At 46.9% G+C, this 70,079-nt stretch overlaps 4 protein-coding genes, 1 long non-coding RNA gene and 2 other non-coding genes across 8 annotated transcripts in view; 2 read left to right on the top strand and 5 right to left on the bottom strand.

The window, feature by feature from the left end:
* Window positions 1-17,395, top strand: part of LOC148005443 (uncharacterized) — a 23,700-nt gene extending 6,305 nt beyond the window's left edge. Inside the window, exons 3-4 of the mRNA XM_087555166.1 lie at window positions 6,811-7,004; window positions 16,805-17,395. Of these exons, the coding sequence (XP_087411292.1) occupies window positions 6,811-7,004; window positions 16,805-17,395 (785 nt within the window). The remainder of the gene's footprint in view (window positions 1-6,810; window positions 7,005-16,804) is intronic.
* Window positions 3,938-9,468, bottom strand: LOC148005444 (uncharacterized). Its single transcript, XR_015623504.1, has 4 exons — window positions 9,304-9,468; window positions 7,847-8,164; window positions 6,805-7,189; window positions 3,938-5,302 (listed from the first exon to the last, which is right to left on the bottom strand). It is a non-coding gene; the product is annotated as an uncharacterized LOC148005444 (long non-coding RNA).
* Window positions 17,396-26,822: 9,427 nt separating the features above from the next.
* LOC120093457 (small nucleolar RNA SNORA17) lies at window positions 26,823-26,953 on the top strand. Its single transcript, XR_015623621.1, has one exon. It is a non-coding gene; the product is annotated as a small nucleolar RNA SNORA17 (small nucleolar RNA).
* Window positions 26,954-30,082: 3,129 nt separating this feature from the next.
* Window positions 30,083-37,657, bottom strand: Serpina3n (serpin family A member 3N). Its single transcript, NM_031531.3, has 5 exons — window positions 37,567-37,657; window positions 35,085-35,738; window positions 32,985-33,258; window positions 31,932-32,082; window positions 30,083-30,993 (listed from the first exon to the last, which is right to left on the bottom strand). The coding sequence occupies exons 2-5, from the start codon at window positions 35,719-35,721 to the stop codon at window positions 30,799-30,801; spliced, it is 1,257 nt and encodes a 418-aa protein (NP_113719.3). The 5' UTR covers window positions 35,722-35,738; window positions 37,567-37,657; the 3' UTR covers window positions 30,083-30,798.
* Window positions 37,658-47,188: 9,531 nt separating this feature from the next.
* Window positions 47,189-50,146, bottom strand: LOC148005442 (serine protease inhibitor A3N-like). Its single transcript, XR_015622550.1, has 2 exons — window positions 49,932-50,146; window positions 47,189-48,990 (listed from the first exon to the last, which is right to left on the bottom strand). It is a non-coding gene; the product is annotated as a serine protease inhibitor A3N-like (transcript).
* Window positions 50,147-50,301: 155 nt separating this feature from the next.
* Window positions 50,302-51,629, bottom strand: LOC148005441 (serine protease inhibitor A3N-like). Its single transcript, XM_087555015.1, has 2 exons — window positions 51,354-51,629; window positions 50,302-50,446 (listed from the first exon to the last, which is right to left on the bottom strand). Exons 1-2 carry the CDS (start codon window positions 51,542-51,544, stop codon window positions 50,302-50,304), a joined length of 336 nt encoding a protein of 111 aa, XP_087411141.1. The 5' UTR covers window positions 51,545-51,629.
* Window positions 51,630-55,502: 3,873 nt separating this feature from the next.
* Serpina3l (serine (or cysteine) peptidase inhibitor, clade A, member 3L) lies at window positions 55,503-62,938 on the bottom strand. Of its 2 annotated transcripts, XM_087552902.1 has the most exons (6): window positions 62,779-62,938; window positions 61,384-61,515; window positions 60,139-60,786; window positions 58,063-58,336; window positions 57,001-57,151; window positions 55,509-56,023 (listed from the first exon to the last, which is right to left on the bottom strand). In XM_087552902.1, the coding sequence occupies exons 3-6, from the start codon at window positions 60,767-60,769 to the stop codon at window positions 55,838-55,840; spliced, it is 1,242 nt and encodes a 413-aa protein (XP_087409028.1). In that variant the 5' UTR covers window positions 60,770-60,786; window positions 61,384-61,515; window positions 62,779-62,938; the 3' UTR covers window positions 55,509-55,837.
* Window positions 62,939-70,079: the final 7,141 nt, after the last annotated feature.

Raw genomic sequence — 70,079 nt, 5'->3', positions numbered from 1 at the left:
GAACTCCTTACATTAGAAACAACTTCTAAGATAACTGTGGTGACAACTGCTCAGTCCATTTAGGACTCCCATGAGTCCTTGATCTAGTGACGCACAGGCACACATGTGCACACTCACACGCACTCACGCACGCACGCACGCACGCATGGTGTATAAAGCACCAGAGGTGAGGTCACCCTCAAGGAAAGACTACATGTGGGGAGGGGTCCAGAGTCTTCCACGAAAAAGCTAGTCCAGCAGTCCACTGTACGTTCTGTGAGGCTGGAAGAACAGGGACCCTCTAGCCCTGAGCAAAAGTTGCCTGGCAGCCAGAGAGCACTTAGCACCAGGACCACCTGTGGACAGAAGGGCACAATAACTAAGGCCTGCCTGTGCTCCTCTTGTAGTCTATAAAGTGTGACTTAGACCTTTGTACACACGGGGAAAACAAGGATTGGTTGGGTCACCTGCGTGTCCCACACAGGACAAGAGAAGATATTGCAAGATATTTGGGGAGTCAAGAACATTCCGTTTCCTTAGTCACTGGGCAACCTGGATTGTCCTGAAGAGGTGTGAGAGAAAGGGAAGCAAGGAAGAGGGAGATAGCACTTCCTGATCCTGGGATGGGGTCAGGGGCATTTGGATTCTACACAGGAGTGGGCAGGGGGAGGAACTTAATCCTCACAGTCTAAATTGGTGCCTTTGTCATTGTTAACAGTGCTTTTAGCTATTTAAGCAACCTCACTTGGCAGATGCATTTAGAGGTGTAGGGGCCTCTGTAGCAATGGGGAGTAGAAACAGGAAGGACATTTATTCTGGAAACACTAAGAGAAGGTCTCTTTAGGTTCATGTCTTCCACCTGTCCTTCCTCTGGTTTGCAAATATCCATCCATTGCAAGACAGGCCAGAGCAGGAGCTTTAGCGTGGGCTCCCGAAATCCTTGAACATTCTAAGGCTCGAACACTTATGTACCACGTGACACTAGACAGCTAATGGGACCTCTCTGAACTACTCCCTAGGTAACAAGAGGCAGCCAATGGGACCCTCCTGAACTGTTTCTTCATCAGTGAAGCACGGATCATGCCTCCACCATGAAGGCTTTAGAGTGAAGATTTTCACTAGGTCCCTACGTGGTGCAGTGACATTACTAGCATTGCTCTATGCTGTCCACAAGCAAGCAGGTCTCAGTCACGACCACCACCTGAGCAGCAGCAGGCAGAAACCTTAAGGAGAACTCTGGGACTTCTAACCAGGCAGATGTCTGAGACCTTCCATCTCAAGACATGTGTCAGCCTTGGAAAGCAGCAAGCCTCACTGGAGATTAAATGCTTCTGTCTGTTCAGCTTCTGGAATCTGACAGGTTAATTGAGGGAGAAACTGAGGCTCAGGGAGGCAGGAGGTCACTGAGTTGACAGTTTGGAATTTGACATATTCTCAAATACCTCACATAAAAGGCAAATCACATCAAGGGCATTGTTATCTCTTTATTGTAGGGCTCTGGCTCAAGGGGTGGCTTTGCAAGCAGGCAGGGCAGGGTATTGTGTGATCTGTGAAAGTGGCCTTTCACTCCCCTTTCTCCTCTCTGCTCCTTGTCACCAACCCTATAGGACTTGCCTAGGGCCCCTTCTCTGCCCAGAACACCAAGCCTAGGGGCAGGTGACTCTCTTTACAGTTCCTGATGCTCTCCACAAGAGGGAAGCTGCCCTTCTCTCTTGCCTTTAAGTGTTGGCCCTTTTAGAAACCTCTGGTTCCCTTTGCTAATGAGGTCTCTGAATTTGAATTTGCACTCAGGCCATCCTGTAGAGCACCTCCTTTTCTCCTGCCTTCTCCCTGCATGCATGGAGACACTTCCACTAGTGTTGACCTTGACTTAAGTATACTAGGTCTGAGGTCAAAGAAGGAATAGAATCCTTATGGAGACCCACCTGGCTACTCTCTGCCAAGGTACCCAGTGCAGAGCAGGCAGGAAAAACAACATGCTGATAGTGGCAATGCTGAAAGTCTTCATGGATTCATCTTTATATCAGTCCAGTGAGGCCAGGATTTTTTTTTTTTAACAGACAAGGAATCCTTCTTAGAGTGGTCAAGTAACTAGGTTAAGGACACACAGAACATGACTTGTAAGTCTGGGATTTGAACCCTCTTTTTTCTTTTTTTCTATTATTTTACTTTTGAGACAAGATTGTTATGTAATCCTGTCTCATCAGACCTTCTTGTCTCAGATGGCCAAGGGCTGGGACGTAGGCATACACCACCATAGTCAGCTTGGATCCCTTTTGTATGTGTGTGTGCATGTGTGCGTGCGTGCGTGTGTGTGTGTGTGTGTGTGTGTGTGTGTGTGTGTGTGTGTGTATGCTTGCTCCTTCAATATCAAGGGAATATTTCTTTATCTCTGATATAAATTGCTAATTCTTTCCTCATTTGCTGGTTGACTTGACATCACTTTCCTAGTTCAGTTTGTAAGTGTATTTGTGAAGGGATCATGAGATCACTGAAGGTTTGCTTTGTCAGCATGAAGATCTGCACAGATGCCAGGTGTGGGGGTGCATATTTGTAATCCCAGCACTGGGGAGGCAGAGACTCCTTGACCAGTCAGGCTACCTACTTATGGGTTCCAGGCCAGTGAGAGACCCTGCTTCAAAAAGCAAAAACAATAGAGTAAACAGCGCATACAGAATGACAGCTGAGCCAGATATGGGGACACATACCTTTAATCCCAGTGCCAGGGAGGCAGAAAAGGGCATAACTCTGTGAATTCAAGGCTAGCAACTTCCCGGGCAGCCAGGGATACACGTACAGTGAGACCATTTAAAAAAGCCAAACAGCAGTGGAAGTTGTTCTCTGAGCTACACACACACACACCCACACACACACACACACACACACACACACACACACACACCCCACACACACAAATGCACATGCACACACAATTTATGGGAAATTAGTAATCCTTTATGTTGTTTGAGTAATGTATCTGTGGAGAGAGGACTTTGTCATTTTGAAGTTATATGTAAGCATGCTGTGGATTTTTTTTTCTTTTTTTTTGGTGCTGGGGACCAAACCCAGGGCCAGGCGCTTGCTAGGCAAGCACTCTACCACTGAGCTAAATCCCCAACCCCATGGATTTTTTTAAAAAATATGAGTATACTACTGCTCTCTTCAGACATCAGAAGAGGATATCAGATCCCATTACAGCTGGTTGTGAGCTAACATGTGTGCTGGGATTTGAACTCAGGACCTCTGAAGAGCAGTCAGTGCTCTTAACCTCTGAGCCATCTCTCCAGATATGGATTCATCTGGAACTTATTTTGCTATTTAGAATGAGATGTGATCACTCCTTCTTCTTTGTCTTGTTTTGGGGACAGGATCACAGGTAACCCACACTGCCCTTAAACTTACTACATTGCAAAAGACGACCATAAACTCAAGTTCTAGGTCCCCAGAACCTAGAAAGCTGGCTCAAGCTTGGGACAGATGCAGGAGGATGCTGGGGATGGGCAAGGTGACCAGTTTTCAGAAATTACCAGTCTGGTGCTCAGTCAGAGCTACAGAAAGGGGACTATGCTATTGGGTCTTAAGCCAGCTGCTCATGTGAGGGTGAGGATTTTCAAGGTGTGGAGGGCAGAGTGCAGAGAAATGTGTGAAGGTCTCATGTCTAGACTTGGCCTGGAGCTCACTACACAGCCAAGGTTGGCCTTGAACTTGAGCTCCGTGTCTGGGGTCACAGGTGTGCTGTCCGACTCCCCCAGTGCTCCTGACATCCCCTGAGGAGGCTTATGTCTCAAAGCTCTTTTAGTGTCTTCCTGAGACCCTAAGCATAAACACGTCTAAGAAACTCAAGCTGCACATTTCATTCCAGTATCTCACAAGGGACTCTAGTGACTCTGGAAAATGTCCTTGGTCAGGGGGGCTGGGCAGGAAGGTGCAGGAGGAAGATGGGAGTCTGGCTTCTTTTGGATGCATCTTTATTTGTGGAGGGGAGCAGCAGGAGCAGCAGGGGTGGAGGGTGGGGAGTGGGGGGTGGAGGTGGGGGTGCGCCCACCCTTCTCATGTTGTCTGATCCTGCTTTCCTCTTCTCATCCGTCTTTCCTGGCTTAAGAATGAGGTCAGGGACACTCGGGGAGCTCAGGTGATTTAGAATACTCAAGACTCGGAGGCACATGGGAGCTGGTCTTTGAAAAGTTTCTGATCCTTCTCCAGAGCCTGCTCCTACCTTGTCTTTTCCTGAAATCTTGCTCACAGGCCTGGTTTGTTTCTAGGCTGCTGCTGGCTGATCCAGCACAGCTCGCCGGCGGCTCTGGACGCTGCTCTGTCGCCGCCTCGTGGCCAAATGTGGGAAAGCAGCTCTTTAAGTCTTTTTTTTCAAGTCAAGCCTCAGAGCACCTTAGGCTTTCGCTGTCTTCTTGAGAGGCTTCTTTGGGTGCTGTTTCTATCCTTGGTCTATTTCCTTCCTCCCACCAAGGCTCTTTCATGAACAGAACCCACAGTTGAGTCCTAGCTTCATTGCTTACCTTTAAGCCTCTGTTTTTCCATCAATAAAATGGGAGAGAAAATCCGGCAATGGTCTTATAGAGCCTTCAAGCATTATGACTAAGGACAGGACTGTAGTGATGTTGTCATTTTAAATGCTTACTGCTCGACACTAAACAAGGCTACCACAAAGCTGAGAGTTCATCGAATATATAATAAATGTAATAGACATTCTGTCATTTTGTCTGTCTATCTGTCTGTCTGCCTGCCTGCCTGCCTGCCTGCCTGCCTGCCTGCCTGCCTGCCTGCCTGCCTACCTACCTACCTACCTATGTGCATATGTGTGTGTGCTCTGGCAGAAGCCAGAGCAGGATGTCTTCTCCTATCACTCTGTGCCTTAGTGTCTCAAAACAGTGCCTCTTGCTGGATGGAAGCCCACCATTTTGGTAATGTGAGTCCTCAGACACCTGTCTCCATCCCCCAATACTGATATTATGGGTAGGTACAGTCTAGCTTTTTATGGGGCTGCTGGGTGTTTGAACTCAGTCCCTCACATTGGCAGAGCCAATGTTCTTACTGAGACACCTAACTGGCCCCCTAATGTATTGATATTAGTTTCTCCCTTTGCCAATTATATAAAGTGCAGTCAAAGTATGTTGCACACACTGCGGTTACTACTGTAAAGATTTTTAGATGCAGGGACTCCATCCACAGGCAAGGTTTCCACAGGAACTCAGCCCACAACGCCTTCAATCTATGAAAACACAGATGTCTGCTGACGGTGGGACAGGTGTGCCCACAGCGACGCGATCTCTGGGAAAATTCTAGAATGCGATGAAGAAGCTGCCACCTAAACAGGGGTGCGAATAAAGAGCAGAGCTGTGGGATCTCACACTGCTGAGTTGGAGGATGAAGCAAGGCGGATATGAGATCCCAGGACAAGTGACCTTTCCCTGTGGTGACAGGGAAGCCAGCAGTCAGTGCGGCAGGGAGGGTGAGGTCACCATGGAGGTCTGTGGCACTCACTCTGTGGCTCTGTCTAGCGGGTGGCTATGCCTTCATGCAAAGGCTCAGAAAGGTGATGTGTACTTAGGTCTATGGCTTTCCCGTAGCTTTAAGTATCCTTCAGTGAATCATAAAGGACGTAGCCCCAGAGTGGATGAACCGGTGGGAGTGGGTTATGGGCAATCTCCACATTTTAAAATGAATTTACTATGCTTCAGTATGTACAGCCTGGGGAGATGGCCTGGTTGGCAAGTTGCTTTCCATGTAAGCACAAGGACACTAGTTCAAGTCCCAGGCCGCTCTGCTCTTTATTCACCAAACATTGAGAACACGTGTTTTTTTTTTTTTTTTTTTTTTTGGTTCTTTTTTTCGGAGCTGGGGAGAGAACACGTGTTTTGAAATGCCATTCGTATGACGACAAATTCAGTCCAGGCCGTGATCTTCCCAGCCATCGTGGATCACAGACACTGGCTTGCTGTGCTTAAGAGAGATGTGGCTTTGCCCATTGGCTGCCCAGGCTGAGTGCTTCCCACCCACTCGAGGGCACTCCCTGAAGGCGCGTTGTTACCCCCTCCCCCCAACAACCCCCAAATGCTCCAGCAAGCAGGCTCTGAACGTCAAAGGACAACTTAATGTCATGTGTAGTTTTAGGCCTCCAATGCTTGCTGCTAAGGACAGGGTGTGAGAGAACGTCAAAATTACGAAGCCCTTAGGGATTTTTGGGCATAGAATCTGGAGAGGGCTGGTACAGCCACACGGCAGCTTCCACTATTGGCAAGGGCAGGATGGCTGGATCTATAAACACCCCCTACCCCTGTCTCGGTAATGATGGGTGGGTACTCCTTGGCTTGCTTTTACTCTAAGAACATTTGGAACTTCCTCAGTCCGGAGGAGGAAGGCTCTGCATCTTAAAATTGTTTTCTGTCATAGGTGTCTTCTGGCCAGAGGTCTCAGACCAGAGGTTCCTACAGGCAGAATATATGGGAAGGTTCGAGGGGTGTCACCTAGGCTAACTGGATCAGGTTGAAGTGGGGTCAGATTTGGGTCTGTGCCAAGCAAGTATTCTAGCACGGTGCCCCAACCCTCACCAGTGTCGAAATTTATAAGCAGAATGAATGACTCGAACTGGGTCTGGTTGGGGTAGGGTGATCTGGTGATTGTGTGGGACAGGCCCATAGTGACCATCTTTCCAACACCCCAGTCTGGGGCTCTTTCCTGTCATCTATTTCCTGTCTTGTCAACTGTTGTATTTCCAAGACCTACTAATATGAGATTGATTGCTCCTTCCCTCGACAGCCCTGTTCCCCAGGCCCCTGCCTCTGAGCACCTATAATTAAACTGTCCTACCTCAAGGTCTGGAGGCTTCAGTGTTTGTGAACATGCTGCTTCCTGCTAAGGTTGGAGCTGGCGATGGCCGAAACACCAGGCGGGGGTCAAGGTGTCCCATAGAGGTCCTGACTGTGGCTACCAACGGAATGCCAGAATGCTTGCACCGTATTCTTTCTCAGAGCTCCAAGCTCCGTGAAGCTGTGAGCATACATGCGTGGGTACGTGCATGTGGTCAGATCTCTGAGCCCAAGTGTACGTATCAGGATCAGGAGTCTGGCTGGGTGTGAGGTCACACTTGATGTCCACTGGGCCATGGAGAGACTGTGGGTACATCATTGCTGGATCACCCGGAAGGCATATGATATACCAGGTGCTTCTGCAAGCCAGGCACCGGGTTACAAAACTGATAATAAACGTTGGAAGAAAGACATAATTAGAGACATTAGAAAATTTAGAGAGGTGTTGCTTTATTTTCTACACACAAATATTTTCTCATATTTCAAAAAGTCCTTTTCCTGTCTATTTATCTATCCATCCATCCATCCATTCATCTATCTCTCCATCCATCCATCCATCCATCCATCCATCCATCCAATCCATCCATCCATCCATCCATCTTTGATGCAGGGTCTTACTATATAGCTCTGATTGATCTGAAGCTCACTATTGTAGACCAGGCTGGTTTTGAACTCACAGAGGTCCCTCTGTGTTTGCCTTGAGTGCTGGGGTCAAAGGCATGTGGCACAACATTCACTACCTTTGCCTAATTTTGAATTCTTTGTGGAGAGCAGGAGATTCATATGGGGTTCACGTTCAGGGCCTCTTAAGAGTTGTGTGGGGGAGCCAGAGAAGTGGCCCAGTGGTTAGGAGCTTGTCCCCAAACCCAGATCAAGTGCTTCACAACCACCTGTAATTCCTACTGCAGGGGATTCAGCACTGTTTTCAGGATTCCTCCAGCATTCACACTCATGTGCATGTGACAGCAAGCTTTTGTGCACAAGGGGCTCAGGTGTGTGCCCAGCCTGGGGCGGGCTCCTCCCCAGAGTCTACAGCTGCTCACCCGATGTGCTCACAGGGAAGCAGGCAGGTGTGAGGCTCGCCAGGGCCATCACATCCATGGATTCACAGAGGGGCTGGTTGGGATGTTTCGGGATGCGTGAGCCTGTTTGTGGTCACATCTCTTTTGCCTGACAGAGGAGTCTCCTCTAACCGCCTCCATCCCTGCAAGGCAAGTGTGAAAAGAACAAAAAGATGCAGAATGAGCTCCAATGTTCTCCACCTTTGCCGCGTGGTCCTTCACCCTTCGTGGCTGAGGCTACGTCATCTTCCCTTGTGTCCAGCCTTCAATGCATTGTTCCAAAGAGGGATGCCAGCCAAGCTATAGTAAAGGAACACATTAAAAAGCTGTGGTAGGGACTGCAGATGTGGTTCAGCTGGCACAGCGCGCTGGCCTCGCACGCACAGAGCATCCCCAGCCGCTCGGAGATGGAGGTGAAGGGTCATGAGCTACACAGCAAATTCAAGACCAGTTTGGGCTATAAGAGACTGGATTCTATAGGAATGTGGACTTTTACTATTCCAGAGACTACCATTGCAGCCTGTTCAGGTCCAGAAGGTGTGAGACGCCCAGTCACCTGGAGAGGGTGAACGCAGGCTAGTGAGCTAAGAAAGACATGGTTCTTTCTGACAGGCTGGCTCTGTCTTATCGTTTACCTTCAAATATACTTCCTGCCCCTGGCACCTCCCCTCTCCCAGCCTCTTTGATTACCTTCCACCACCCTCCTTTAAATATCTCTGAGCAAGGAAGAGGGCATACACTCCAAGAGACTCCCTGTGGCACACAGAGAGAACCGTAACACCCCCAGGGCCAGCCCATCACCCTGGCCAGGAGAAGCACGTGCTGAGCCAGCAGACATCACTGCTAGGGGCTGGTTCTGTCCTGCTCCTGTCTGTGTTGGGTCTAGTGTACCAGACCACATCTAATATCCTGGATCCTGGTACCACCTGAGCCCTGGGCCAGAGCGTGGGCAGAGGCAAGACCCCAGTAGCTCTGATTCTGGGGAGCCCACACACCAGGCACTTCCCTGGTTTATATTAAGCCATACTGTGAAAATGAGCTTTCTGCTGTGGCCAACCTCAGGGAACTTTTCTACCAATGGCCAAAAGGATGGACCTCGTGGCAACCGTGCAACTCTGTCCTAGGGGGCGGCATGCCGAGGACGGGGCATGGACACACTCGCCAACCCTTATCTGCAATATCCAGTGCTTGCTTCGCTCATCCCTGGCTCACACAGCACACACCTGTTCTTCACCTGGCCAGCGCCACCTTTCTACTTTGGTAAAACCTGTCTTCCCTCGGGCCCGTCCCCACTTTTCAAACACGCAGGACGTTCCCTCTGCCAGAGCTCGCCAGCATGGTTTGCCCTCCTCCCTGCGCCACGCCTGGAGCTGAGCTTTCGGCAGACCCCTGACCTAATTATGAGCACGAGCAAGCTTGAGAATGGGATCTTGGTTTACCGTTTTGGGGAAGGAGGCCATCTTTCTTCAGCTGGAGCAGTGCTCTCCAGAACCCATGCAGTCAGTTGGCTTCTTCAGGCCAATCCTGGAACCACCTGAGGCCCATGGTGCAGAGCCTGAGTGGAAGAAAGAGAAACGGCCGCAGACAGTGCCGCCTCTGATTGCGTCACTTCTGCGTCGAGATCAGGCCTTGCCGGAAGCCTGGGCGATCTTTCCATAGTTTATTGTGAGTCAATAAACTCTTATCAGCGATTGAAGGTATCTGAACTGCATTTTCCATCACTTGCAGCCTGAACCCGTAACTGGTATATCTCCTTTCTCTCCGTTAGGAGCCAGTGCGGACTCTCGCTCTGCGTCGAGGGGGTCCAGTGGGATTGCAGGGGTGTGTGAACGCGCATATGTGCGTGCATGAGTGTACGTGTGTGTACGTGCGCGAGTGTGTGTGTGTGTGTGTGTGTGTGTGTGTGTGTGTGTGTGTAGGTGTGAAGGTGCACATGCACAGAGGCCAGAGATCAACATTAGGGCTTATTCTCAATTATTCTTTACCTTAGTTTTTGAGACAGGGTCTCCAGAGCCTCGCTCACACTGAACCTGGGGCTCACTAATACAGCAAAGTTGGTCCAGTGAGCTTCAGGAATCCCTCTGTCTCAATCTCTCTAGAACTAGGATTATAGATGTACAACATGACATTCAGCTTCCCATGTGGGTATTGGGGATCTGATCTCCGAGGAGCCTTATGCTTGCAATGCAAACTACTTTATCAATGAGCCATCTCCCCTGCTGAAATCACTATTATCTTCAGTATCTCGTCCTCCCTGTCCCCCCCCCCCCCCCTCCTCCTCCTCCTCCTCCTCCTCCCCTCTCCTCCCCTCCCTTCCTCCTCCTCATAGCCCCAGCCTCTGAGCTTCCAGAATGCCTTCATTTCCAGGGCAGCGTAAGGGTAGACTTTCCTGGGAACCCAAGTCTTTAGGTTTTTGCCTCCATCCAAAGCTACGCTCTGCCACCAAGTTGGGAGGCTCAGCTCCTCCAGCCTGTGAACTCTGCAACATTCTGTAGCGGAAACATCTGGGCCCCCCACCCGCCCCGGTGAGCACACTACTCAGACTGCCGTAAGTCACGGCGGCACGTCCAGGGTTTTATTGCAGTTATGAATTATGGATATGACCTGGGCTGTGCGGTTCTCATTATTTTTTTTTTCCTGCTGCAATTAAGCCACAAATCATGCCTGAGAAATGGGAGGGTGACTGAATTAGTCAGGATTCGCTCATAATAGGCTGACCCTGGAAAAGCCATCTGAGAGGGGTCAGATGTTGGCCAGGCCTCAAGAGGCTGCCTAGGAGACAAATATATCTCCTTGCCCAGGTTCTTAGTTAATAGGCTCGGTACATCCAACAGGCTTGTGCTGCCTGTCCGCACTTAACCCACTCAGTACCTGTGTTCAGCCTCAGTGGACCAGGGAGAGACTCACTGAGACGAAGTGAGGACAGATGCTGATGGAGCAACCGCTGCCAAACTGAAGAAGATGAACTTGCTGATTCTGTGGGCCTTGGCTGTGAGTGGGAAGAGCTGACAGCGTGTGCCATCCCCAGATTCTGAGATTCAAGGGGCTTCTCATTATGTGGGACAATGTGGATCGTGTACAGAGACTGAAAATATTACCTGTAAAATCAAAGAAGAAAGAGAGAGAGAGGATGAGGAGAGAGAGGAGAGAGAGGGGAGAGAGGGGAGAGAGAGAGAGAGAAGAGAGAGAGGAGAGAGGAGGAGGGGAGAGAGAGACAGAGACAGACAGAGACAGAGAGAGAGGAAGAGGAAAGAGAGGAGAGAGAGAGGAGAGAGAGGAGAGGAGAGAGAGGAGAGGAGAGAGAGGAGAGAGAGAGGAGAGGAGAGAGAGGAAAGAGAGAGAGAGAGGAGAGAGAGAGGAGAGAGGAGGAGGGGAGAGAGAGACAGAGACAGAGACAGAGAGAGAGGAAGAGGAGAGAGAGGAGAGAGAGAGGAGAGAGAGGAGAGGAGAGAGAGGAGAGAGAGAGGAGAGGAGAGAGAGGAAAGAGAGAGAGAGAGAGGAGAGAGGAGGAGGAGGGGAGAGAGGGAGAGAGAGACAGACAGACAGAGAGAGAGAGGAAGAGGAGAGAGAGGAGAGAGGAGGAGGAGGGGAGAGAGGGAGAGAGAGAGAGAGAGACAGACAGACAGACAGAGACAGAGAGAGGAAGAGGAGAGGAGAGAGAGCTCACTACTTTTCAGCACAATATATTGTACAATAGTATAATACAGTGTCCTATTCAGTACATATATTTAGTACAGTATGTGATTCCACCATAAGCATTTGTAGGAAAAACCATACCTGTAAGGTTGGGTCCTATCCAAGGTTTCAGGCATCCACTGGGGATCTTGGAATGTGGCCCCTCACATAATAGGAGATGATTGTCATTTTTGTAATTAGTTGAAATATAATGGACATATACAAAGAGTTCTCAGCTTGATTTCAGGCTGTACAATGGGCACCCAGGTCAAGGTTTGCTGCTACAGAAAGAAGTGAAGCAGGTTTAAAGGACCCCTGGAGCCCGTGTTCAGCCAAGACAAGGCTGTACAGAATTCTCTGCACTGCTAATGAAGACAAGGTCCGGGCACAGACAAGCTGCTTTGTAGACAGGACACGCTCAGAGCTGCTGCTCCTGGGGCCACAGGGGTGGGGGTCAGGGAGACAGTCTGTGTGGCCGTCTCGGAAAACACAGTTGTCCTATGGTAAGTAGCACGTACTGGTGACTGTGGGATTGTATTCCCATCATTCTTCCAGCCGTTCTTATTGCTCTGCATCTGGAAACTGAGCACTGCGACAGAGAAAAAGGTGGGACGTCTTGGGGGTGTGGGGTTGTCCTAAGGAAACCCCATCAAACTGCAAGTCCCGCCCCCATGTCCTTTGAAAGCCACTGGGTTCCAGGTCAAGTCCAAACCCCTAGTTCTTGTTATACCTCCACTGTACTGATCAGAATTCTAGGTTAAAAGCAGAAAAAGTCACTCTGCTTATCCTGAAGAAGACAGGGGATTTTATGTTTTCGGTTGTGAGCCTAGGTTTTAATGGCTGAGCCTGAGGCAGGGAACTTTCAAAGGACATTAGCAGTCTGCGACTATCAACTTCTCTTGCATGGAAAATTTACATCTGAAGGCCTGTATTCTGTTCCCAGCACCAAGTAAGCCAAGTACGGTAGCACGCACCATGCCCCTGTTACTTCAGAGTCAGAAGGGAGGCAGAAGGGTCCTAAGTTCAAGGTTAATAGAGACTTTGTGGACAGCATAGTACACACGAGAAACTGTCTCAGAAAACCAAAACAACAGAAGCATTAGCAGCGCTCAGAATTTTGTGGGGAAGTCAGGAGTATAAGCTTGGAGGATTCTGCCTCAATAGAAGGACCAGTGCCTCTATCAGAGAACCAGAGGCGGCAAACTAGTGCTGACACTGCTGGTTAGTGAGTCACCACTGGGTCCCCTGCTATCTAAGCAAGCTGGAGGCTGCTGGGCCAGTCTACCAGTGGTCTTCACATCATCCTATGGTTATGTCTCATTGGAAGATTCAAAATCATCCCATGGTGTGGCCTAGCTGCAAGGGAGTCTGGGGAGGAGTTGCTGGGAAGCCCACAATCCTTTGAGAAGATTCTGGAATACAGAAGGAGTGTGCAAAACCTTTGAGTAACTACAGGGCATCACACATCCGTGGCCCTATGAAGCTCTGAGTGGGTTTTGTCATTGATTCACTGCCCTGGTTCTCTCATGTGACTGACTCTACCCTCATTCCCTGGTTATCTCTTGTCAGTCTCCTCTCCTCAAAGCTCTTTCCACTTCTACTGGCTGCTCCATTGTCTGCCAGGTCCCTGTCTAGGCATCTCCCCTAGCCTACCACAGCTGGGTTCCTGGGTCTATCTTCCCCTTAAGTGGGTCACAGGGCAGACTGTACCTTTCCTACCTCAGGCTCCAGCATGTGATTGATGAATTGGCACACAGTAGGTGCACTGCTCGGGTGCGCGAAGAGTGAATAATCAAGTCCACATCCCCAGAGACTCCCATCGTTCAGAGCTGGGTCTGAGGCCCAAGGCCTGTCAGGTAGCTCTCAATAGACATACTGATTTCCCCTCCATCCCCCAAAGAAAGGAGCACACAGGGTCCCTCAACCCAGAACAGCACTCAGGGCCAACAGCAAAGGAGAAAGACCCAGCAAGACTAGGCTCCCTGGTCACAAGGAAGGTGACTGTTTTCATGCTAAGCACCTTTTCCTACCGAAGGATGTGGAAGGATGTGGCAGGCTGGGCTCACTTGTCTCCTCTGAGGGGAAGGCATGCTGTTGGCAGGGCCTACAGGAGACGCATGCAGGGGATAATTAGAAGCGAAGCTTTGGATGTTTTTATAACGAGCCTGAGCACTTTCCACTCAACTGACATTCCACTGCTCAAATCAACGTCATCCTCACGTCTAATGGCAAATGACAGTGTTTATATAAAAGAGAGGAACAAGAGGAGGCATATGGACCCCAGTCGTCCAGCCCGTCTCCCTTCCGATCCTATGTCTCCACTTCTCCTTGCCTTCGCTGTCAGGTTGGGTCATGGTGGGTGAGAATTTGGACCCCAGAGGCCAGTGACATCTGCATGAGGGGTCAAAGTCAGAGAGAATGGAGGCCAGCCTGGGGAGGGGGTGTCAGAGTTGAGTGTGTGTGCATGCATCTGTGTATAGCTTGTGTGTATGTGTGTGTAGTGTGTATGCGTGTGTGTAGTGTGTGTATGCATGTGTGTGTGCTGTGTGTGTAGTGTATTGTGTGTGTGTATGTGTGTATGGTGTGTATATAGTGAGTGTGGTATATGTGTATGTGTGCATGTGTGTGTGGTGTGTGTATGTGTGTGTATATGTGTGCATATGTGTGTATGTATGTATGTGTGTATGGTGTATGTATAGTGAGTGTGGTATATGTGTATGTGTGCATGTGTGTGTGGTGTGTGTATGTGTGTGTATATGTGAGCATATGTGTGTATGTATGTGTGTGTAGTGTGTGTATAGTGTGTGTGTAGTGTGTGTATGCATGTGTATGTATGTATAGTTTGTGTGTATGTGTGTGGTGTGTGTGTATATGTGTGTATATGTGTGTATGAGTGTGTATATGTATGTGTGTGTGGTGTGTGTATAGTATGTGCGTAGTGTATGTGTAGTGTGTATGTGTGTGTATATGTGTGTGTGTGTGGTGTGGTGTGTGTGTGTGTGCCTGTTACTTCCTATACACAGCTCTCAATACAAAAGCACCCACAATTTAAAAGGCACTGCATCCCTTCCATTCCTAGCCTCTACTCTCCCCTAAGTACCCCAGCCTCTCAGTGGCAGGTCTATCTGACTGGCAGCCTCCCACTCTCCTGAGGGTGGGATCTAAGCAACCTCATCCCATACTTTCTTTCTCCTTATTTTCTTCCAACCTCTCTCTTTCCTTCCTGCCCTGCCTTGGCCTCAAATTTGAAAATCTTAAATCTTGGGATTCATCACTTTAAGGAAACAGATTATCCAGGCCTACAATCTGACCCTTGGGAAGTTGAGGCAGGAGGATTGTAAGCCCAGAGTTCGCCTGGATAACTGCATGGGTTTCATGCTAGCATAGGGAACTCAGTAAGGTCCTGTCTCAAATGTGTGTGTGTGTGTGTGTGTGTGTGTGTGTGTGTGTGTGTGTGTGCTTTTATGCATGTGTGTGTATGTTTCATGGTGTGGGTTTGTAAATACCTGTGTGAGTGCAGAGGTCAGAGCAAGATGTCTGGCCTCCTCCCTCAGGCCTTATTGCCTTGAGACAGAATCTCTTACCAAACCAGAAGGTCTCTTTTTTGGCTAGGGTGGTTAGCTGGTGAGCTCTCTGGGCATCTGCCTGTTTGTCCTGTTCCCTCAGTGCTGGAGTCATAGGCACAGGTAGCTTTGTTTAAGATTTTTGTCTGGCTCTGGGAATTTGAGCTCCAGTCTCCATATCTTCACATTTGTGGAATAAATATTCCTGCTCCCTGAGCAATCTCCCCAGACCCCTACCTCAAATTTTCTTTTAAGAAGGAAAAGAGGCTGGGAGTGTAGCTCAGTGGTGGAATGCTTGCCTGGTCTAGACAAGGCCCTGCATTTCTTTCTCAGCAATGATGAAAATAAAGTAAAGACAAGAGGAGCTAACTTCCTAGCAACAATGTTTTCTGGGCCTTAGAGAACCTCTGTCAGGTAACTTCGCTCCCGAAGGCTTTACTTTCATAAAACCTTGCTATTGTCGTTCAGTGTCCCTGTGTCTAGGGGCCACCAGGGCATTGAACCATCCTTCTGAAAACATGAGACCTGAAACTGGAGGTCACAGTCTCATCTGCTCAAGTCCCTGGTGGGCAGGGTGGTGCCCTGTGAGGTCTCCTGGCTTCCAGGCTAATCTAACCTCAGAACTTCCTGCTGTTCTCTGCTTTGTCCTCCCAATCTCCTTCTATCTCCAGAAGTGCAGGCCATTCCTTTACGGGCTGGTTGGGCTCTAGTCAGCCTGATCACCTGATCATCACACTCACTGAGTCTGACCCTCTGCCAGCCCACATGGTCCTTGCTATAGTCTCTCCACAGGATTCACGCTGCAAACCCCAGGAAAGCAGAGATCCTGTGTGTTGGCGTGCTTAGCATAGCATGATCAGATCCTAGGTCAGCCTTCTGTATACTTCAGCAGTAGACACAGAGGCAAAAAGGAAGCCACTTCAAGACCCACAGGTTCCCAGCCTTGTTGAGTCATTGGCTTTAATGTCAAATCTGTCCTCCTCACCCATGCTTCTGGTGTTCTGGGCAGAGCTGGTGGTCTTGGTGTAGGGTGTTCCTCTAGCTTGTGACAGTTTCTTTCTAGACCCATCACATTTGTGGACCTTTAACAAGCAATTTGATACTTTTTTTATATGTCTGCCAAGTTACAGTCAGACTGTCCCGGGTGGATGGAGGAGTTTCCTCTTACTTATTAGCTGTCTGCAGTAATCCGATCATAAGGATGCCTGCTTTTCTCTTCAGGACCCAGGTCTGCATCTCCAGCACTGGGTGCTTTAGAATACTAGAAATAAGCAAATACTGGAAAACTCACTAGAAACACCAACTAATACCTATTTCCCATTTCCTATTTTTCTTTAAATCCCTTTTGACCCCATTGGGGTGGGGAGTCCCAGATGTTTACAACTATTAAGTTTTTAAAAGTCCAGCTACACCTGGACAGGTGTCCAGTGGTTAAGTGCTTCTGCAGAGGACCTGGCTTCAGTTCCCAGCACCCACATGACAGTTCAGAATTGTCCTTAAGTCCAGTCCCAAGGGGAATCCATCCCTCTCCCTGGCCTCTGGTCATCGGATGCATACATACATGGAGGCAAAATACCTGTACACACAGAATAAAGTAAATCTTTCAAAAACTCCACGTGGCCAGGTGTTGGTGGCACATACCTTTAATCCCAGCAGTCAGGAGGCAGAGGCAGGTGAATCTCTGAGTTTGAGAGAGTTTTAGGTCAGCCAGGGCTACACAGAGAAACTTCATCTCAAAAACCCAAAAGAAGAAGAAGAAGGAGGAGGAGGAGGAAGAGGAAGAAGAGGAGGAGGAGGAGGAGAAAAAGAAGAAGAAGAAAAAGAAGAAGAAGAAGAAAAAGAAGAAGAAGAAAAAGAAGAAGAAAAAGAAGAAAAAGAAGAAAAAGAAGAAAAAGAAGAAGAAAAAGAAGAAAAAGAAGAAGAAAAAGAAGAAAAAGAAGAAGTAGTAGTAGTACAGAAGAAGAAGAGGAGGAGGAGGAGGAGAAGAAGAAGAAGAAAAAGAAGAAGAAAAAGAAGAAGAAAAAGAAGAAGAAAAGGAAGAAAAAGAAGAAGAAAAAGAAGAAGAAAAAGAAGAAAAAGAAGAAGTAGTAGTACAGAAGAAGAGGAGGAGGAGGAGGAGGAGGAGAAGAAGAAGAAGAAGAAGAAAAAGAAGAAGAAGAGGAGGAGGAGGAGAAAAAAAGCCAACCCACCCAGCTCAAAAAACCCCAAACCAACACCAACAACCCCCTGCCAAAACCAACCCAAAACAACAGCCCCCAAAAACAAACCCCAAATTTCACACTTCCCATCATAGTGGATTATAAGAATTTTCTCCCTGAAGGCAGGTGGCTCATTGTGTGTTTCATGGCATAGTCATTACAGCTTGGTATAGAAATCACCCAGGTTGGAGTTTTCTAAAAGACATGTAAGGTAAAGACCCAGTGGCCTCCTGCAAACACAGAGGCTGGGCTCTGCAAGAACAGATTCCTTTTGAAGTTCCAAACAGTTTCTGGCACCAGAAGCTGAGAAGGAAGCCGGGAAATTCAAACTAAAGTTGATGGTCTGAAAATGTCCAATTTCAGAGTTGTGGCCATGAGATTTCTCAGCCTGTCCAGCAGAGGGCGCACTCCTGAGAGCAGAAATGTCCAGATCTTGAGAGGGTGGTAGGTTGTTTATGTATCCTGGTACAGAGACTGTCTGAAGTGCCCTCTTAGGTGGATTGAATGAGAAGTGCTCAGGCATTTGAAGACTCAGTCCTCACTTGATGGTGCTGTTTAGGAAGACTTAGTGTAGCTTTGCTGGAGGAAGTATGTCTTGGGACCAACTTCAAGAGTTCATAGCCTGGCCCTACTAGTCTGCTTTCGCTGTTTCTGGCTTGTGTTTGCCATGTGAGCTCTCAGCTTCACTCCTGCTGCTATGCTGACACTGCTACGCTGACACACCTCCATGCTTCTCTGCAACTGTAAGTCCTAAGGGCTCTAAACTTCTTATATCTGTCCATACAATTTTATATTTTCTTCCTGTGGAAGAAAATCTTTAGAGCCGTGTATGTGTGTGTGCGTGCGATGTACATTGATATATTTGTGCTTGCATGTGTAGGGATATCTATCTATCTACAGATATATATCTGTGTGTAGACATGAACATATGGAGGCCATATTACACATGTATGAGAATATGTATGTATAGGCACACATGAACACATGGAGGCTAGCTCACACACATGTGGAATACATATGTGTGGGTGCACATGAATACAGGAAGCTAGCTCATACATGTGTGGGAATACATGTGTGGGTGCATATGAACACATGAAGGCTAGCTCACACATGTGTGGGAATACACATGTGTGGGTGCACATGAGCACATGGAGATCAGACATTGATGTCAGGTGTTTTCCTCAATCTTTTTCCACTCTGTTGAGACAAAAATCTACTGCAGGCCCCTTGCTGATTCTGGTTAGGCTAGCTGGCCAGCTTGCCTGAGCGAACCCCATGTCTGCCCCCTAAGATCTAGGGTTCCCTTTAGGTTTTAAAATTCTTATTAAGGAAGGGCCCCACGTACCCATCCACCCACCCACTCACATCTTATCTATTCTTGTTAAAAGAGAAAGAATTGATTGGTTCTGGCATATTTAGTATGTATCTGGCATGTTTCACTAAGCATTCATTTAAAAAAATAGTTTTTAGATTTTCTGGGATTTCTTGATAAGTCATTCTGTCTGAAAGTAACATGATTTCATCACATCCTCAGAAATTATGGCTTTTCTCTTTGCTTTATTCAGAAACAATTAGGATGAGAATTCCAGTCCAGCGTGGGCCAACACACACCATCCCTGCCACCGAATTCTGGACCCAGTGAAATGTCAATACCCATGGTTCTTATCATGACATGTGACATTCAGTTTAATTTTGGCATTTTTTTCTCTAGAAAATTGAACTGAGAATAAATATCAACCATCATGAGGTATAAATGTATTTATGGAAATGAGTTTTAGCCTATTAACAGGTGAGCTGTTATTAAACATCCTGTCTCCCAATTTCCCCGCTTAGTCCTATAGAATGTCTGTCAAAACCAAATTGGATACTTCGGTGTGTTAATGCATCTCATGTTTTCCCACTTGTATTTCACACAATTGAGGTGTGTGTACATGCATGTGTGCACATCTCTCTGTGTGTGCATGCGCATGTGTGTGTGCCATATGTATATATATGTATGTGCATGTGTGTATATGTGTGTGCCCATGCATGTGTGTGTGCCCATGTGTGTGTGCATATGTGCACGTGTGTCCTTAGGTCTCTGTGAGGATCCTAACATTTGCCAGCATAGGCTGAAGCTCTGAGGCTCTGTGAGAAGGCCTAACTAAGTAGAAGCCCACACACTCTCTGCTTAAACACTGAGAAGCTGTGAACCCAGTGAATGGATCTCTAGATAAGACTGACTGTATCTCTCCTTCAGCTATACCTAGTGAATGGCAAAACAAATCACCTATAGAAGTGTGGTTATAAGATAGCACCAGGAAAATATTCAAGGAAAAATGGATTGCCGCTGCCTGATCTGATGATGATGATGAGTACATGATGTGTTCTGATGTTGGGTACATGATATGACATGATCTGGTGATGGGTACATGACATGATCTGATGTTGGGTACATGACATGAAATGATCTGGTGATGGGTACATGACCTGATATGATCTGATGATGGGTACATGACATGATATGATATGATGGGTACATAATATGATCTGATGTTGGGTACATGACATGATCTGATGTTGGGTACATGATATGACATGATCTGGTGATGGGTACATGACATGATTTGATGATGGGTACATGATGTGATCTGATGATGGGTACATGACATGACATGATCTGATGATGGGTACATGACACGATAGAAGAACACAAAATTCTTACATTGTTTATTTACAAAAGGACAATTTCTTTCTATTTTAATTTCTGTGGAATTTAACAAAATTTCCATAACTGATGTTATCACACATTTCTATTAATAGTAGTGATCTGTTGGTGTGTGTGTGTGTGTGTGTGTGTGTGTGTGTGCGCGCGTGTGCATGCGCACATGTTTGAGAAAGTAGGAGACAAGAGTATCCTTTAGCTAAAGGGCTTACCAGAGCATAACAGAATGTGGTGGTTTGAATATGTTTGGCCCACATAAACTCATGTGTTTGAATGCATAGCGCACGGGGAGTGGCATCACTAGGATGTGTGGCCCTGTTAGAGCAGCACCCTGGGGTCAGGGTGTACATTACTCCAATATGCCCCTACTCACATACTCAAAGCTTTAAATAGCCTTTGTTAACCCCATTAAAATGAGCTATCTCACTGAAGTCACCTTCCGAGGATCTGTTCTCTCTCTTCTCATCGCTGCTTGAGATCTCTGGGCCTTGGCTGCCCTGCCTTGCTTCCCCTCTCAGGCTCCAATGGAGGGGAAGTCGAGCCTGGATAACAACACATGGGTTGGGGGGTAGACAGAAAGAGAGAGGACGGGGACACTCTGTGTCTCTACACAGAAGAATCGCAGCTCAGTATTTTCTTAGAGCAGTTGAGGCAAGGTGATCCAAGAAGGCAACCACCTTTTTCTCTCCCCGGAAATACAAATGTAGGGATTTAGGGTTGTCAAGTTCTTCCAGGCATGAGCCTGAGTTAAAGGCAAGCTCTCTGGGACAGCCTTGGAGACTCCTGAGTTAGTCTAGATGCATGAGTCCAGCAAAGAGGACGGGACCTTTGAGTTTGGGTGAGCAAGATCTCTTGGCTGGGACAGGGGATAAGGAATGCCCTCAGGGACAGACAGTAGAACACAAGGCTAACTGGAGAGAATTCACTTTTGGAATAGCTTTTGACCTGAAGGCAACTGGGGAAGAGAGGGAGGAGCCTGATTCAGAGGGAGGAGGTGGCCAGCTGGATACATTCCAGGGTCCAAGAAGGATGAGTCATTCAAATCTCGGGGTGTCATCCATGTACAGGCAGACACAGAGTAGAATGGGGCTCGCCCAGGAAGGCAGAAATCCTGGGATTCTGCACCTTGTGGATCCAACACTGACTCTTCCTGATTCTAAGGCACCTTCTCCCCACACATGGTTCTTCTAGAATGGCCAGTGCGGGATGGGGAGATTGGGGTGGGAGTGGGGTAGGGTTGAGGCAGACCTCTGTCTCCATCCCCGAGGCAGCATCTCAGGTCCCAGATGGGACACTGTCAAGTCTCACACAGGGTCTCAGGTGTTTGTCATCATGAATTAATGATTTCAAAGAGCAGAAAGGTTCTCCTGGGGCAGAGGCTATTGTTCACGTTCTTCCTTGAGCAGGCGGCTGAGAGCATTACTTTCCTGGGATCCCCCACTGAGGCTAAGAGCGTAGAGACTATGCTTGCTCTCTGGACAGCTTTAGTCAGGAAACAAACAGGAGAAACACTCTTCAAAGAAATAGAAGCCTCAGTTTTTATAAAGAAATATCTCCCGGGTCATAAATACATAAAATCCAGTGTAGCAGGATTGATGGTCAAAGGCCTGAACCTTCTCAGTATGAGATTTATCTGAGTCTAGGATTACATAATGGTTTTCAATACTTGGGAACACAAAACCACTTGAACTCATTGTTTAGTTTGCAGTCTCTGTGGCCTTTTGCCAGCACTGGTTACATTCCCAGAGTTTGAGTTCTCCTTCTGAGTTGAAATTGTGAAGGTTTTGTTTGGTTTTGGTTTTGTCTTCTGAGACAGGGTCTTATGTAGTAGCTCTGGCCAGCCTCGAACTCACTATGTAGCTGATAATCACCCCGAACTCGTCGTTCTTTAAGCTCTGGGATTCGGTTTTTTTATTTTGTTGGGATGGAATCTTCCCATGGAATGACGGTGACCCTGAAGTAGCTATGCAGACTACATTGGCTTCCAACTTGGAGGTAATCCCCTGTCTCTGCTTCCCTAGGTCTGGGATGACAGGCAGGCACTACTATGCCCAGCTTAAAAATTGTGTTTGAATAGGCCCAAGTCTTTCTTCTTAGTGGAGGGGGATACTCAGTATCCTCCTGTGGTCTCCGGATCCCATGGGTGTGTACTCTTTTTTATCTTCTTCCTTTGTTTCTGCAATTTCAAGGGATGCTGCAATGATTATCTTCCTATGCATATAGTTTCTTACCTGTAAAGTACACCTAAGATAATTCCCGACACATAACAATAGCAATGGATGTCCATATGGAGCCTGTGACCTCCGCAGACACAAGTTTCTGTCCTGGCTTACGGTACCAGCTATGAATTGCCTCCTGTGGAGTGGGCATTGAATTCCATCAGAAAGCAATCGGTTACACCCATAACGGTTGTGTTTCTATTGCAGTGATGGGCAAAACTGTACCACATCAGTGTTGTAGCAGGCAGGGACCTTAGTTTAGCTGAGTCCAACTGTAGGTGCCAGTTCTCCACAGTAGTTTTTGGAGCACCTTCCAACGCTATGAAAGCCTACCGGCAGGAAGAGTGCTTCCACTTAGCCCCAGCTTGACCCTCTATGCCCCATCGCAAACCATGCAGTATTTTCAGAAATTGAGACACGCCATCTAGTTCTGCCTTGCAATCAGCAGCGTTAGCAATTTATTTATTTATTTATTTATTTATTTATTTATTTATTTGGTTTGTTAGGCCGTAGGGGCCTCCCTGGACAACAGCCCATTGGAAGACAGCCCACTCCTGCCACTAGGAGTTTTATATACAAGCTTGTGGTTTCTGTGACAGCCCTTTGCTCACTCACATAGGAAGCCTCTGTTTAATCCTTAATGGCTGTCTTTACTGGACTCCCAGATACTTTGTAAGTCTGTAAGACACTCAGGTTAGCATTATATAAAGAAAACGTTTTAGAAGACAGTGGGCAGGATCTCGGAACACCCACCATCATCCCTTCCCTGTAATTACCAATTGGTTTTTAGATGGCTAAGCGGAGCGGCTAAGGGGAGTGGCTAAGGGGAGTGACTAGGGTGAGGGGCTAAGTAGCTAAGGGGAGTAACTAATGGGAAGTAGCTAAGGGGAGCGGCTAAGGGGAGTGGCTAAGAGGAGTGGCTAAGGGGCGTGGCTAAGAGGTGTGCTTAGGAGAGGCTAAAACAGAAATGCTAGCAAGGTCCAGTGTATCTTGAAAGAAGCCTGTCATTTGCACCGATTGTTTCAAAACAGCAATGTTGGGTACAGCAACGTGGGGTGTGGGGTGCGGAGTGTGGGGTGTGTGTGTGCGAGGGCCACACCAATACTCAATCTAACTCTCCATGGATCACTGAATCAACTCCATGAGTCATCTGACCTCCTCATGTTGGCATGCTGCTGCTGTGGTGGAGCCACCGTTCATCTCCCCGATCCATGACGTCTCAGCAGTGTTGGCTTGTACCGCTTGGCTTGGAGCAAGCCCCGGGCCTGCACTATAGTCAGCTGTATCTGCCCCGGGAGCCAGCTCCTTGTTTTTTATAGGCTCCAGGCCAGCACTGTGGCCCTGCCTTTCCATTAGCTACATCTGGTGGCTGAAGAGCCGAGAGCTTGGCAAACAGACTCTAGCCCTGTGTACTGTCTTCTAGGGGAGAACTGTACAGCCCGCACTCTCAGGGGATGATTGCTCATCGTGGTTCAGACTTAATCTTTTCACCTGTCTTCTCTTACCACTCGGGTCTTCTGTGAACTCCCACAGTCTTTACGGCCTTCTCGAAGCTCACCACACAGAATCTTGGTTTCTCTAATGTCTTCCCTTAGGTATTCTGGCTCTCCACGAATCCTGAGGAATTTGCCTTCAAGTGACTCAGACAGGCCCGTTTGTCTCCATTGCTCCTTCTCTCACTCCCTCCTTATTGCTTCATCACTTTACGAATGCGATTTACCCGTCTGCTTGTCATTCAGATCCACCAAAGCCTCTTCGAACTCATACGGTCATAGCCTATCATGAAGCTCTAGACCTCTCGCGAGATTCTGCTGAACCAATCACTTTCTGAGCTCTCCGGTGAACATAGTTCTGTCTGGCTCAGAAGACACGGCACCAAACTCTACCACTCTCCTCTCTGTGCCCGTTCTCCCTGTGATTTCTTCCAGTCTCTGATGCACATAATGACCTCAGCAGATGGTAACCAAGTGTCCCCAACAACTTGTACGAGCCGGTCCACCAGAGACCAATTTCCTGCACATGGCCTTTGTCTCAGGGAGGGATGGGACATCTCACTACTCAGTTTCTCTACTTCTACAGCAGTTAGATTGATCCCATTTGCCTCCGTGCCCCACCACTCCACAACGCACTCTGTGCCATGCCTTTCTTTGTTTACTGTCCCTTACAGTGGCAAGATGGCTCAGTAGCTAAAGGTCCATGCCTAAAAGCCTGATGACTTGAGTTCAATTCCTGGAACCCACAAAGTGAAAAGAAAGAATTGACTCCTGCAAGCTGTCCTAACTCACACACACACACGCACGCACGCACGCACGCACGCACGCACGCACGCACGCACACCTTGGTGTATGCACATGTGCACCCCATCCCCTGCTAAATAAAAACGTATAAAACAAAATGTTAAAGTATTTCCCATTTCAAAATGTTAAAGTATTTCCAACTTCAAGCAGTTCAAGTCCAATATGTGTCATTTTCTCTTTCTGGGCCTTTGCTGAGACTCTCTGCTGACTCATGAATCTCCCCTTCCTGTCTATAAGTGATGGACCTGAGAGGTGTCTTCTATTATGTCTACTGTGCTCTCCTCCTCCTATGTCTCTAGTTCTTCTATTGTAATCCAAATGTTTGGATCCTAGGAAGGGCTCTTTAGCACAGATCTAACATGTGCTCTCTTGACTTCTCAGCTCAAGAAAAAAACAAGCCAGGGCCGGAGAGATGGCTCAGTGGTTAAGAGAGCCAACTGTTTTTCTAGAGGACCTAGATTCGATTCCCAGCACCCACAAGACAGCTTACAACTGTGTAACTCCAGTTCCATGGGATCCAACACCCTCACACAGACATTCGGGCAGGTAAAACACTAGTACACATAAAAATAAAATAAGTAAAAAGTAAGAGCAAGCTGGCACCTCCATTTCATCCTCTTTTCGTTCAATTTACCCACAGAGCCAGAGGCTAACACAAAGGACACTAGTCTCATGTCCCTTTCCCATTGTAGTTCCTCCCATGAACAGGAAAATCTCCATAGTCACCCAGTGGGCCCCACTCATTAAGCAAGCACACCATTCTGTACCACAAAAAGGAAGACAGTCACCCTGGGGTTCTCCCCATTGGTATTCCCCTTCTTAGACGACTCAGCCTTGGTTGTGTGTCTTATCACGATGATGTGGAACCTAAGTGAGGGCTGGTAGCCATATTGGGATTTCCTTTGGACACTCTTCTCCCATATGGGTCAGTCTTAGTTGCATGTTTCAGCACCCATGGCAGAGGCTGTGTTATTAGTTTTCCCTAACACATCTGTGGTTCTGTTGGCTTCTATTCAGGAAATAACTGTGTTGTGTAACTTTTCCTGAGGAGATATAAGCAGATACTCGTTCGATCTAGATAGGTCTATGATCACAGACCAAAGGAACACCACCACTTAAGTCTAGTTTTGTGAACGAGCGAATTTATTGGGGGACAATTTATAGGAACATGGGTGAGGGGTTACTTTCAGGCACATGGGTTACTCAAAGACAGCTGCATTGCCAGAGAATTTACCCCAGCATAGGTGATAAATCATGAAAACAATATTTCTAGAGCTTCCTGAACAACATCTTGGCCAGTGGGAAAGTCTCACTCCAGGATCTTTTACTATTTATGTAGGTGGTCTTGTGAACCTTGCAAGTTTCAGGAACATTCTGAATCTTGTGAGTTGTTTTCATCCTCATCTTTATTTCATCCTACATGATAATTGACAGGTGACTCCAAAGCAAAGTTTGCAGACTTCAGATAGGAATCTTCAAAAGTTTTAATCAGCTCCACAAATGTGTTGGGAGGATGGAGCCACATCTCTTTCTGCCAGTAACATAGGTGTCATCCCTTTGAGGTAATGGGGACAACAACATCCAGTATCTTCCAGAAACCTCAGAATTACTGAGGCCTTGTGGGAAACACAAGTCCTCAGTCCCACACCAGAGATGTTGAATCAAAATCCATCTATGAGTAAGTCCCACAGGACATTTGTGAAGTATCACACATCCCCTCCCCCATCACTCATTCATCCAAGGATGTGTTCCGTACATGTTTATAGAGGTCAAGTCTTATAATCCACTGTGTCAGGTACAGCAGGCTCCATGAGGTGACATTGCAATGGCTTTCTCAGAGCTCATGATTTGATAGAGAAGAGTTGACATTAAAGGGATTTTTACCCAAGGGACTTATTTCTGCATTTGGTGCAGGGGTGACGGGTAACAGCACAGTGGAGGGCAACACACATTTGCACAGGACCTTGAAGGGTGTGAGGAGTTTGCATATTTAAAGAAAGGGGTGGGGGGCTGGGGATTTAGCTCAGTGGTAGAGCGCTTACCTAGGAAGCGTAAGGCCCTGGGTTCGGTCCCCAGCTCCGAAAAAAAGAACTAAAAAAAAAAAAAAAAGAAAGGGGTGGACATGATGGGCTGCCCACGGGGTCAGTGCAGTAATTCAAGGGAAATAGGGGTCAGGGCTGGAGAGAGGGGTCAGGATGGCACAGAGGGGCAAACTGAGAATGCCAGCTCGGGGAATTGGACTTTTGTCTTGTAGCTGGCAGGAAGCTGGAAGGAAACTCAGGGAGTAGATGCTTAAGGAAATGTGGCTCCTACAAGTGATGCAGGTGTGGCGGCTGTGTCATACGTGTGCCAGTAGGTGGCAGAGAGGAGACAGGCTATGTCTACACTCAGCATTCTGATCTATGGACATCTGAAAGTAAGTAAGCAAGCAAGTAAGTAAGTAAGAAAGTAAGTAAGTGTAAGTAGCCTAACACTCCCTGAAAAATGTGAGCCCGAGAAGACCACCAGGCCCAACAACTCCAGGGACCAGGAGCAAGCAGAGCTCTGTGTGGCTCATGCTGCCACTGCAGGGCACGCCTAGAATTCTGTGTGGAGAGACAGGAACAAGAGACCCTGCAAAACAAGGTGGGTAGTGAGAATTGATGCTCAAAAGTTGTCCTCTTATTTCCACATATGTGCTGTGATAGGGGTACACACACACACACACACACACACACACACACACACACACACACACCCTTTTTTTTAAGAAACAAAGAAATTAAGGGAAAATTTGCTTTCTCTCTGGAAATGGGGACTGGTATCCATAGTGCAGCTCTGGAGGGTAGAGCCAGGCAGATGGGGCAGCCTAGGTGGCATCTCACGGCCCTGTCTCAAATTAGAGACCAACAAGATCTATTTTCTCCTCTGGGAGTTGGGAACACCATTCTCTGCCTACTCTGCTGTGTTGTGCCCTGCCTCATGAGGGTGACAGGGTCGAAGACGGCCAGGGCATGAATGACAGAAACCGCCACAGCTACACAAACAGGATGATGATTCTCCTGCCCTAAGGGAGGAGACCTGCACCTCTGCCACTGTCTTCTCACAAATGGCCACTAGGGGGTGTGTAAGACTTGCTGATCAGTCAGGCAAGCAGAAAGCAGCATGCTTGCTTCCTACAAAGAAAACTTCCCCCACTTCTCTATTCAAGACCCCCTTCTCAGACCTCCTGAATCAAAGAGTTCATGCTCTCTAACCCTGGGGTTGCCTACAGGGCTACTCAAAGCAAAGATCAAAGCCCCCCCAGGCCCCCAGGGTCACTCCTGTGAGGGACCAGAGATGTTCCAGTGCAGAGGTTTGGGTCTGAAATTTCCCCAGACCTGAATCAGAACTACCCAGGACAGGTTGGGGCCTGACTTTCAAACAAGACCCCTGCCCCAGCAGTGAACACTAAAGGTTTGGAAATTCTTTTTTTTTTTGCAAATGAACTGAACAAGTGTCATTAAAATATGGTAGGTGATGATGAATTCTCTGGTACTGGAGGCATCCAAGCAGAAGCTTCAAGCACACAAGCACCACATTTACTGAATGCCCTCTCACTGTCTGTCAGCACAGGAACCTCCGTTTATTGCAGGACCAGTAGGACCTGGCACTTGATGCAGGACTTGACACTTGGATGCAGAAAATCAAGTATGTACTTTGAGTACCTTAGCAACTGCATCTCTGGTCCTTCCTCGGCTGGCTTGGGGCCAGGGATGGTTAAAAACTCCCTGACTGACTAAGCACAGAGAGAAGTCTGAGGGCCAGGTGTCCTTCCACACCATCTTGCTATCAATTTATTTGCCCCATAGATGATGTGATATGTGCATATGATGTTATATATATATATATATATACACATTGCATGATATGTACATATGCACAGTTGTTGTCTCTCATATATGATGTGATATGTGTCTACGATGTGTTATGTATACATATACACTGCATGCTATGTACATATGCACAGTTATTGTTTCTCTTATACATGATGTGTTTCTACCTCTTTACCCCTCTGGATTGTGTCGAAGAAAACGCTACACATACTTGTTTTCTAGTAACTTTTCAAAGCTGCTTGATGATGGTACATAACTTTAATCCCAGGTCTCCAGAGGCAGAGGCAGATGAATCTCTTTGAAGCCAGCCTGGTCTACAGAGTGAGTTCCAAGACAGCCAGAGCTATGCAGAGAAACCATGTCTCAAAAACAAAATCACAAACAAACAAACAAACGAACAAGAACTTTTCCTCGCCCTCACCAAATGGACTCAGGGAACATAAAAGCAGACATTTTGAAGTATGCTGGCATTTAGTTCTGCGAGCTCACAGTGTTGCACAGCTGTCAGATATGAAGGGAGCTGGGTAGGGTAGGTTTCTATGCACAGCCCTTTCCTCAAACAACAAAACCCCTCAAGCTTTTTGTCAGTGACAACAAAGCCAAATATTGACCCTGGACAGCAGTAAAAATGTCACTAATTGGTTGTGACACTTGCTGCTTTCAATAGACGACCCCCACTCTTCTCTCACTCCATGGTACTCATGAGCAGTATCTCAGTGCTGGCCAGGGAAGGGAATCCTGTGTGTGTGACTCTCTGCTGACCACAGGTCCACCTGTCACTGTGTGTTCTTAGGTCCCTTGAGACTCAAATGTATCTCAACCTGTGTAGAGGGCCGCAATAACATTCGCCACCGCTAGATGGCGCTGGCTTCCACTGCGCCCCACGTGGAAGGCCAGGATAGCCTCCGCCATTACAAGATGGCGCCAGCCTTTGCTGCGCCAGCCGACTCCCTTTCAGGAAGTTAACTGTGCGCATGTGCAAGAGTGCCTTCGTGCCAGGTCTTTGCCCACTCTGGGGCGTGCTTGATGAGATCATGGGTAAACAACCAATCAAGCGTGGACACGCCACATTAGGGTGTATACAAGCAGCGCCATTCTGGGGCTCGCTCTCTCCTCTTCAAGATGCAATAAACGCTTTGCTGCAGAAGGATCCTGGTGTCCGCGCGTCGTTCTTGCTGGCGAGACTTTGGGCGCTCGACAAACCTGGACACCTTTCCCCCTGTCTGCAGGCCTCTGACTGTTTCCAGGCTCACAGGACTCTCCCTGGACACCCGGTACCGCACACAAATGCGCCTTGGGCTCTATCCAGGATACCATTCCACCTGAACAGAAATACTTAACCTCTGACCTTAGAGCAGAGCTCACATCCTGGTCCCGGGCCCCTTTGGATGTCCTGTTTAAAGCATCTAGAGTCTTGTTTTACCACTTTATCACCATGAATGTGATGCCTTGGGAACAGACGCTTGGCTTGGTGAAGGTTGGTTGTCCCTGTGGCATTGGGAAGCCTGGAACACCAGAGTGTCTAGCTGCGATTCATGGGGAAGTGACTAAGCTTCTCTGTGCTTTAGTTTCCTCATCCATAAAGGAACTCATAATAGCATGTAGGTCAGAGGGCCATCCCATAAGTCACAGGGTGTGAGTGACAGTCTCTATGTGCCTTGTTGTCATTAGAGCCCACCCCTGCCAACAGGAGCTGAGAGAACACTGCTACATTCAATGCAGTGATGTGTTTATTGATCCTTTGCTCCTACCTCTTCATTTTGGTTGTTGTTGGTCATCTTTTGTGTGAGGTTGGTCAGCTGGGAACTAAAAGAAAGGCTGCATTGCTCTAAGTAGGAGTGCTGGGGAGGGGGATCTGGTCTGACCCACAGGTGCCATGCATCTGCAGAAGGGAGGGCTCCAGCTCTGTGCCAGATGTGGACAAGGTCAGGCCATGCTGCAAGGAGCAGTGCCCAGAGGAAGGAAATAGTGAGGCAGCACTGGGCACCAAGTGATCCCACATACTGCAGAAAGATACGGACCAGCAAGTGTTCTTCTTGGTCCATGTGGGTTGGCCGGTAATCGTGCACAGTCCCATCAAGACAGCAACGCTGAAGGAAGATATAACTAGAGCCTAAGTTGGGACTGAGACAACCTGATGGGGCCCTGGCTTCTGGGTTGAGGCAGATACAGGGGAGAGAGAGCAAGGGCAGGGGAAAGACAAATTTTAGGCTCAGAAATATGAGCTAGTGGTACCAAGAAGTTTGGGAGCATGGCAGCGACTCTGCACAGGCGTCTGTACATGAGGCTGTTACACAGTTAGTTACTGTCTCATCCAGGCATGCCGCCATGGCCAATCAGAGCATAGAAGCCAAAATGCACACAGAGACCCACAGACAGGCTCAATGCCTCAGGAGAAGCATCAACTCTTGGGAAGTTCGAATCTCATTTGGGGTTAAATATCTTGGCCAAAAAGGGAGCTATTGCAGTTTCTGTGTCAGAGATAATCATCAGGAAAGGCCGGTCGAAAGCTATAATCAGAGGGTCCAGTTTTGCAGACATTGGAACAAATTTGACCCCTGTGGCAGCGGCTGCTTCTGTGCCTGTCTCAGCCACATCCAGAACAGCCTTGTGGACCACCTGTGGGGAGAGAAACATCACTCAGTGGACATCAGAGAGGGCAGGAGAGGGTTCTGGAGCAAACAGTGAGCGCTGGTCTCTTCTGCTGCTGAGTCTCTCTGTTCCTTGCCTGAGCTCTAATGATGGATTTCCAAGTCTCTGCTCAGGGTATGAGATGAGGCGTGCCCTGGTCTGCTCAGTGTCTGAATCTGTGCTGCCCTCAAACCCACTACAAACTGAAGGATGGCAGTAGGCAGCGGCAGGAGTTTCCTCACAGGCAGCTTCTCAACGTCTTCAGAGGGAACAGCCAGAATGCTGGCAGCCAGTGGAGGATTCAGCATCCCTCCTGCTCCAGCCTCCTTGGCACATACAGCAGCGATGCAGATGGCCTGACTGCGCATTCCCAGACTTCCATGTCCTGCTGGGACAGATCTGAGCCCAGGGCTCTGGGTGGGCCCTGGACAGAACATTGGACACTGACAGGCTGTGCAGCTAGGGATGTAGTATGAGGGTCTAAGGCTTCTCTTTCCTATTCTTGGGGTTTTCATCAGAACTGCCATAGATCCTGGTTATTACTTTTACTGTTATTATTCTGTGTGCTGGTCAAGAAGCACTGTCCCAGCACTGCATTAAAGAAGCTGAGGCTGGACGTGCTTTGCCCCTGCAGTGGATTGTGGGTGGCCCTGCAGTACAGCACAGGTTGGCACCCATGGTGATCTCACACCAAGCATAGGTGCTTCCCTATCATGGGCTCTGACTTGTGGTTATCCATGGGGTAAAGTAGGGACTGGGTTTCATGCTGTCAGCAGAAGTATCTAGGGTGTAATCAAAGTCTCCCAAGGCACGAAGGAAACAGAAATGCAGGTGTTCTCACTCATCTACCATCCCCACATGGCCACATGGCCTTAACCATCCATATTCAGGACCCAAGCTGAACCACCAAGTGCTTCTTGACTTACCTGAGAGACCATCAGGTCCTTATCCCCTGTGATCCCAGACAGGTCAGCCTGTGTGGAGAAGACTTCTTTGATGCCCAGCTCTGGAAGGACGTCCTCCAGGTTGTAGTCAGCAGAGATGGAGAACTTGGGCAGGTAGAGCTCATCTATCATGCTGAGAATGAAAGAGAAATGGAGAGTCACTGGAAACTGTGGCCCTCTCAATCCTCCCTGTCACTGGGGCTTCTGTCCACAGACAACCCTGTCCCTGGAGTGAAGTTCTCTTTCCACCCATGCCTAGACCACATGACCTTGCTCTTCATAGGGCATTAACTATCCATTAGTCACTGAGAGTGTGAACAGTAGACAGGCAACCTGACTTGGTCCTAGCTGTTCCTTGATTGAGAATCATTTCCTCCTAGAACCACAAATGCACTCCTTGCCTGTCATGCCGATCCTAATCACCTAATGAGCATTCTATTTAACACAGCACACCGCATCAACCTCCAGAGTTCCTAATCCCCTGACACTCCTCCTCTCCACCTCAACACTCCTCAGCTCTTACTACATAATGATTAGCTTAATTTCCATGTCCCTTCTTTCTCAATTACAAGAAAGCCCATAAGGTTTTCTTGAAATTTTCTTGAAATTTTGTGCTTTAGTCTCAGACATTTTCTTATGGTCTAGCAGGTCTTCAAGTCTTATTCTGTATATGGTGAATGATTCATATTGAGAGGATAAGATGGCTTCATAGGATACAGAGCTTCTCTTCTGCCAATCACAATTCCCTCTGCCTTCCAACTCATTCTAGATTCCGAGTAATTTACAGCCTGCTAGAGGGAGGACACCTCAGTCCCTTGTTCTAGCTGATCTTGTCTTGTGAACAACATTGACAGCTACTCAGGATGCAAAACATATAGTCAGCAGAAGGAAGTTCAACTCAACTTCACATGTCACCTGCTGACTCTTTACCAATTACACTGGGTATAAGGGAGACTCTGAGGTACACGGACAGTGGCCCTCAGGATAACTGCAGTACAGGGATCAATGACAGTTCTGGGTCCTGAGGACATGCACCTGGGCCTGAGAGAGTCCTTCCATCTCCTCAGGGTCTCTGGTTGCAAGCTGGCTTCCACCTGCTGCATCTTGCCCTGGTCAGGGAGGATAAACAGGGCGCTGGCATTTCCTGTGTACTTCAGCTCCACAACAGTGCAGTTCAGCTCCTCATCCCGGACGTAGGGTGTGGTCAGGTCCTCAAGCTTCATCATGGGCACTTTCACAGGCCTCCTTTTGCCAGAGTAGAACTCAGACTGGAATGTGTCCCGAGGGTCAAAAGGCACCTTCCATTTGCCTAAAAGGGAGCAAACTATCAGATTGTAACAGCAGCAGATACACTCCTTCCCATCCATGTTCAGCTTCTGAGGTGTGACAGCAATCCATTCATCTTCATTCACTCAGAGTGTCCCTTAGTGTGGCATATGTTGAATTGGAAAACTCATGTATTTGGTCAAGCTGCTAGTAATGAGCATTGTCTCCGGGCATTGTTTGGACAGGGGAATCCCAAGTCCACAGTGTGGTTACTTGGGCTCCTGACAGAGGCAGGGATCTGGGTGGAGTGTGTAAGACAGACAAGAGTGAACTTGGTGAAACTGGAGCCTGGGGAGATGTGAGGGTCCTGTCTTCCTCATGGGAATCATGTCTAGAAGACAACGGCTGTTAGGATAGTTGTTAGGGGAAACAGAACAGCAGAGACTGAGTTCTCGCATATCATGATCAGTTCATAATTCCATAGATTGTGAGCTAAAACATGGGTAATGAGTCATCATCCTACCTATGGGCTATGGCCACCACCACCAATCCCAGGTTCAACTCAGGCCTATCCCAGATTTCTAGTTTATGCCCCCTCTCCCAATGCACACACTGGGACTTGGTGACGAAAGAATTTCTTACACTTGGCATCTCACAGCCTAAACATATCCCACCTCACAGCAAGCAGCATTTGAGCTTGTGTCCTGGGCAGAGTTGACAGAGTCATGTCTTGTATTCTAACCCTACTGGCTGTCACTCTGTTTCCACTATCGTCAGCCCACATCAGCTCTGGGGCTTTCCTGCCTTTCTGTTCTCTGTCCTCCTGTCCTCCTATCCAACTGACCTCCTGTCCTATATTTCTCTCCATTGTCACCTTGATTTTCTGTCTATTGCCCCAGGCTTGCTCTTCCTCTGCTCCTGACAAACTTTAATACAGTCCCAGATGTACTCCATGCTGATGACATCATCACTTCTGTCAGTCATCAATTTCAGGGCTGTCACCTTGCTCCCTGGTCTCTATCAAGCAGGATGCTGTTGATGTGGGATCTCTGGATTTCCCCCAGTACCATTACCTACAGCATCTCCAGCTGAGTCTCCAACCATCTTGCACCCAAGTCTCTCATCAGACTCTCTGGCTTAGGAATGTGTTTTGGGAATTTGACTTTTCATGCTAACGGCTCGTTATTTTCCAGAAGGACAGTTGTGTTAAGTAGCCAGACACTAAACACAGAACACTGGCTGACACTTTCCCATCTCTAACGTCTTTTACCTAGTCCCTGCTTCTTCATGTCAAGGCCCAGCTTATTACAGAAAAGGATCATGGGAGAAGTCCTATGTAGTAATTGCCAGCAGGAGTCTTCACTAGCTGTGGGCTTTGATGCTTCTTCTTTTAAGATTAGGACAGTCTGACTCCTTAGGGCATCAACTCCCCATGCCACATGGACCCTACTAGAGATAGAGGCTCTTCAACAGGGATGGGTATTTCCTATAGGAGCATTTTCAAAATGCCTGCAGTGGTCAGTCTGAGGGCATCCATCTCTATAGGGAGTAGCCATGACTTCTACACACTCAGGTAGGACTGGACATGTGAGCTCTGGCATTCTACTAGTAACTAAGTTTAAGGCACAGCCCAGATCGTCTTCTTAGATGGACAGATAGGGGTTTATGTTCACTGTGTATCATGAATTAGACCATTTCCAAAAAAAAAAAAAAAAAAAAAAAAAACAAACTCCGGAGGAAAAGTAAGGCCTTTGGATAATAATAAGTAATACACTCATGTCTACAGAGGACTTCCTCTCCAGCGATCGTCCTACTGACACAGGTACCCAGCCAAGGTCCCTCCACTCCCCAGGCAGTGATCACACTTACCTTTAAAGTAGATGTAATTCACCAGTACCATGGATGTCTTCTTAGCTAGGTTTGTGATCAGTCCCTGGATCTTCCCCTGGGTCTGTTTACTCACATAGTCATTGATGAGCTTTTTGGCCTCACGAGACTGCTGGAAATCAGCTGTGAAGGCCTCAGCTTGGTACAGAGCCTTTGCCTTCTCCTGGAACTCTGCCAGGACCTGAAGGCGTTTTTCAATAAACAGGGCATTGCCTGTACTGATCTGTATCTCGTCCCTTGGCTGGCTGAGCCTCTGGAGGAGGTGTCCAAAGCCCCGGTGGATTTCTGTCTCAGGGGTCTCTGTGAGATTGAACTTGAGACCTTCTAGAATCTCTTCCATGCTGTTGCCCTTTGCTCCCAGGGACACGACGGCCAAGGCGGCTGAGATGCTAAGTGGGGAGAAGACAACATTTTTATCTGGATTCCTCAAAGCCAGCTTCTTGTAGAGGCTGAAGGCAAAGTCAGTATTGATGGAGGCCAATGTGAGACTGTCCAGTTGTGTCCCCTTGTCTTGGTCTTCATGGAATAGAGTGTCCTCTCCCAGTATGCAATCTGGGAAGCAGAGGAGAGCAGAGCCGATCCCAGCCATCAAGAGCTCCAGAGTCACAAGGCGGGTCATCTTCTCCAGTCTTCAGGCTGAAAGAAAACACCCTTTGAGTCAGGAAGCATCAGCTGGTGCTCTGACCATCTTCCAGTTCTCCCACTGGGCCAGCATCGTGCCATGCTTTGCTGCCCTTGCTGCCACTGTGACTGTCCATGGGAGGTGCTCATATGTTCGTACTACGTCATGTGTTCCCTATAACCATGGAGGAAGTACTGTCGCAGTAGCCAATTTTCCTAACAGAGAATCAAATACTGAGAGAGTTAAAGGGATATGCCTGGGTCAAAGAGCAAGGCAAAATAGGAGTGGGGGATGGGTGTAAGCCCTGTCTACTCAGAATATTCTCTCTTTCTCTCATGGCACACAGACCCATTAGAAGGCAGGGACTCCTCTTCCTTTGTAGTTGTTGCCTTCCTCCAAGTTCCTGCCTACTTGTTCCCTATAGGCAGACCTCAAGAGCCTTGGAGCAGTAATTAGCACAGGGTCTGTCTTAGCCTTTTGTTGACAAGTCTGCAAAAATCTCAAAACCATGGCCTGAATCAGGGTACATTTCTGCGAGTGTGGATGCCAATTGAGTAGAAACACTGGAGATATCCAGTGTAGTGTGAATGGGTATCAGTAGGATTAGTAGGGGAAGGTTCTCTCAGCCATACCAGGCCACCACATGGTGCTTTATACCTCAGGCTTGGAAGGCCTTCTGGTGGGAAGAAGGACAGGTATCAATTTCTCACACCTGGACCAGATTTCATGTTGGCTGTCAGGATGTCTGTGTGATAGCAAGCAAATGGGTGGACCTCTCTGTGTAGCTTGGTGAGGGGTCCAGGTTACATTATGGGTAAGTGGTTGGCTTATTGTGGGCATTGGGTGGTTGTAGGGAATGTGTAGGGATCCATCTCCTTTCTATACACCTGATGTGGGGGTCACAGGCATCGTAATGGGCTATTACGATCCTGGTAAACAAGATTGTGTACCTTTAGCCTCTGGCCACTTGTACAGATGTCCAAAGGTGAAGGTGAACAGTAAATGAACAGGAGGCAGAGGAAGAAGAGAAAGGGGAGAACAGGCATTTGGAGAAGGAAGGGAGTGATAAAGTGGAAGAAAGTGGGGTGGGGAGATAGGAGGAAGGGGATCAGGGAGAGGAGGATGGAGCCAAGGGAAGATGGAGTGGAGAGAAGAAGGATTTACAAGAGGAGGGTGTGCTGGTGCTAAGCCACTCGTGCAAATAGCCGTGACATGCCTGCAGACGAGCCAGGGACCTCAGCAACTTGGCTGGTTTTGCTTTCAGACTCATGCAAACATTTCTTTGGAAAAGTACTAAACAACATTTTGTGCCAAAATTATTTCCGGAGTAAAGAGGCTGCTGGGTTTGTACAGCAGGAGATGTGACTCAGTGCATGAGCCTTCTTTGCTTCCCCTGTTGAGGGTGAAGCCCCTGAGCGTGACCATGGCATCTGGGATCTAGGAGGGAAGTGGGATCCCACTCCCCAGGCATGTCTTCTGTGATGTGATCACAGCAGAGCTGCCACCTCCCCCGGCGTGACTCTGCAACAGTCCTGTGTCACCCTAGCAATGGCAGCAGTAGGCAAGCTAGCAAGCTCTCAAAACTCCACCTGTGGAGTCAGAGGTGCAGGCTCCATTTACTCTCCATGAGCACAGACCACAGCATCTGCATCTTCCATAGGCAAGAGCAACAAACCAGAGAGGAAATTTCATGAACCCCAGAAATGTTCCCTGCTTCTAACCTAGTATCTCAGCCAAAGCTCTTGCTCCACCCCCACAAACATAGGTTGCAGACCATAGCCAGTACCACACAGGCCTGGGAAGGTTCCTTCTGCTCCAGGAGGCAGGAATCGTGGGCATTACCTGCAGAGCCGATACCAGCCAGCTGCCAGCCTCTGTGATTGCTGACTCCTGATGTTCAGGGTTGCCACTTCCCTGGTGTGTTGTTATCCCCAGTGCACAGGGATGCCTATTTAACCCCACCAAGGGCTCCTCCCTCCTCTTAGGAAATGCTGGCATGGACAAGCTGTGCTCTGTGTTTAGACTGGAAATGGGCAGACGGGATGATTTCTGGGAACATGGACTCATAGTCCCTACTTTCTGATGGGAAAATTCCCATCTCTGCTCTACACAAGCCTACCGATCTCCTGGGCATGTCTTTGGTTTACCAAATGGTTCAGAGTCAATGTGGAAAGTGTGTGTGGGGGGAAGTCAGAAGTAAAGGGAGAGTGTAGGACCTCTGCTATACTTGTCTTTAGGGAGGGCTGCAGCTAACATTCATCCTGGAGCCTCTAAGTCATTTTGGAAGGAATAGAGCGACTCTCTACGCCCATCCTTCCAGTTACTCTATGGAAATGTCCATGGTAATAAACACACACGTGGTGCTGACAGAACCTGTCTACATCTATATCTGTCCTGTCAGGAATGACTGTATGCTAAATAGAGACTTGCTCTTCCCTCTATGCCTCATTCCCAAACCTCTCTGTTGGGCAGGAACATCATGGCCAGTCATGCTTTTCTTTTCTCTTACACTTCTTACGTGCATCCAGCTCCTTCCAGTATTCTTCTTCTCCTAAACCCTGAAGAGCCTCTTTGTCTACTGACTCCTACTGATGCTTTAATGTGTTCTCTTCCGCACACCCTCATTGATCCCAAAGTACAGGACACCTTTTCTCTTTCAGAGGGTTCTCATCAGCACTCCCATTAACACTCTACTCTAGGACCCTACTTTTACTCATGTATCACTCTGCACAAGACTTAAAACCTTGCAGACAGTACCTGATTAATAAAGGTGCTCTCCAGCATACTCTTTTAGCCCTGTATCACCTCTGCCTTGCCCATCCCAAAGCCTGATGGCTTTTACTGCCCATGCTCAGGACCTCAGCATCATCAACACAGCATCCTTCCTATCCCATGCTCAGGACCTCAGTATCATCAGCACAGCACCTGCCTATCCCATGCTAAGAACTTCAGCATCATCAGTGCAGCAACTGCCTATCCCCCAGTAGTGCCTAACCCTCATACTTGACTTTCTCACACTCTTCCTCTCCTTTTCCCTTTACACCCAGATGACAGCACCTCAACTTACTTGGACTATCTGCCCTAGGGGATCTGTCTTAGTTCCCATTACTTCAACCAGGCTCTGGCCACTGACCTCCTTTCTCCCAACCTGTCCCCCAGCAGCTTAAACCAGTATGTAGATGACCTTATACAATGATACCCCTCACTCTGCTGCTTTGGAGCAGCATTCAAGAACTCTTCTTGGGGCTAGAGAGATGGCTCAGTGGTTAAGAACACTGGCTGCTCTTCCAGACATCCTGAGTTCAAATCCCAGCAAGCACATGGTGGCTAGTAACCATCTGTAATGGGATGTGATGCCCTCTTCTGGTGTGTCAGAAGACAGTGACAGTGTGTGTACTCATATACATAAAAAATTAATCTTTAAAAAGAAGAAGTATTTATTAGAAACAAAACAACCCCTCTTCTCAAGACTCCAGTCAGGAGGTAAGAGAGGACTATGAGATCCTAGTAGTTTGAGACCAAACAAGGAATAATATACATTATAGGTTAAGGTTTAGGTAAGAGAGTTAAGAATACATTTCTGTTTGTCCTGTGTAGGTTAACCTTTTTGTTTTCAGTTAAAGAATAAGATTCTCTTTGTCTTAAGTCCTTGTAATTTAATATGAGACCAAAATGGGAAAAATGAACCTTGCAGGTTAATGGTTCTGTTTGCAAGCACTTGTCTCAGAACAAAGTCCTGTTTGTCTGTCCTATGTTTATTTGACCCACTTGCCCTGGATATGCTTGATCACATGTGGGCAGGAAACGTATCAGGGTGTATGTTTGCCCTTTTTGGATGTAGGCAGGAGGTTTACAGGCAGGGAAGGTGTCAGGATGTCCACTGCCCCTAATTTGATCTGATGGGAAATGCAGTGAACTTTGGACTTTGTCATTTTAAGCTGCTACAAAATGTGACTCATAGCCATTTTCTGGGAACCCAGATGTGGACCTGGTCCAAGTCTGTCCTCTTGATCACTGTGTAATTATTATGCCATTACTAATTCTTTCAATTGGCTTTAATTTGTAGTAGTGGTTTTATTGTCCGATGGTGGGATTAACAGTTTCTGGTTGCCCTTAAGACAGATAAGAAGTTCTTGTTTGTCCTGTGTTAATTCCTTGCAAGTTATGGTTTTTATCTGTAATTAAGAATTAATTCCAGTTTCTTAGATCTTATATAAACTGCAAAATGTGTTCTGCAATCTACACTAAACTTGTGACCCCATCCACATGTCTCACCCTAAGTCAGGATTTGAAAGAACAATCCCCACTGGTCTCTTGAACTCCCTTTTATAGGAGACATAAACTGTATATAGAGTTTCCACTTCAATCCACTAAACCAGAAATGATCTTCTCTGAAGGAAACACCAGGCAAGACAATACTGTGGTCCCTCAGAGCCCACCCCATAGTCTGCTCTAGACATGTATGTAACCAGCCTTAAGGCTAAGAGGCTCATAGAAGTGAGGTAGGAAGTGTAGTTGATGGGAGGTACACTACTATTGTGGGGTATCTACCAGAGAAAACTACTTGGACACTGGATTAAGCCAGTAGAAAGCCTTTATAGCTGGCTGGAGACCACAGTGGGTGTTCAGGATGACACTGTAACCCTAAGCCTTTCTCAGGGTGAACTTTTTTTTTCCTTTTCTTTTCTTTTTTTCAGAGCTGGGGACCAAACCCAGGGCCTTGCGCTTGCTAGGCAAGCGTTCTACCACTGAGCTAAATCCCCAACCCCTAGGGTGAACTTTTAAGCAGAAAAATCATCCTGGGTGGGGGGCATCAGTTACCAAGAACATTTAGTCAGAATTAGAATGATAGAAACCAAGAAGAAAGGTTAGTGCATATAGAGATTCCCCCACCCCCAGACTGTGCACTTTGATGGAATTGGTCTTTGTTTCCGTTTTGGTTAGTGATGCTGTCTACATGCTGATTTTTATGGCCTGATTGGTGTTTCTTCAATGGATCAGTCTGGGAGCCTCCTGTGATTTTTGGGGACCTGTTAAAGGATACTACTAAGGGGCTCAATGAGTTTGCTAGTTGTCTTGGGTTTCTACTGCTGTGATGAAAAACCATGACCAAAAAGCAAGTTGGAGAGGAAAGGGTCTATTTGATTTACACTTCCATATCATTGTTCATCACTGAAGGAAGTCAGGGCAAGCAGTTAAGCAGGGAAGGAACCTGGGGGCAGGAGCTGATGTAGAAGCCATAGAAGGGTGCTGCTTACTGGTTTGCTTCCCACAGTCTGCTTAGTCTGATTTCTTATAGAACCTAGGACCACTAGCCCAACGATGACACCTCCCACAATGCACTATGTCCTCCACCATCCACCAGTAATTAAGAAAATGCTCCACAGTCTTGCCTTCAGCCTGATCTTATTGAAACATTTTCTTAATTGAGGTTTCCTCTTTCTGGTGACTCTATCTTGTGCCTAGTTGACATAATCTAGGCAGGGAATCAATTCAGTGAAGGGGAAGGCTGGGGAATTTGTGTGGGAATGGCTTTTTAGAGTGTGGGGTAATTGTGGAAGGAACATAAAACTGGATCAGGCTGAGGTTATTGATATGGCTCAGTTAGTAGAGATTCTAGTTTAATTGGAACACGAATACAGTTAAAAGGTGCCACTTTAAAAATATGGCTATCTGAAGCATTTTGTCTAAAGAACCACTACTGAAGGAGCAGGGGGGTTAGAGATGCCTGACACTCATGGCTTAGTGCTGAGGAAGGGATATTAAGGCTCAGGAAAACTGCAATGCTAAAGTGGGTGTGCTGTGTAAAAACCTAACCCTTCACAATGGGAAGTCCCACAAGAGATGCTCTTCACTTATCTTGTAACACGAGAGATGGTGAGAGGGGCACCAGCACATTTTGAAGGACATTGTTGTCACCTTTTTCCTGTGACAGACATGGGGCTTAGGAGACACTGCTGCTCATTCAGTATAATGAGTTTTATTGGTCCTTGATGTAGCAGGGGCCAAGAGGCAGCACTGAATCAGCAAAGGCAAGGTGATCCTAGTTAGCATAATGGGCAGCATAGACAAAGTAATGTCTTAAATGATCTAACCGTAATGCACACCACAGGCAAAGTAATTTTTACGGCTGTATGACTCATACATACAATACTGACCATTGGTACTGGCTAATTAATCTCGGTGTTTCCAATAATGGAATTGATAAAAAAAAGCATTTTATTTGATCTGTGTAAGCAGAAAAGTTCTCGAACAAGTGAAAGTCTCCACTGGATTGTGACAAAACACATTCTTGGCCGATGAACCAATTTCCAGACTTGAGCCAGTTGGCAGGTCTAGGAGCCCTTGAAGGATGGGGGCAGCTAGAATTCCCCGAGTAAGGACTTTGATAAAATCTCTGTAGTTCACCTTTCTCCAGTCCTTCCCCAGAGTGACCTTCAGCCTTCTACAAGGGAGACTGTAGTGAGAATTTTGATTTCTTAAGAAAAAAAAAACAGTTATGTTTTCTCTAAATGTTTTTGTTTTAATGCCAGGTGTGGGATATGGGGCTGCTTCAGATTGTCCACAGCAGCTGACTATGATTTGTCTCATGCTCTAGTAGGGGCCTGATTCTGCCAGCTGAAGGTAGTTTATGTTTGGAAGTCTGAGGAGTCTTGAGAGAGTATATAAATGTCAGAGCACAGAGAGAGGCAGTGGCTTCTCTCTCTCTCCTCCTCCTTTCCCCCCTGCTGCTGATTTCTCTGTTTGCTGAATTGCTAGATATCCTGATGGTGGAGATTGGACTTGCCCCTAGTAGGCACTTGACACCCCTAATCATCAGGAAGTAGGCTAAAGAGGTCTATGTTCCCTTTCCCTTATAACAATCTCTGTTTCCTACCTAGTGTTGGGGGTAAGTTGGGAGGGATTAGGGTAGAAGGAATGAGAAGGTAGAGAGATGAGAACCCAATAAAATAGCTTTAAAACATGCCAACGGGCAACTGCACACTGGAGGGAAGAAACAATCAGACCTTCCTGGGTCTAATGGATAATTGTTCTGAATCAACCACAATTCCAAGAGAACCCAGGAAACATTGTGGCTCTCCAGTTAAAGTAGGAACTTAGGGAGGTCAGGTGATTAATGGAGTTTTGGCCAAATTCCAACTCACAGTAGGTGCCTGAACTCATCTTGTGGTTATTTCCCTAGTCCCAGAATGTACGACTGGGACAAACACACTTTGAAGTTGTCAGAATCTTCATGTTGGTCCCTTGACTTATGGACTGAGGGCTATGAGGACTGGAAAGGCTAAGTGAAAGCCTTTAGATTTGCCTCTGCCAGGGAATAGTGAATCAAATGCAGGGTTTCAGGATCAGCGTTAGAGCCTGTTTGGGCTCTAGAGACAGCACAAACCTCACTTGAATGGAATACTCCGCCCATCTACCAAGTGACCTGGGGAGGTGTAAGCTTTGTGTAGGTTTGAGGCAGGAGAAGGTTCGACAGGTACTGGCTACTTGTCAAGGCTGCTCCTGAATGGAGTCATTTTGGGGGAATTGTGAGTGCTTATAAGAAAACAAAACAAGAGTCTTATATTACCAGTTTTTTGAAACCACACAGAATTGTTCTTGGATCTTGTTTTATGCCCCTCCCAGATGGAGTGGACAGGAGGGAGTTTCCTTCTGATTATTCATTATAGCCGACTATTATCATATTATATGCCTCCATGGAAAAACATTTTTTTGCCACATGTTGTCATTGTGGTTGTACACTTCCTCAGGTGACTCTTCTTAGCACTCAGAGTATAAATTGGCTGATGATCTGAGTAAAGTTGGCCTTTAGTCTGCCTCATTTTTAGGCTCCCTTCTCCCAGGTTGTAGGCTCCTATGTTACCCTGTAACTTGAGCTTCCCATCAGGAGCTGGGTGTTTTCTGACCCTCCAAGTCATAAAGCAGGACATGCATTGCAGCAAACCACTATCAAAAAAATAGCATATACATGATCAGACCCGTGCAGTTCCTGCAGGCTCTAGAAAGTTACATGAAGAAGTTGCCCAGATGCCTATGGTGTCTACTCCATTGATAATGCTGTCTACTGCCAACCATAGGGTCATGATGTGTACTCTATGATCCGTTGACCAAGGCAGAGAATATTAGGGCCTGTTTTACTGATGGTTCTGCATGTTATGCATGCAGTAGCCAGTCATGGACAGATGCAGCATTGTAACCCTTTTAGGGAGAACCATGAAGATAGAAGCAGAGGGAGATCTTCATGGTGGGCAAATCATGCATAATCATGAAGGAGAAGGAGAAATGACCAGAGGTGTAATTGCTCAGTGATTCATGGATATAGTCGATAGATCTTCAGGGTCTTGCAAAGAACATGACTGGATATTTGGTGGGAAAGACATCTGGTAAAGAAGTATGAGGAGAGGGGTTGGGGATTTAGCTCAGTGGTAGAGGCCCTGGGTTCGGTCCCCAGCTCCAAAAATAAAAAAGAAGTATGAGGAGAGATCTCTCCAAATGGGAGAAGGATGTGAAGATATGGATGTCCCACGTACATGGTCATACAACGTGACTTCAGTTGAGGACGAGTTCAATAATCAAGGAGACAGAATAACCCATTCTGGGTACAGTGAGCCTCTTTCTCCAGCCATCTCTGCCCATTGCCACTTGGCCAATGAACACGTTGGTCATATGTGACAGGGATGGGGGTTATGCATGGGTTTGACAACATGGGCTGCTACTCAGCAGGACTGACAGGGTTACATCTGCTGCTGAGTATCAGATCTGCCAGCGGCAGAGCCCAACACTGCACCTCACACAGGGTGCACTAGTCAGCATTCTGGAGGCAGCTGACTTGTGTGTGAAGAGTGGCTTTTGTTATCGACTGTTAAGTTTCGTCAAAAATCTAGGCACAGAAGCCCGACTGCAGACATTTCCTCCAATCCTAGCTCCCGTCCCCTCAGTCTCACAGTTCTGGGACTTGCCTTCACATACGTAAGTCAAGCCAGTGTTCCACCACGAAGCCAACTCTCCAGCCTTCTTGTTCCTTCTCTGTGAACATTTACTTTTTATGATTCTATATGGTCATGAATGTGGGTGTGTGCACCCATGTGCACATTCATATGGAGGTTAAGGGTCATTGCCCATCCACCTTGGTTTTCAGGATGGGATCTCTTTATAGGACTGGAAGTCACTAATTAGCTAAGGTGGCAGGACTGTGAGTCCCAGGAACCCACCTATTCCCAACTCCCCAGAGTATGAATCAGAAGTTTATGTTACCACACTTTTGTCTGCTTCAGGGAATAAAACTAAGGTCTCCTCATGGGTGAGGAGGGTCCAGCACTTTACCCACCCAGCCAAGTCCCCAGTCTCCATTCTCTTGATAGCAAAGCAAAGGAGCCAGCAGACTCTGAACTGAACTCCCTGAAACTGTGATTCACCCAAACCTTTGCATCCCTCAGTGGGTTATCCCATATTTACTGTCACAGTGACCAGAGTCTAACAGACACACCCTCTATATATTGTCTCTCCTATATATTTTCCATCATGTCTGGAAGGCACTAGAGTTGGGATGTGATGGTTTTAGGAGCAGATAGCACAATGGCGATATGCAGACCAGGCAGTTCATAGTGGTTGCCCCTCGAGGACCCATACATCTGTGTTTAATTACCCTTAGGTACTTTGTCCTAGCCTTATTTTGGAGCATGCTGTTTGAACATACTGTTGTACTGCAAATCATAGGTTAGGGCTGAAGGATCTGTTGGTTGCTTCTCTCTCTCTCTCTCTCTCTCTCTCTCTCTCTCTCTCTCACACACACACACACACAAACACATACACCATTTTTTAAGAAAGAAAGAAATTAAAGGAAAAATTGCTTTCTCTCTGGAAATGGGGACTGGTATCCATAGTGCAGCTCTGGAGGGTAGAGCCAGGCAGATGGGGCAGCCTAGGTGGCATCTCACGGCCCTGTCTCGAATTAGAGACCAACAAGATCTATTTTCTCCTCTGGGAGTTGGGAACACCATTCTCTGCCTACTCTGCTGTGTTGTGCACTGCCTTATGAGGGTGACAGGGTTGAAGACGGCCAGGGCATGAATGACAGAAACCGCCACAGCTACACAAACAGGAGGATTCTCCTGCCCTAAGGGAGAAAACCTACACCTCTGCCACTGTCTTCTCACAAATGGCCACTAGGGGGTGTGCAAGACTTGCTGATCAGCCAGGCAAGCAGAAAGTAGCCTGCTTGCTTCCTACAAAGAAAACTTCCCCCATTTCTCTATTCAAGACCCCCTTCTCAGACCTCCTGAATCAAAGAGTTCATGCTCTCTAACCCTGGGGTTGCCTACAGGGCTACTCAAAGCAAAGATCAAAGTCCACCCCCCACCCCCCCAGGGGTCACTCCTGTGAGGGACCAGAGATGTTCCAGTGCAGAGGTTTGGGTCTGAAACTTCCCCAGACCTGAATCAGAACTACCCAGGACAGGTTGGGGCCTGACTTTCAAACAAGACCCCTGCCCCAGCAGTGAACACTAAAGGTTTGGAAATTCTTTTCTTGCAAACGAACTCAACAAGTGTCATTAAAATATGGTAGGTGATGATGAATTCTCTGGTGCTGGAGGCATTCAAGCAGAAGCTTCAAGCACACAAGCACCACATTTACTGAATGCCCTCTCACTGTCTGTCAGCACGGAACCTCCATTTATTGCAGGACCAGTAGGACTGGCACTTGGATGTAGGACTTGACACTCGGATGCAGAAAAACAAGTATATACTTTGAGTACCTTAGCAACTGCATCTCTGGTCTTTCTGCGGCTGGCTTGGGGCCAGGGATGGTTAAAAACTCCCTGACTGACTAAGCACAGAGAGAAGTCCCACGGCCAGGTGTCCTTCCACACCATCCTGCTATCAATTTATTTGCCTCATAAATGATGTGATATGTGCATATGATGTGATATACATATATATATACACACATTGCATGATATGTACATATGCACAGTTGTTGTCTCTCATATATGATATGACATGTGCATATGCTGTGATATGTATACATAAACATTGCATGATATGTACATATGCACAGTTGCTGTCTCTCATATATGATGTGATAGGTGTATATGATGTGGTATGTAAACATATACACTGCATGCTATGTACATATGCACAGTTATTGTTTCCCTTATACATGATGTGTTTCTACCTCTTTACCCCTCTGGATTGTGTTGAAGAAAACGCTACACATACTTGTTTTCTAGTAACTTTTCAAAGCTGCTTGATGATGGTACCTGTCTTTAATCCCAGGTCTCCAGAGGCAGAGGCAGATGAATCTCTTTGACACCAGCCTGGTCTACAGAGTGAGTTCCAAGACAGCCAGAGCTATGCAGAGAAACCATGTCTCAAAAACAAAATCACAAACAAACAAACAAACAAACGAACAAGAACTTTTCCTCGCCCTCACCAAATGGACTCAGGGAACATAAAAGCAGACATTTTGAAGTATGCTGGCATTTAGTTCTGCGAGCTCACAGTGTTGCACAGCTGTCAGATATGAAGGGAGCTGGGTAGGGTAGGTTTCTATGCACAGCCCTTTCCTCAAACAACAAAACCCCTCAAGCTTTTTGTCAGTGACAACAAAGCCAAAATATTGACCCTGGACAGCAGTAAAAATGTCACTAATTGGTTGTGACACTTGCTGCTTTCAATAGACGACCCCCACTCTTCTCTCACTCCATGGTACTCATGAGTGGTATCTCAGTGCTGGCCAGGGAAGGGAATCCTGTGTGTGTGACTCTCTGCTGACCACAGGTCCACCTGTCACTGTGTGTTCTTAGGTCCCTTGAGACTCAAATGTATCTCAACCTGGACACCTTTGCCCCTGTCTGCAGGCCTCTGACTGTTTCCAGGCTCCCAGGACTCTCCTTGGACGCCCAGTACCACACACAAATGCACCTTGGCCTCTATCCAGGATACCATTCCACCTGAACAGAAATACTTAACCTCTGGCCTTAGAGCAGAGCTCACATCCTGGTCCCGGGCCCCTTTGGGTGTCCTGTTTAAAGCATCTAGAGTCTTGTTTTGCCACCTTCTCACCACCACTGTGATGCCTTGGGAACAGACACTTGGCTTGGTGAAAGTGTGTTGTCCCTGTGGCATCAGGAAGCCTGGAACACCAGAGTGTCTAGCTGTGATTCATGGGGAAGTGACTAAGCTTCTCTGTGCTTCAGTTTCCTCATCCATAAAGGTACTGATAATAGCAGTATAGTAGTAATAATAATAGCATAATAGTAGGTCAGAGGGCCATCCCAGAAGTCACAGGGTGTGAGTGACAGTCTCTATGTGCCTGTTGTCATTAGAGCCCACCCCTGCCAACAGGAGCTGAGAGAACACTGCTACATTCAATGCAGTGATGTGCTTATTGATCCTTTGCTCCTACCTCTTCATTTTGGTTGTTGGTGGTCATCTTTTGTGTGAGGTTGGTCAGCTGGGAACTAAAAGAAAGGCTGCATTGCTCTAAGTAGGAGTGCCGGGGAGGGGGATCTGGTCTGACCCACAGGTGCCATGCATCTGCAGAAGGGAGGGCTCCAGCTCTGTGCCAGATGTGGACAAGGTCAGGCCATGCTGCAAGGAGCAGTGCCCAGAGGAAGGAAAATAGTGAGGCTGCACTGGGCACCAAGTGATCCCAGATACTGCAGAAAGATACGGGCCAGCAAGTGTTCCCCTTGGTCCATATGGGTTTGCCTGTGTGCGTGCACAGTCCCATCAAGACAGCAACGCTGAAGGAAGATATAACTAGAGCCTAAGTTGGGACTGAGACAACCTGATGGGCTCTGGCTTCTGGGTTGAGGCAGATACAGAGGAGGGAGAGCAGGGGCAGGGGAAAGACAAATTTCAGGCTCAGGAATATGAGCTAAGAAGTTTGGGAGCATGGCAGCGACTCTGCACAGGCGTCTGTACATGAGGCTGTTACACAGTTAGTCACTGTCTCATCCAGGCATGCCGCCATGGCCAATCAGAGCATGGAAGCCAAAATGCACACAGAGACCCACAGACAGGCTCAATGCCTGGGGAGAAGCGTCAACCCTTGGGAAGTTCGAATCTCATTTGGGGTTAAATATCTTGGCCAAAAGGGAGCTATTTCAGTTTCTGTGTCAGACATAATTATCAGAAAAGGCCGGTTGAAAACTATAATCAGAGGGTCCAGTTTTGCAGACATTGGAACAAGTTTGACTCCTGTGGCAGCGGCTGCTTCTGTGCCTGTCTCAGCCACATCCAGCACAGCCTTGTGCACCACCTATGGGGAGAGAAACACATCACTCAGTGGACATCAGAGAGGGCAGGAGAGGGTTCTGGAGCAAACAGTGAGCGCTGGTCTCTTCTGCTGGTGCGTCTCTCTGTTCGTTCTCTGAGCTCTAATGATGGATTTCCAAGTCTCTGCTCAGGGTATGAGATGAGGCGTGCCCTGTTCTGCTCAGTGTCTGAATCTGTGCTGCCCTCAAACCCACTACAAACTGAAGGATGGCAGTAGGCAGCGGCAGGAGTTTCCTCACAGGCAGCTTCTCTACGTCTTCAGAGGGAACAGCCAGAATGCTGGCAGCCAGTGGAGGATTCAGCATCCCTCCTGCTCCAGCCTCCTTGGGACATACACCAGCAATTCAGAGGACATGGCTGAACATTCCCAGACTTCCATGTCCTGCTGGGACAGATCTGAGCCCAGGGATCTGGGTGGGTACTGGACAGAACACTGGACACTGACAGGCTGTGCAGCTAGGGATGTAGTATGAGGGTCTAAGGCATCTCTCTCCTATTCTTGGGGTTTTCATCAGAACTGCCATAGATTCTGGTTATTACTTTTACTGTTAATATTCTGTGTGCTGGTCAAGAAGCACTGTCCCAGCACTGCATTAAAGAAGCTGAGGCTGGACGTGCTTTGCCCCTGCAGTGGATTGTGGGTGGCCCTGCAGTACAGCACAGGTTGGCACCCATGGTGATCTCACACCAAGCATAGGTGCTTCCCTATCATGGGCTCTGGCTTGTGGTTTTCCATGGGGTAAAGTAGGGACTGGGTTTCATGCTCTCAGCAGAAGTATCTAGGGTGTAATCAAACTCTCCCAGGCACAAAGGAAACTGAGAAATGCAGGTGTTCTCACCCATCTACCATCCCCACATGGCCACATGGCCTTAACCATCCATATTCAGGACCCAAGCTGAACCACCAAGTGCTTCTTGACTTACCTGAGAGACCGTCAGGTCCTTGTCCCCTGTGATCCCAGACAGGTCAGCCTGTGTGGAGAAGACTTCTTTGATGCCCAGCTCTGGAAGGACCTCCTCTGTCTCGCACCCAACGTCTCGCGCCCAACGTCTCGCCAGCAAGAACGACACGCGGCAACAGGATTCTTCTGGGAACAAGCCTTTACTGTACAGCACTCTTGAACAGGGACAGGGGAACCTCAAGCAGCAAGAGCGCTCGCCTTATATACCCAACAGTATGCTAATAATCCTTCAGGGATTGGCGGGGCATGGGTCACCCCACTATCACCCCACTACTTGTCCTCCAGGGATTGGAGGAGAATGAATCACCTCACTAGCATGGCACCGCTCCACATTAGCATATTACTGGCCAACTGATACCAGGTGCAAAACCTGTGCATGCACAGTACCGTTGTTCACCATTGGAGGGCGCCCTACACTCCTCCAAGCTGTAGTCGGCAGAGATGGAGAACTTGGGCGGGTAGAGCTCATCTATCATGCTGAGAATGAAAGAGAAATGGAGAGTCACTTGGCCCCCTCAATCCTCCGTATCACCGGGGCTTCTGTCCACAGACAACCCTGTCCCTGGAGTGAAGTTCTCTTTCCACCCATGCCTAGACCACATGACCTTGCTCTTCATAGGGCATTAACTATCCATTAGTCACTGAGAGTGTGAATAGTAGACAGGCAACCTGACTTGGTCCTAGCTGTTCCTTGATTGAGAATCATTTCCTCCTAGAACCACAAATGCACTCCTTGCCTGTCATGCCGACCCTAATCACCTAATGAGCATTCTATTTAACACAGCACACTGCATCAACCTCCAGAGTTCCTAATCCCCTGACACTCCTCCTCTCCACCTCAACACTCCTCACATCTTTCTTACTACATGATGATTAGCTTAATTTTCATGTCCCTTCTTTCTCAATTACAAGAAAGCCCATAAGGTTTTTCTTGAAATTTTGTGCTTTAGTCTCAGACATCTTCTTAGGGTCTAAGTCAGAGCTTGGCACATAGTAGGTCTTCAAGCCTTATTCTGTATATGGTGAATGATTCGTATTGAGAGGATAAGATGGCTTCATAGGACACAGAGCTTCTCTCCTGCCAATCACAATTCCCTCCGCCTTCCAACTCATTCTAGATTCCGAGTAATTTACAGCCTGCTAGAGGGAGGACACCTCAGTCCCTTTTTCTAGCTGATCTTGTCTTGTGAACAACATTGACAGCTACTCAGGATGCAAAATATATAGTCAGCAGAAGGAAGTTCAACTCAACTTCACATGTCACCTGCTGACTCTTTACCAATTACACTGGGTATAAGGGAGACTCTGAGGTACACGGACACTGGCCCTCAGGATAACTGCAGTACAGGGATCAATGACAGTTCTGGGTCCTGAGGACATGCACCTGGGCCTGAGAGAGTCCTTCCATCTCCTCAGGGTCTCTGGTTGCAAGCTGGCTTCCACCTGCTGCATCTTGCCCTGGTCAGGGAGGATAAACAGGGCGCTGGCATTTCCTGTGTACTTCAGCTCCACAACAGTGCAGTTCAGCTCCTCATCCCGGATGTAGGGTGTGGTCAGGTCCTCAAGCTTCATCATGGGCACTTTCACAGGCCTCCTTTTGTCAGAGTAGAACTCAGACTGGAATGTGTCCCGGGAGTCAAAAGGCACCTTCTATTTGCCTAAAAGGGAGCAAACTATCGGATTGTAACAGCAGCAGATACACTCCTTCCCATCCATGCTCAACTTCTGAGGTGTGATAGCAATCCATTCATCTTCAGTCACTCAGAGTGTCCCTTAGTGTGGCATATGTTGAACTGGAAAACTCATGTATTTGGTCAAGCTGCTAGTTATGAGCATTGTCTCCGGGCATTGTTTGGACAGGGGAATCCCAAGTCCACAGTGTGGTTACTTGGGCTCCTGACACAGGCAGGGATCTGGGTGGAGTGTGTAAGACAGACAAGAGTGAACTTGGTGAAACTGGAGCCTGGGGAGATGTGAGGGTCCTGTCTTATTCATGGGAATCATGTCTAGAAGACAACGGCTGTTAGGATAGTTGTTAGGGGAAACAGAACAGCAGAGACTGAGTTCTCGCATATCATGATCAGTTCATAATTTCATAAACTGTGGGCTAAAACATGGGTAATGAGTCATCATCCTACCTATGGGCTATGGCCACCACCACCAATCCCAGGTTCAGCTCAGACCTATCCCAGATTTCTAGTTTATGCCCCCTCTCCCAATGCACACACTGGGACTTGGTGATGAAAGAATTTCTTACACTTGGCATCTCACAGCCTAAACATATCCCACCTCACAGCAAGCAGCATTTGAGCTTGTGTCCTGGGCAGAGTTGAGAGAGTCATGTCTTGTAGTCTCACCCTACTGGCTGTCACTCTGCTTCCACTATCGTCAGCCCACATCAGCTCTGGGGCTTTCCTGCCTTTCTGTTCTCTGTCCTCCTGTCCTCCTATCCAACTGACCTCCTGTCCTATATTTCTCTCCATTGTCACCTTGATTTTCTGTCTATTGCCCCAGGCTTGCTCTTCCTCTGCTCCTGAGTAACTTTAATTCAGCCCCAGATGTACTCCATGCTGATGACATCATCACTTCTGTCAGTCATCAATTTCAGGGCTGTCACCTTGCTCCCTGGTCTCTATCAAGCAGGATGCTGTTGGTGTGGGATCTCTGGATTTCCCCCAGTACCATTACCTACAGCATCTCCAGCTGAGTCTCCAACCATCTTGCACCCAAGTCTGTCATCAGACTCTCTGGCTTAGGAATGTGTCTTGGGAATTTGACTTTTCATGCTAATGGCTCGTTATTTTCCAGAAGGACAGTTGTATTAAGTAGCCAGACACTAAACACAGAACACTGGCTGACACTTCCCCATCTTTATTGTCTTTTACCTAGTCCCTGCTTCTTCATGTCAAGGACCAGCTTATTACAGAAGAGGCTCATGGGAGAAGTCCTATGTAGTAATTGCCAGCAGGAGTCTTCACTAGCTGTGGGCTTTGAGCTTCTTCTCTTAAGATTAGGACAGTCAGACTCCTTAGGGCATCAACTCCCCATGCCACATGGACCCTACTAGAGACAGAGGCTCTTCAACAGGGATGGGTATTTCCTATAGGGTCATGTTGAACATTTTAGTGAATAGTAGTGTTCTTGCCAGGGTGATTTATCTTGGTTCTAGTGGCAGCTACTTTAGTGCCCTTCTGGGTTGTGTCAACCGCACATATCTTGGAGGGACATGTCTTCTTCAGATGCTTGAATTCTGGCGTAGGTTTTTCATGTGGCTGTAGGGGTTGGGAATGGCAAGGAAACCAGGCCCTTCACAGTTATTATATTTATTGTATGCACCATTACTTTCTATCCCATAATGCTCCATCATAGGCATTTTCTTGTGTGTAGACATAAGAACTTGGCAATTACCTCTGTTAGGTAGTTTGGCCAAAATAAAAATAAAATGACTATGTGTCACACTATTGTTTGACCTGGTTGGCCATGTGGTAGAAGCCTCATATGGATTTTTTTTTGAGACCATCATCCTACCCTCCCAACAGCCACTTCTCAATGTTAAAATAGTATAAAATGGACATTGGTAGCATTTGCAAACCACTGAACCATGCAAGAAACTCCCAGGCATTTAATCTCAGTGCTTTTGGACACCTATTCTCCCCATGCCCCACAGTCTGTTACCTTGATTGCACACTGGATCTCTCTCTGTAAAGGGCTCATCATCAAGGACACAATTGAAGGACAAGAGAGGAGAAACCCTCAGCACTCAGGGAATGAGGAAAAGTAATCCCTGATATTTAGGTCCTAGACTGCAGAAGAGATGGACTCAGATGTGGTCAAGTTCCAGACCAGCACAGCAGCAGAGGGAGATGCATTCAGCACCAGGCTCTTTAGACACCCGAGTTGGATCCAGGATGGATGGAGGGATAGAGCTGGAGCTAGTCAGTGCTCATTGTATGGAAATGGTGTCCCAGTCTCAGGATGATGCCTAACAGACACATTGGGAAGTCTGTTAGGACATTTGATTGTTTCAATAGATGAGTCCTCTTCTCTCATCTCATGGCCATCAGGAAAGGGTACCTGAGTGTTCACTTGGGGGTCCTGAGTGTGGCCCACTAGGCTCTAATTCTCTGATGACCTCATGACCACTGCTCAATGTGGTGTTTTCAGGACCCTTAAGACTCAAGCAAGTCTCAGCTGACTGTACAGCTGTCCCTGTCCATGTGCTTCCACTGGCTGTGGATTCTCCAGATCCACAGGTCTAGAGGATTCTCCATGAGCAGCAGGTGCCCCAACTTGAATGCACCTTGACCCCCTCTCCTTTTCCATGGAGACCGGAAGCCAGCTCATCTATCTCCACTCCAGCTGTGTTCTCCTAGACTGTCCTCGCTACTCCTTACCTCTCACAACTCAGTTCTCAGCATTGTAACCTCATAGAGTACATTTTCCATGTGAGAAACTTTGTCTAACCACTGCAACACTCCCAGTGGCTCCAAATTTTTCCAGAATCCTCAAGGAGCCAGGCTCTTGGCCATCCTGTGCCCCTTCCTACCACTCCTGCTCTACCATTATTCTACTCTGTTGTCCCAGAAATCCACTTCCTTTCAGATTCTCAGAAATGGCTTCATTTTTTTTTTTTTTTTGAGCTGGGGACTGAACCCAGGGCCTTGCGCTTGCTAGGCAAGCGCTCTACCACTGAGCTAAATCCCCAACCCCCAACTTTTTTTTGCCCTGCCCAAAAATATTCTCTGTGGTTATCTGAGCACCTTCTCATCCTCCTCACATCCACCACAGCAGAGATGTCACCTGATCCACAGACTATTTTGTTGTTCTCTGGGAAGTATCAGAGCTGTTTTCTCATCCTCCTGTCCACCACAGTGACGCCTCTTGAACAGAGTCACAACTTGGGGGAGACTGTTCCTCTGGCATCAGGAAATTTGGAAGAGCACCCCAACACCCATAATGTGGTCACAAGGACATGACTAAGCTGTTGTGGGCCTCAGTTTCCTCATCCATAAAGGGACTGTTAATAGCGTGTATATCAGAGGGCCATCACAGGAGTCACAGAGTATGAGTGACAATCTCTTTGTCCCTGTTGTCACTAGAAGCAACCCCTTCCAACAGGAGCTAAGGGAATACTGCCTGGGCACTTTATGTACAGGTGTATGTTTATTGACCCTTTGGTCCTACCTCTTCATTTTGTGTGAGGTTGGCCAGCTGCGAACTTAGAGAGGCTACCACTTTGCCCTGAGTAGGAGGAGTGCGAGGGAGAGTGCAGCTGTCTGACCCACAGGCCCATTGCTGCTGCAGGAGTTAGGGCTCCAACACTGTGCCAGATGTGGTCAGGGTCAAGGGACCCTCCAAGGGGCACTGAGTGGCATCGCCTGAGGAGGGGAAAGCATAAGCTAAGAGTGTGGCAACAGTTTCTCAGATGCTAGAATGGCATTCAGTGCAGCAGGTTCCCCTCTCAGTCCTGGGCCTGAATCTCATGGGTTGGCCCAGAGGCTGGTCTGGTTCCATCAAGACTGTGGAGACTGAAAGCAGATGTGCTCAAAGCATTTATTGGGACTGGATGTACTTGCCAATAACTAGGTTTGGGGTATGAACACAGAAAGAGGAGTCACTAGGGAAGAATAAAGATAGATTCCAGGTTCAGAAACATGGGTAGATGCTCCCAAGGGGCCTAAGAGCCTGACACTGACAGTCTAAAGGCTCCTGTGCACATGGGGGCCATAGAGATAGTCGATGTCACTGTCTAAGACAACTTTGAAACAGCCAATCAGAGCATGAATGTCAGGACATATACAGAGATCCACATGCAGGCTCAGTCCCAGGGTCCTGGGCAGAACTGTCAGATCTTGGGGAGCTTTGGGCTTACTTGGGGTTAGTGATTTTGGCAACAAAGAGGATAGACTGACTATCCATGTCAGTGATAACCACCATGAATGGCCGGTTGAAATTCAGAGTTCGAGGTTGTCTACGTATGACTGTAGCGACCCCTGTAGCAGCAGTTGCTTCTGTGCCTGTCTCATCCACATCCAGCACAGCCTTGTGGACCACCTGCGGGGAGAGAAACACATCACTCAGTGGACATCAGAGAGGGCAGGAGAGGGGTCTGGAGCAAGCAGTGAGTGCTGGTCTCTTTCTTCCTTCCCTGAGCTCTAATGATGGATTTCCAAGTCTCTGCTCAGGGTATGAGATGAGGCGTGCCCTGGTCTGCTCAGTGTCTGAATCTGTGCTGCCCTCAAACCCACTACAAACTGAAGGATGGCAGTAGGCAATGGCAGGAGATTCCTCACAGGCAGCCTCTCAACTTTTTCAGAGGGAACAGCCAGGGTGCTGGCAGCCAGTGCAGGATTCCTTGGGACATACACCAGCAATGCAGAGGGCCTGACTGTACATTCCCAGACTTCCATGTCCTGCTGGGACAGACCTGAGCCCAGGGCTCTGGGTGGGCACTGGATGGAACATTGGACACTGATAGGCTGTGCAGCTAGGGATGTAGTATGAGCGTCTAAGGCATCTCTCTCCTATTCTTGGGGTTTTCATCAGAACTGCCATAGATCCTGGTTATTACTTTTACTGTTAATATTCTGTGTGCTGGTCAAGGAGTACTATCCCAGCACCACATTAAAGGAGCTGAGGCTGGGAGTGATTTGGCCAGAATTATATTGTGGGTGGCACCTTCAGTGTATGGTCCTGCAGTGTGTTGTGGGAGGCCCTGTAGTGTATTTTGTGCAGCCCTGCAGTGTATTGTGGGTAGATCTGCAGTGCATTGTGGGTGACCCTGCAGTGTATTGTGTGCAGCCCTGCAGTGCAGCACAGGTTGGCATCCATGGTTCTATAAAGCAACTACAGTCTCTTCTCCACAATGGTCTCCTAGGTGAGCTTAGGTACAGGGAGTAGGGGATGGACATTTGTTAGGGAACATCAGAAATGTCGGTGTTCTCACACATGAACCATCCCCACATGCCCGTATGACCTTCAACATCCACATTGAGGACCCAACGTGAAGCACCCTGTGTTTCTTGTCTTACTTGAGAGACATACAGATCCTTGGTCCCTGTGATCCTACTCAGATCAGCTTGCTGGGAGAAGACTTTCTTAATGCCCAGCTCTGGAAGGACCTCTTTTAGACTGTAGTCTGTGGAGATGGAGAACTTGGGCATGCGGAGATCATTTATAATCCTGAGAATAAAAAATAGCAATGTAAGCGTCCCTGGACTCCATGTCTCCATCAATTCATCTTGCCCCTGGGGCTTCTCTCCATAAACAGCTCTGTCCCTGGAGAGAAGTCCTCTTTCCACCCATGCCTAGACCACATGACTTTGCTCTTCCTGATGCATTAATTATTCATCAGTGACTGAGAGTGTGACTAGTAGACAGTAACCTGACTTGGTCCTACTTGTTCCTTTACTGGGAATGATTTCCCCCTTGATCCACAAATGGAATCCTCCCTTCGTGCAGCAACATCTTCTATTACCCTTCTATTTAAAAGTGCACACTGCATCAGACTCTAGATTTCCTAATCCTTGGACACTCCCCTTCTTAACGTCACCCTTTCTCATGTTTTAACCTACTAAATGATGATTAATTTAATTTTCATGCCTACATTCTTTCTTTCTCTATTACAAGAGGAGGCTTAAGGGTACATTTGTTCTTTAGTCTCTGATATACTTTCAGAGTATAACAGACAGTAGGTCTTCAAGTCTTATTCCTTGTATGGGGAATGATGCATGTTGAGAGGATAAAGTGGCTCCACAGGGCAGAGCTGATTCTCAGAGTTCATCTCCTATCAATCACAATTCCCTTGGCCTTCCAACTCATTCTAGATTCCCTGTAACTTAGAGCCTGCTAGAGGGAGGGACTCTGAGATCCTTGTTCTAGTTGATCTCATCCTGTGAATAACAAAATCGACAGCAACTCAGGGCCCAAAACACATAGTCAGCAGAGGGAAATTCAACTCAAGTCTACCTGTCCCCTGGGGACTCTCCACCATTACATAGGATACTACTGTGACAATGAGGTACAGGGTCACTGGCCATCAGGCAACACCAGTACAGGTATCAATGACAGTTCTGGGTCCTCAGGACATGCACCTAGGGATCAAAGAGTCCTTCCACTTCTTCAGGGTCTCTGGTTGCAAGCTGGATTCCACCTGCTGCATCTTGCCTTGGTCAGGGAGGATAAACAGGGCGCTGGCATTTCCTGTGTACTTCAGCTCCAACACAGAGCAGGAGAGTTCCTCATCCCGGACATAGGGTGTGGTTACTTCCTTAATTTTCATCATGGGCACCTTCACAGACCTCTTCTCATCCAAGTAGAACTCAGACTCAATTGTGTCATTGGGGTTAAAGGGGGCCTTCCATTTGCCTAAAATGAGGCAAATGATCATGTTGTAGCCACAGGACAAATATTCCACCTCCTCCCCATCTAGGCTCAGCTTTTGAGCTGTGGCTTCCATCCATTCATCTTCAGTCACTCAGACTGTCCTTTATTGTGACATGTGCAGAACCGGATAAAGCTTGTAGTTGATCAGGCTGCTAGCTATGAGAAATGTCTCCAGGCACGGTTTGGACAGGGGATTCTCAAAACCTCAGCCTGGCTACCTGGACTAATGACACAGTCAGGGATGTGGGGTGGAGTGTGCAAGAGAGAGACAGTGAAGATGGTGAGCCTGTGGAGAATTGAGGGTCCTGTCTTCCTCAGGAGAACCATGTCTAGGAGACAATGGCTTTTAGGTTAGGTTTTAGGGGAAAGAGAAGAGCAGAGACTTCCATCTCCGATATCGGGAGCAGTTCATAGTCCCATAGACTGTGGCTGAATCATGGGTAAGGTGTCCGCATCCCACACATGGGCCATGGCAGTCTCCACAAATCACAAATACCAGCTCAGGTTTATGCAGACTTCTAGTTTATGCCTCCACTCCCACTGTACATCGTGGGACTAGAGTGGAACAATTTCTTGGTCTTGGCATTTCACAACCTAAACATACATCTCAACTCACACCAAACAGTACTTATCCAGTGTCTTGGGAGAGTTGAGAGACACATGTCCTCCGATCTAACCCTACAGGCTGTTACTATGCTTCCAACATCCCCTGCCCACATCAGGTCTGGGGACATCTTGTCCTCTGTGCTCTTGTTCTTTGTCTTCTTTCCTCCTGTCCTCCTATCCTATATTTCTCTCTGTTGTCACCTTGATTTTCTTTCTCTAGCCCCAGACCACCCTACTCTAACTTGGACTAACTTTAATCAGTTTTCTATTAACCCCCAGTCTGGCCACATCATGACTTCTGTCAGGCACCAATTTCAGGGTGGTCACCTTGCTCCCTGGTCTCTATTAAGCAGGATGTTGTTCATGTGGGATCTCTGGATTTCCCCCAGTACCATTACCTACAACATTTCCAGCTGAGTTTCCATCTATCTTACACCCAAATCTCATCAGACGCTGGCTCAGGAATGTGTCTTGGGAATCCTGACATTTCATGCTAAGTGGGTGGTTATTTTACAAAAGCAAAATTACACAAAACAATCTGACACTAAGCACAGAACACTGCCTGGCCCACACCACTACATCTCTAGTGACTCTTACCCAGTCCCTGCCTCTCCATGCCCAGGACAAGTTCATTACAGAAAAGGCTCAGGGGTGAAGTACTGCAGAGTAACTGTCCACGAGGTTCTTCATTAGTTGTGGGATATGCTACCTTCCATGTTACTCTTTCCAGGCTCCTTATGATCAAATAGTCCCAAGCTCACCTGGACTCTCCTAAAGTCAGAGACTCTCCAGCACTTATGGACTTCTACTATAGGAACATACTAGAAATGCCTGCAGTGGGACTCCTGAGGGAACCTGTCTCTACAGGGAGTAGCCATGGCTTCTGACCAACAGGTAGGACTGGACATGTAAGGTATGACATTCTGCTTGTAAGTAAGCTTAAGTCATATTGAACAATCAGCCCCTGTAGACTGAGAGCTCAGGGCTTCTGTTGAGCATGTACCAGGAGACACAATCATTGTCCAGAAACACCTCAGAAGAGGAGACTCGTGAGTAACAAGAAGTTAGGCACCCATGTCTCCAAGGCTTTGAGCACCTCCTTTCCAGTGACCATTGTATAGCACAGGCACCCAGCCAAGATCCTCTCTCTCCACTCCCCAGGCAGTGATGACTCTCACCTTTAAAGAGGAGATAGTTCACCAGCACCATGGATGTCCTCTCCTCCAGGTCTGAGAACAGTTCTGCGATCTTCCCCTGGGTCTGATTGCTCACATACTCATTGATGAGCTTTTTGGCCTCATTGGGCTGCTTGAAGTCAGCTATGAAGGCCTCAGCCTGGTACAGAGCCCTTGTCTTCTCCTGGAATTCTGACAGTATCGGCTGCTCTTTGTCAATAAACAGGGCACTACCTGTATTGATCTCTGCCTGGTCCTCTGGCTGGCTGAGCCTCTGTAGGAGGTGCCCAAAGCCCTGGTGGATTTCTTCCTCAGTGATCTCTGTGAGATTGAACTTGAGTCCTTCTAGAATCTCTTCCATGGTGCTGTCTTTTGCTCCCAGAGACAAAATGGCCAAGGCAGCTGAGATGCTAAGAGGGGAGAAGACAACATTTTTATCTGGATTCCTCAAAGCCAGCTTCTTGTAGAGGCTCAATGCGAAGTCAGTGTTGATGGAAGCCAATGTGAGACTGTGCAGTTGTCTCCCCTTGCCGTGGTCTTCATGGGATAGAGTGTCCCTTCCCAGTGTGCCATCACAGAGGACAGCAGGGCAGATCCCTGCCATCAAGAGCCCCAAAGCTGCAATGAAGGCCATCTTCTCTGTCCTCCTGGCTGAAAAATAGAAGATACATTTGTTGAGACTGGTAGGAATGCCTGGTGCTTCAACCGTCTTCTAGTCCTCCCACCTGGCTGGTATTGTGCCCTGCTCTACTCCACTTCAAGCTTCTGTGACTGCCCACAGGAAGTGCTCTGGTGACTCATGCCATCACTACATCATATGATCCCTACTACCACAGATGACGTGCTTTTGCACTAGCCCATTTTCACAGTACAAAACCAAGCTTCAGTGATTTGACGGGATATGTTAGGGTCATAGAGCAAGGCAGAAAAGAGAATGGGCATGAACCTTGTCTGCACTTTGGACTTGAGCCACCTGTAGCTGCCACCTCCTTAGGCAAAACTCAGGATCCTTGGAGCAGTTTTTATCACAGGCCCTATCTTAGCCCTTCAATTTCAAATCTGAGAAATCTCAAATCCCCTGAGTTCCTTTGGTGCTTGAAGTTAGGGATAGGGGAGGGTTAGTCGAGAGGAAGCAGGAGAGATATCTGATGTAGTGTGGAAATCCTGGACCCTTGAGAACCTGTAGTGGAAGGACACACAAAGGAAGGTTCTCTCTGCCCTGCCAGGGAACCCCATGGTGCTTTGTACCTCAGGTTCGGAAGTCCTGCTGGTGGGAAGAAGCAGGAGTGGTACCAGACTCTCGCACCTCGACCAGATTTCATGTTGGCTGTCAGGATGGCTGTGTCACAGCAAGCAAATGGGTGGACCTCTCTGTGCAGCCTGGTGAGGGGTCCAGGTTACATTACTGGTAGGTGGCTGGCTTATTGTGGGCATTGGGAGTGGTTGTAGGGAATACCTAGGGCTTCATCTCCTAAATATTCCCCTGGAGTGGTGGCCACACTCATCCAGATAGACTATAGTTGACAGCTTGTAATCGTGGTTATCTACCTATGATCTCTGACCATTTGTTTGGAAGTGTAAAGTTGAAGATGAATAGTAAATGAAGGTGAGGAAGAGGAAGAAGTGGAGATAGGAAGGAGGAAGGAGAAATGGTGAGAGCAGAAGCAAGAGGAGAGTTGGGAGAGGAGAGAGGAGGGAGGAGAGAAAAGGATGGGCAGAGGCAAGAGGAGGAAGGAAGGAGAATGAGAGAAGACAGAGGAGAGAAAAGAGGGGAGAGTAGACAGAAAGAAAAGGGCAGGAGAAGAGGATTGAGTAAAGTTTGTAGAAAGGAAGAATTAGAGAGAATTGGGAAAAAGAGGAACAGGGAGATATGAGGAGGGAGAGTAATTAGGAGGGAACAAAGGGAGGACAGGGTGGGGGCAGAGAAGACTTGAAGGGTAAACAGGGAACTGGAGAGAGCCCAGGAGGGTGTGCTGGTGCTAAGCCACCTGTCCCCATTGCTGTGACATGCCTGCAGTGAAGCCAGGGATCTCAACAACTTGGATGTCTTCATCTTGTGGTTTTGTTTCAGACTGATGCACCCATTTCTTTGGAGGGCACTAAACAATATTTTGTCCTAAAATTATTTCCAGAGTAAAGAGGTTGCTGGGATTGTACAGCAGGAGACCCTGACTCAGTAACTAAACCTTCTTTGCTTCCCTTGTTGAAACCCCTGAGTGTGGCCATGGCATTTGGGATCTAGGCGGGAAGTGGGGTCCCATCTCCACTGGCATCTCCTCTGTGATGTGAACATGGTAGAACTGCCACTTCACCCAGCATGATTCCGCAACAGTCCTGTGTCACCCTAGTCATCACAGCAGTAGGCAAGCTAGCAAGCTCTCAAAACTCCCCTGTGGAGTCAGAAGAGCAGGCTCCATTTACTCTCCATGAGCACAGACCACAGCATCTGCATCTTCCATAGGCAAGAGCAACAGACCAGAGAGGAGCTTTCATGAACCCCAGAAATGTTCCCTGTTTCTAATTCAGTATCTCAGTCAAAGCCCTTTTCCCACCCCCACAAACATATGTTGCAGTCCACAGCCCATACCACACAGGCCTGGGAAGGTTCCTTCTGTCCCAGGAGGCAGGAATCCCGGACATTACCTGCAGAGCTGATACCAGCCAGCTGCCAGCCTCTGTGTTTGCTGACACCTGATGTTCAGGGTTGTCACTTCCCTGGTGTGTTGTTATCCCCAGTGCACACGGATGCCTATTTATCTACACCAAAGGCTCCTCTCTCCTCTTAGGAAATGTTGCCTCGGACAACCTGTGCTTTGTGTTCAGATTACATATGGGCAGACTGGATGATTTCTCAGAACATGGATTAGTAGAAGCGTACTGATCTCCTGAGCACATACATCTTTTATTTATTGAGTGGTCAAAGTCAATGAGGAAAGTGGGAGAAGTCCAAAGCAAAAGTAGAGCGTACAAAGTCTGCCTTACTTGTGTCCCAGCAGGTCTGTAAGCTTACATTTTTCCTCCATTGGGTAAATCATTTCAAAATGAACACTAAAAACCAACTAAAACACAAACAAAAATTCAAACAAATAGCCCTCCATTATACAAATATTAAATGGGCAAAGAAAGAAATTACAGAAACAACATCTTCACAATAGCCAAAATAATATATAATATCTTGGATTAACTTTAACCTAGCCAGGAAATGTCCTGCAGGACAAGAAGTTCAAGTCTCTGAAGAATGAAATTGAGGTAGATATCAGAATATGGTAAGATCTCCTATGCTCTTGGATTGGTAGGATTAACCAAGTTAAATGTTCACCTTACCAATGCCTATCTACATATTCAAACCAATCTCTTTAAAATTCCAACACAACTCTTTACAGGCCTTGAAAGAGCAATTCCCAACTTCATATGGAAAAACTCCCACCCAGTATATGTATAAAAATCTTGTGCCATAAAAGGACTTGAGGTACTAATATCCCTGATTTAAAGCTACGTGACAAAGCAATAGTAATAAACCTCCATGGTGTTGGCATGAAGACAGGCATGTTGATCAATGGAATCAAACTGAATGATTTGAGAGGACCCGCTGAGCGAAGCCAAGGTTTTGCTTGATTCATAGTTTTCAATATCTGCTAGTTCAAGGTCTGCTGGCTCCTGTGCTCTCCTGAGTCTATTTCTAATGTCTATAACTACCAGGTCCCCAATTCCTCCCTAACCCTTTCCCTCTTCCAGGCCCTAGGCTCTGCCACCCACTGCCATTTGCAGGCTTTTTGATTCTGCCACATCTGGCACAATATTAGATCCCAAACTCCTGTAGCCACATGGGGCTTATGGATCAGACAAGCTCCTCTCACCCTAGCCTTCCTACTGAGGACAGAATGGTAGCTTTTCTTCAAGTTCCCAGCTGACCAACCTCACACTGAAGATGAACACCACCAACCAATATGAGGACATAACAGCAAAGCATCAGCAAACACACTCCTGTACATACAGTGCCCAGGCAGAGTTCCTTCATCTCCTGTTGGCATCAGGGACATAGAGATTGTCACCTACACTCTGTGACTCCTGTGATGGCCCTCTGATTTATATGCTGTTAGCAACCTTTTTTTTGGAAGAGGAAACTGAGACCCAGGGAAGCTAATGCATTTCCCCATGACCACACAGGTAGACATGATGGCTTGTGGGATGCTCCCCTAAGTGTCTTGGTCAGCCTTACTGAATAGCACTCTATGTTGTCCAGCCCCTAGCTAACCTCAATCATTGTCACCATGACCACCTTGTTTATTGGACTATTTGCATTGATAGAGATGGCAGGAGAAAGTGTATTACTATCCCCATAATGGGTCATTCTATCTACCTGGTTATTGAACTCCTCCTCAGCTGAAGTGATATAGGATGAGCATGTGTGTGGCACACAAGTATCTTCAGATCCTTCTCGCATCTGGACTGATCTCTCTTCACACTTCTTCAGCAGATGTCTTTCTCATTAATTTCCTAAACATGTTCTTTGCTAGCCATTGGCAATCTATTGGCAATATCTATGAATCAGTGAAGGATTACACATCTGGCCATGTCTCCCAAGTAAAATGCATGAACATTAGTACTGCCTGAAGTTCTACCAGACAAGATGATGTCCCTGTGCTTCTGTCTTCAGGGTTTTTCCTGAAAGATTTGATATGCTCCATCTGTCCATGTCTGCCTACATAACTTGCAGAAACATCAGTAAAACAAGCCTTAATATTCTATGACTCACTCAACAGATCCTAGAGTACACATCATGAGGCTCTAGGTGCATGGTTGGCAGCAGGCAGCTCTGTAAATGGAATAGAAAGCTTAGGCATTTGGGAAATTTCTTCATGCAATGTTGTAGATCCTTCAGGACCTGCTTGTGTCAGATCATGTAAATATAATTTCCTTTTAATGATGGCTTGCTACTTAGCATGTCCTAATTAGAACTTGTTGGATCAAAAGACAGCTTGGTCATGACAGGCAGCTAAAGTCATATGGTTATACAGGAGCTTGTCACTGCTCTAGTTGGTTGTAAAACCTGGGAGAAGGGATCCTAAAATGAGGCAGAATAGAGTCTCATGCAATAGCTAATTTTCTTCAGAATATCAGCAAGTTTATACTCAATAGTTACAGAGAGTCACCTCAGTAAATGTCCAATAACAGGGACAAGCCAAAAGTGGTTTGAAATACAACAAAATAAAAACCAAAACTAAAACCCCATGGTTTTCCATGGAGCCATATAAACAAATCAAAATAGTTGGCTATAGTGACTAGTCAGAAGAAAACTTCTTCTTGTCCACTCCATCTGGGAGGGTCATTCAAGCATAATGCAAGAACAATTCTGTGTTCTTTGAAAAACTTGAGGTCATAAGACTCTTGTCCTGTTTTCTTGGAGTGTTCACACAAGAACCCAAAATACCCTTAACATGACTCCATTTGGGAACAGCCTTCCCTGAGTCCTGGACCTGCTGAAGGTCCTTCTTCTTCCCCAACCCTATGGAAAGTCAGCACCTCTCCACATCACTTGATAGATGGGCAGAGTAGCGAATTCCAAGAAGGAATGTGCTGTCTCTAGAGCCCAAATAGGTTCACTGACACTAACCCCGAGATACTGTATTTGATTCACTATTTTCCCTGACAGAGGCAAATCTAAAGACCTCTGCTTAGCTTTTGCAATCCTAATAGTCCTCACCCCACTGGTCAGGGGTTTATTGTGACAATTCTGACACCTTCAAAATATCTTCATTCCAATTACATTCTAGGACTATGAAAATAACTGGGAGATGAGTTCAGGGGTCTTCTGTGATTTGGGTTTCAGTCAAAACTCCACCAATCACCTCACTAAGCCACTGCTTTTACTGGAGGTCCACAGTGTTTCTAGGCTTACCTTGGAACCACTGTCAATTTAGAACCCAAGAAAGTCACTGTTTATTGTCCCAAGTGTGCACTATCCCATGTAAAAGTCTGAAGGTCCCTTTTGTGAAGGCCTGGGAAAGGGAGCACTAAAACTCTTAGATGTATTTTCAAAGTCCTTCCTCAGGAGATCCCAGTTTTCCTTTCGGTCAGGGTCTCTAGACCTACACCTGCAAACTGGCTCAGGTCTGGAAATTGATTCATGGGCCTAGACACATTTTTGCCACAATTCAATGGAGGCTTTCAATTGTTTGAGAACTTTTCTATTTACACACATCAAGTACAAATGCTTTTTACATATTGCATGGTTGGGAACACCAAGAATATTTAGGCAGTACCAATGGTGAATATGAGTCATGCCACCATAAAAGCTATTTTGCCTATTCTGCTCATTCTGGTTAGATCATAGGACATTGATTTGTCTAGGCTGCCCATTATGATAGCAAATATCACCTTGCGTTTTTGATTCAGTTCATCTCCTTGGCCTCTGCTTCATCAGGGTCCAATAAAACTCATTACAATGAATTCATCCAACTGAGCAAGAGTGTCTCCAAACCACACGTCTGTCACAGGGAATGGTGACAACAGAGCCCTTCAAATGGGCTGGTGCTCCTCTCATCATAGCTCGGGTTACAAGATTAGTGAGGAGTATCTCTCCTGGGATTTCCCAGGTTTGGGCGAAGAATTGGGTTTTACTCAGCACACCAACTCTAGCATTGCAATTCCTCGAGTCTTAAGAGCCTTTCATCAACACTAAGTGAAGGAGTGCCAGGCATCTCCAACCCCTTTCAGTAGTGTTTCTTTACACAAATGATCCAGTGAAATATATATTTGAATGACACCCATTTAGAAAGTATATAAGTTTCTAAAATAAATGGGAATGTCCACTAACTGAGCTAATTAATATCGATAACCTCAGCCTGATCCAGGCTTTTGACCCTTCCACCATTACCTCACACTCTTAAAATCTGTTCCTACACGTATTTGTCAGCCTTCTGCTTCAACGAATTGATACCCTGCTAGATTATGTCAATTTGACAAAAGACATTCACCAAAAAGAGAGAACTTCAATTAAGAAAATATTTCAATAAGATCTAGCTAGAGGCAAACATGTGGGGAATTCTCTTCATTGCCGATTGATGATGGAGGGTACAGTGGTTCTACACTTTACAAGAAACCAGGCTGAGCAGGACATATGGAGTAAGGAAGGAAGGAAGCAACACCCCCCTATAGTTCCTGCATCAGCTCTTGCATCCAGGTTCTTGCCCTGATTGAGTCCTGTCCTGACTTCCTTCTGTAATGAGCAGTACTATGGAAGTGTAAGTCAGATAAACGCCTTCCTCTCCAACTTGCTTTTCGATCATAGTGTTTCATCACAGCAATAAAAATTTAGTAAGGGGCAGTCTGGAACAAGATTAACTGACCCAGTCCCACAACTCTCTGTACTCAAATCCTGTGGGGAGAAAGAGTTGGACTCTCAGAAGTGTGGGCAATCCTGAGAGCTCAGGGGAAACCACTACTTCTGCTCACATTCCTGGCCCAAGAGGAATGATGCCTATAGATCTCTGGACACAGGACCTTAGGAGCAGTCTCGGACAGAATCCTTCCTGTTTACTCCTGTGCTAGGAGCTGACCCTTTGGCACAGTTCTCCATACCCAGATCCCACTGGGAGAAAGTCGATCTCCAGGAGTGCTAACACACAGGCTTACAGAAGGGTCAAGCCACTGTCAGAGACAGCAAGACCAGCTAACACCAGAAACTACCTGGTGTCAGGAGACAAGCACAGGAACATAAGCAACAAAAGCAAGACAATATGGCACCATCAGAGCCCAGATCTCTCACCAAAGCAAATACTGGATATCCAAACACACTGGAAAAGCAAGATTTGGATTTAAAATCACATCTTATGATGATGTTAGAGGACTTTAAGGACATAAATTGCTCCCTTAGAGAAATACAGGACAACACAGGTAAATGAAACAGGAAACACAAAAATCCCTTAAAGATTTAAAGGAAAACACATAACGAGTGAAGGAATTGAGCAAAACCATCTAGGACCTAAAAATAGAAAGAGAAGAAAAAATAAAGAAATCACAAAGGGAGACAACCTTGGAGATTGAAAACCTAGGAAAGAGATCAGGAGTCACAGATGTAAGCATCATCAACAGAATACAAGAGGTAGAAGAGAGACTGTCAAGGGCAGAAGTACCAGAGAAACATTGACACAACCATCAAAGAAAATGTAAAATGCAAAAATCTCTTAACTCAAAACATCCAGGAAATCCAGGACACAATGAGAAAATCAAACCTCAGGATAATAGGTATAGAAGAGAGCGAAGATTCCCAACTTAGAGGGCATATCTTCAACAAAATTATAGATGAAAACTTTCCTAACCTAAAGAAAGTGATGCCCATAAACATATAAGAAGTCTACAGTATTCCAAACAGATTGGATCAGAAAAGAAATTGCTCCTGTCACATAGTAGTCAAAATACCAAATACACAAAACAAAGAAAGAATAAAATTCTCAGAAACAGAATACAAGAAGACATCAAAATGATCATCCATCATGATCAATTAGGCTTCATTCCAAGGATACAGGGATGGTTCAATATATCCATCAATATAATTCACTATATAAACAATCTCAAAGAAAAAAAATAACCAAATGATCCTCTAATTAGATGGTGAGAAAGCATTTGACAAATTCAACACCCCTTCATGGTAAAAGTCTTGGAAAGATGTGGAATTCAAGGCCAATACATAAACACAGCAAACCAGTAGCCAACATCAAACTGAATGGAGAGAAACTTGAAGTAATCCCACTAAAATCAGGGACTAGACAAGGCTGCTCACTCTGACCCTGCTTACTCAATATAGTACTCTAAATCCTAGATAGAGCAACTGGACAACAAAAGTAGGTTAAAAGAATACAAATTGGAAAGTAAGCAGTCAAAATATCACTATTTGCAGATGATATGATAGTATACTTTAGTGACCTCAAAAGTTCCACCAGAGAACTCCTAAGCCTGATAAACAACTTCAGCAAAGTTTGGGGGTATAAAATTAACTCAAACAAATCAATAGACTTTCTCTACTTAAAGGGTAATGGAGGGGAGGATGGGGAGGGGAAGCCCATATCCAAGGGGAGGGGAACGGGTTAGGGATGTTAGCCGGGAAACTGGGAAGGGAAATAACAATCGAAGTGTAAATAAGAAATACTCAAGTTAATAAAGATAAAAAAATACCCAAGTTAATAAAGATGAAAAGAAAAAAAAGAAAAAAGAAAAAAAAAGGAAAAGAAAAGGAAAGATCTTCACTAATCCTACACCTGATTGAGGTCTAATATTCAAAATATATAAAGAATTCAAAGGTTAGACTCCACAAACCCAAATAATTCAATCAAAAAACTAAAATTAAATTACCAAGGAGAGTCATTTTAGTTAATTTTGTATTCAATCCCTTTGTTAAAGATGTTTATTAACTATAAAAATTTTGCGGTAATATTTTGGGGCACCCTTATTTATAATATCATATCATCTATGATTAGCCATACTTTGTCTTCTTCCTTTCCAATTTGTATTCCTTGATCTCTTTTAGTTGTCTTGTTGTAGGTAGAATTTCAAGAGCTATTTTGAATAGTTACAAAGAGTGTGGGCAGACTTGTCCTTTATTTTAGTAGTTGCTTTAAGTTTCTATCCCTTTAATTTCATGTTGGCTGTTGGTTTGGATTATATTGATTGCTTTTATTATGTTTAGGTATGTACTTTGTACCCCTGATTGATCCAAGATTTTTATCATGAGGGGGTGTTGAATTTCACCAAATATTTTTTCAGCTTGCAATGATATGCTCATGTGATTTTTTATTTCTATTTGTTTATATAGTGAATTATTTTGATGGATTTTTGTATATTGTGCCACCCCTGCATCCATGAAATGAAGCCTACTTGTTCATGGTGAATGATGTTTTGAATCTTTCCTTGGATCCAGTTCGAGAACATTTTATTGAGTATTTTTA

This window comes from Rattus norvegicus, chromosome 6 (assembly GCF_021556685.1).
Source record: "Rattus norvegicus strain SHRSP/BbbUtx chromosome 6, alternate assembly SHRSP_T2T, whole genome shotgun sequence".
In the NCBI taxonomy this organism is placed as follows: Eukaryota; Metazoa; Chordata; class Mammalia; order Rodentia; family Muridae; genus Rattus; species Rattus norvegicus.
Note: the sequence above shows the minus strand (reverse complement) of the source record. Positions and strands in the feature narration are given on the sequence as shown.

Bases quoted from the DNA above. Each gene is read 5' to 3' on its own strand.
- LOC148005441 (XM_087555015.1), bottom strand. From the start codon at position 51,544: ATGATGAAGCTTGAGGACCTGACCACACCCTACATCCGGGATGAGGAG. The intron at 50,447-51,353 runs GTGCATGTCCTC...TTTCATTCTCAG, and splicing joins AAGGACTCTCTCAGGCCCAG to CATGATAGATGAGCTCTACC.
- Serpina3n (NM_031531.3), bottom strand. From the start codon at position 35,721: ATGACCCGCCTTGTGACTCTGGAGCTCTTGATGGCTGGGATCGGCTCT. The intron at 33,259-35,084 runs GTAAGTGTGATC...GCTCCCTTTTAG, and splicing joins GAATTACATCTACTTTAAAG to GCAAATGGAAGGTGCCTTTT. The intron at 30,994-31,931 runs GTAAGTCAAGAA...CTCTCCCCACAG, and splicing joins AGGACCTGATGGTCTCTCAG to GTGGTCCACAAGGCTGTTCT.
- Serpina3l (XM_087552902.1), bottom strand. From the start codon at position 60,769: ATGGCCTTCATTGCAGCTTTGGGGCTCTTGATGGCAGGGATCTGCCCT. The intron at 57,152-58,062 runs GTGCATGTCCTG...TTTTATTCTCAG, and splicing joins AAGGACTCTTTGATCCCTAG to GATTATAAATGATCTCCGCA. The intron at 56,024-57,000 runs GTAAGACAAGAA...CTCTCCCCGCAG, and splicing joins AGGATCTGTATGTCTCTCAA to GTGGTCCACAAGGCTGTGCT.